Genomic DNA, 54,331 nt, shown 5'->3' on the forward strand with positions numbered 1-54,331 from the left:
AGTAACAGTTAATTCTGACAACTGCATGCATAATCCTATCTGGAATATTCCACTATTACACTTAAGTAATACACACATGGTGTACATACATACACCACATAAAGAAGCAAAAATCACCCAACTAAGTTCCATGTTACAGCAAATCATGGCAACTGCAGCTAGTTTGTTCTACTCTCAGGAAACAAACAAGACAGCATTCTGACCACTCCTTTTGTCATTCAAGTATGCCCAAAAATTCAATTTCCTTAGAAGATTAAGGGACAGGCACATAGGATCTTCCCATCTTTTACATGCCAAGGTCTCTCAGACATTTAACATAAGAGAGGAGAGTGTGGCCATGGTGTGGGTAGGCATATGGTATGCAACTATCAACTGGACAGTTTATCATGCAGGAAGGTTATATGGACCCAAGTCTATCTACAAGTAAAATGAAATCAGGTTAAGATTCCATACCTTAATCCCGCAGCCTCACTTCACAGATCAAAACAACGACACACGGGCTTTACTAGGTTGCTCAAGAGTTCAGTGCCCCAGAACAGAGCAAATATAAAGGGCAGAACCTGAACTCTTGTCTTATTGACATTTCTGTTAGGTGTTAAAAAATTCTCTGATACTACAGAATTATGGTAACTTTCAGGAAGCATAGAGGGTTTGCCCTTTGAGACTCCAGCAAGAGAGCAATGCTGATTCAACAGGAACAGCATTAAAATAAAATCTTTACAACCAATTTCATTGGTTTCACAGGCATATTGTTCTCCCCTGACAGGACCCCAAATGTTTATGTATTTAATGCTTTGCTCAGAGTTAAGAGAATTTGTCTACTTTGTGAGACACGGATCTTTTTTCACGCAGGAACAAAATGTCCCAATTAATGCATTCTTAATAGTTTAGCAGTGAGTTTGATGACAGAAGGTTCATGGCCTCTAAAGCAGGATTGAAAACCTGGAGAGGGGTTGCAACTTTAATTTTGCAGCAAATACAAAGGCTTGGGTAGCTCTCACTTTGTTATCATAAGCTATTTTAAAAGAATTTAGAATAGAAACTGTTCAAAGATGCTTCTCACTTTCCAGAAAACCAGTCAGATTTCATACTTTCCATCAAATCTGTCACATTGAGAGGTGAATTGTAGGTACCACATTGGATTACTTTATTCATATCATGCTACAGCTCATTGTGATATGACAACACATTATAAATGAAGTTAACAGCACTTGACATGCCAGATCACCTCTATCCTGTTGCAGTTCAGAGATTTCATTTTAGTTTTTACTCCTACACAGTACATAGGATCATGATTCAATCCTAGGCTTGCAGATTGGAAAGGTCCTCAGAAACTTTCTAGTCCAAAGGCAGACAAGGGGGAACTACAGGGTCACACAAGGTGTCTCAGGTCTTCATGCAGTCAGAACAGAGGACAGACACTGTGCAATCTGCAGCAATCTGTCCCAGTGATTGACTATTCACCAACTAGAAAAAGGGTTTCTAAACATCCAGCCTGACCCTTGCATTTCAACTTATGCTCTTGTCTTCCATCCTCCCCCCATACACCACCATGAAGATTCTGGGTCCATGTTCTTGGTGATCTCTTTGTAGGAACTGCACACTGCTATTAGGTGTTCCCCCTGTGACGGTTTGCTTCCCCTGTTTCCCCCCATGTTTTCCTGTTTATCCTGTTTACATGGATTGATTGATAACCATTGGTGCTGATTGTGATTTCTGCATCCGTCTCACAGTTCAGGAAGACAGATAACAACACAATAGCCAAGGGTTATCTACGCTAATGTGCCCACCAAACACTGGTCAGTGTCCCCTGGCATATACGGGTGGTGTGTAAATATGACTATGAGGCAATCATCTTACTCCATAAATAGTGAGCAGTCCAAGAGCCCTTAGAGCTCTCCTGAGACGACAGCGGGCTGCACGTCAGGATCTCCCCTTGAAAGGGACGCCTTTCAAGGTTACTCCTCGAGGTCAAGAGAATCCTTGCCGCAACAGATCCGCAACAGATCCTCGGTAAGTGAGTTGGGAATAAGTGCACGAACATTTGTGATCTTAGCTAAGAAATAGAAAGGATTGATTGTATATGTAATCCTTTAGACATAAACCACTGACCAAGTCTGGGACTAAGACTGAATCCAACCACACCTGGGCTCCTCTCTGAGAAGGAGTTTAGAAAGCAAGGGGATTCTTTCTGAACCTTGTGACTCAACGGGAGGGTCTCCCTGATAGATTCATCTGACCCTGTTCTCTATGCACTAACTAATCAAGATTACCTTACCATTGAATCTTAAACATTGTCACATTTATTACCAAACACCATTACACCCTTTTGTTTATATCAATAAACATATTATTGCCTCTCTCTTAAGAGTGAAGTGCATCCCTCTGATCTATCCCATCTGTGACAACTGGGAGCTGCATCTACCTTAGGAGGTAGTGTAGACTAATAGGAAGAGATCAACAAAACTAAATAGCTGAGGTCTATGCAGCACACACCAGGACTGTTTTATTTTGGACATCATGCAATGAACTTCACGCCCAGTTGTAGCAGGAGTGCATTATATGAGCTCCCAGGTTGTATCATCCAGTTTAATTTTATCTCAAAGAGGTTCATTGCGTAGGCCAAGATTACAGAGAGATTCAGCCAAGGCTCAGCAGGGGTAAGTGAGCAAGAGATGCGCTTCAAAAAACACACACTCCTGAGCCAAGCCCAGACATTAATACCCAACTTCCCAGGTGTTCCCTCATTATCTTTATTTCAGTAGCAAGTGATTAAGTAATTTCATTACACTTTTGTAAGTAATTTGGACCTAAGGGAGATAAAAGACTTCTGCTGTCAACATACAGAGTAATAATAATAAACATTGCAACTGCTTTTCAGGGTGCTTGTAGAACAGAATGGATTTTATAGATCTGAAGCATTTGAATTCTCTCCCATAATGTTATCAAGTATTATCAGTATATTAATTATGGGGAAAACCCAAAACCAGTTACTAGAATAAAGGAAAGAGTGATTTTGGTATTTGAATCCTTTACTTTAGCTACTTATTTCACTTTATTTTTTTTTATATTGACAGTCTACTTATGTACTTCCATGTACCTGGAAACTGCATATTTTTTAGTTATTGAAATTCCTACTACACATGAAGATATACATATATATAGTTTTATTATTCTTATACTGACAGCTTGCTTTGCCATTTAAGTTAACAGATGTACATGTAGGAGAAAATACTTGTTCCCAGTAAAACAGATAAAGAGCTTATCATTGTATTCAAATGATGCATAAGACCATGAACACTATTAAAGAGCAAAAGAAAAATAACTTTTTAGATTTGTAAAGTACATATGTGAAAAATAAAGAATTGGTTACACAGAGATTGAAAATCTCAGTAAAACAGTGAAAGGTGTCTGCTGGAAGTAGAAGGGAAAAATTAAAAGATCTGTAAAACAAGCTCGTCTGGACTGTGTGAAAGAAGCCAAAAAGAAACTGTGTGGCCAATTTGGGGGAAGGGGCAGGAGGGGGAAGACAGGCTGAAGTTAATTGAGATTTATGACTTGAATCTAAATTAACACTTTGCATCAGTTTTCCATAAGATTTATGGCATCTAATGCAGCGTTGGCAAAGGTGTGAGGGCAAAAAGTTTGATATTTCATTTTTTATATTCTCAATAATGAGAACAAAATGCAGAGGATTTTACATCTCCTGACTACATCACATAATCTCCAACCCAAGACACTAAAAGAACTGAGTATAACTGCATTCAGAAATACAAAGGGCTGGAGCAGCTCTCCAATGAAAACAGGCTAGTGAGATGGGCTTGTTCAGCCTGGAGAAGAGAAGGCTCCAGGGAGACCTTACAGTCCTTTCCAGTACCTAAAGGGGGCTTACAAGAAAGCTGGAGAAGGACTGCCTACAAGGGCATGTAGTGACTGGACAAGGGTTAATGGGTTTAACCTGAAAGAGGGTAGATTTAGATTCAATACAAGGAATAACACTCTTCACTGTGACAGTGATCAGGTACTGGAAGAAGTTGTCCAGAGAAGCTGTGGCTGCCGCTGGATCCCTGGCAGTGTTCAAGGCCAGGTTGGATGGGGCTTTGGGCACCCTGGGCTAGTGGAAAGTGTATGGCAGTATGGTTGGAACTAAATGAGCTTTGAGGTCCCTTCCAACCCATTCTATGATAATTTAAAGATCACATATTAAGGCTATTAATAAATCTATCAAATTAGGAGCTAGGCACAGTATTAGTGAATAGCAAGTGCAGTAATGATAGCTGAAGAAATGAGATGTGTCCAGGCAGCTGTATGCCTCACAACATGACCTCAGTAATAGGCAAGGCTCAGGGACAGTGTGCACAGAAACATTAATTATACATACATAGAAGTACAAGAGCATCCTGCTTCTGGGGTCAGGGACAACATATCAAAGGGCTGTCCCTTTTCCTTTGGTGACCTTGGGCAGCCCAGTGATCACCAGACCTGCTTGTCTCCGGTACTGCAGCACAGGGCATCGATGAGGAAGGCACTGCCCCTCCTGGCTGTGGTACTGCACTTGGCTCCCATCCCACATTCCCTGACCTACCAGCCAGTCCCCACTGCAAGTTCGGTTATTACAGTTAAAGTAAAACCACAAAGTATTTTAAAAGTACTTTTGTTTAGTGTGTGTTAACACACTAAAGATAAAAAGGGGGGAGGAGGAAGTGAAACCACAGATATATTACGAAAATTGTGAAAACGCATGTCTCAAGGACCCAAAGGTTGAGCTTTGCATTTTAGAGATTTCTCTAGGAACTTAAATAAGGACATGATATTTTAAAACACACAAAATAAAAGTACCAATAAGTCACACACAGTTGCAGCTGTGATTTAATCTCAGCATTCTGGTAACTTTCTATTTTTCTTATTGTACCTAGATATTTGATCCGTACCTAGATAGAATGTACAATTGTGCTTTCCTCACCAATGTTGCTTGATGACTTACTGTGGCAGGTGAAGTCTGTTGCCTTCTGAATAATAGCAGTGTTCTATCAAACAGCATACTGTGACTGGTAAGAACTGGATAAACTTTACAGGTGAATTTAGGCACCACGGAATCACAGAATCATAGGGGTTGGAAGGAACCTCAAGACACCATTGAGGCCAACCCCCTGCCAAAGCAGGTTCCTTAAGACAGGTCACACAGGGAGGTATCCAGATGGGTCTTGAATGACTCCAGAGAAGGAGACTCCACACCCCTCTGGGCAGCCTGTTCCAGGGCTCTGTCACCCTCACTGTGTAAAAGTTTTTCCACATGTTGGTGCACAACTTCCTGTGCTCCAACTTGAGGCCATTGCCCCTTGTCCTGTCTCCATAGACAACTGAAAAGAGGCTGGACATTTCCCCCTGAAACTTCATCACCGCAGGGAAAACTCAAATCTATTGCTGTATCAGGAGAGGAGCCAAAAAGTAACCAATTAATGCAACCTGAATCATGCTAATATTGCATGCTTTATGAGATACTGATCTAGAACTGAAGTGTATTTATAAGGCTGATATTTTGTTTAAGGAATACTGAAACTGTATCCCTTTTTGTTGGGAAAATGACTACTGATGATTGTGGTGGTTCAGCCCCAAACAGTGGCTGAGCACCACAGGCTGCTCCAGAAGGAGAAACAGGCAGAAAGCCGCCATGGGTTGAGATAAGAACAGGTTACTGACAAAATCACCGTGAAAGGAGAACAATAACAGCCAATTACACTCACACCCAGTGATAACACAGAGTACCTTACCAACAATCACAGAGAGCTGCACAATGCAAGGACTGACCCAACACCCCAGCTGCACTCAGACTGCTCTGAAGACAACAAGGGGCACCTATCCTCAACCAGCCCATTTTATGGGGGAGTGATGTCAGGTGGTGTGGGAACAGCCTGGGCTGACTCTGCTCACCTGTGCTGGCTGCTTGGAGAGGTTGACTCTGGCACAGCCAGAACCATAAGACCTAAAGTCTCTATAAAAAACCAACAAATTTACAATCTCTACTAGCTTTATTCTTTTCCTCCATTCTGCAGCTGCAATGAAATAGAGGTGGGGTTAGAGAAACAGAGAGAAGCCATTCTCTCACATAGTTTTGAAGAGGTTGAAGTAGGCTGGTGTGATCATTGACACTGGATTTGCAGACAAGGTGATAGGGCGGTATCATACCAAGAGGAAGAGAATGAATATGAAAGAAAGCACGAGCATTCAACAAGAATTAATTGCAAATAAAGACAGAGAACCATGTCTTCTGGTTTGTTCTATAAAGTTAAGACAAACGTCAAACAGTGCTGTATTACACAGCACAGTACTGTCAAACAGTCATCCAGACCCTGGTTTTGGGACACAGTAAAATGTGCCATTTGAAATACAATCTCAGTTTTACATAAAATAAATTAAAAAAAAACCCTACTTACACATTTTGAATATAATATATTCAAAATTCCAGGTACAACTTCTTTTCCCAGGGAAAATTTCACATCAAACCATTTTTCAAGCAATAACTTCCTTGTTAATGTCCACCTTTGACTTTCACTCTAACACACACTGTAGAAGTGTATTTTCATAGTGTTGTTTAATAGTCTCAGTTTTTCCATAAGAGAGGCATAGGCAAAAATATAGGAAAAACATTTGTCTAATTGTAGAAGTGTTATCCCTTTGAGACCTTTGGGTGGATTGTTGGGGGGGTTGTTTGTTTGGATTTTAGTATTTTTATATGAGAGAATATACATTGTAATAACGAGAGCAGGAGGGCACTGAAGAAGGCATGAAAATGAAAACTATAACCAACAGCTGAATGGTATTTGGGGTATGCACACATACCTACATTAGAATATAAAATTACTGTGGTAGAGCCAAGCACTGCTGAATTTTCTGGACAGTGAGTTCTCTCATGAACTTCCTCTCTGGTTTATGCTAAAGAACTCCTACACAGGAGGGTCAGCTCCTAAGGAAGAGAAGTGCATTTTATTTGAAAAGGCAATAGGAGTTAGAATCATTGACTTGTCTTGGTTGGAAGGGACTCCAGATTATCAAGTCCAACCATCACGCCAACCAGCCAACCACCACTAAACCATGTGCCTCAGCACCACATCTGTCTTTTAATACCTCCAGGGATGGCGACTCCACCGCTTCCCTGGGCAGCCTGTTCCAAGACTTGACTACCCTTTCAGTAAAGAAATTCTTCCTGATATCTAACCTAAATCTCCCCTGGTGCAATTTGAAACCATTTCATCTTGTCTTACAGCTTGTTACTTGAGAGAAGAGACCAACTCCCACCTCTTTACACCCCCCTTTCAGGTAGTTGTAGAGAGCAGTAAGGTCTCCCCTCAGACTCCTCCTCTTCTCCAGACTAAACAGTCAGAGTTCTCTCAGCCGCTCCTCGTAAGACCTGTGTTCCAGACCCCTCACCAACTTCCTTGCCCTTCTCTGGACACACTCCAGGGCCTCAATGTCTTTCTTGTAGTGAGGGGCCCACAACTGAACACAGTATTCGAGGTTCGTCCTCACCAGAGCTGAGTACAGGGGGATGATCACCTCCCTGGTCCTGCTGGCTACGCTGTTACTGATACAGGCCAGGATGCCATCGGCCTTCTTGGCCACCTGGGCACACTGCTGGCTCATGTTCAGGGGAGTGTCAACCAACACAATATATGCATCTACAATCATAGAATCATAGATTGGTCCAGGTTGGAAGGGACCCCAAGGATCATAGAGTTCCAACCCCCCTGCTACAGGCAGGGACACCAACCTGCAGGCCTGGATCTACACGATGTTATATACATTTTTAACTCTTTATCTACAGTGGATCTTATATACTCTTTTAACACATACTGCATAATAGACAAAGTCCCCCATTCTGAATAGACAAAGTCTTCTGTTTTGGTTGGCTGAAAGTCCATAATTTGCCATTGTCTTCTTCAGGTATGAGTGATTACTCAGTCTCGGTCTGCTTTGCATCTTAGATTCTGCTGATCCATCTTGGAGGCCACTGTCTCTTCTTCCTTCCCAAGGTCCTGATATTCTATGTTAAACATCTAAATTCTTAGAAGTCACTTATAAAATACCTTATTCTTCTCTTAAACCAAAATACTTTACTCAGTCATTTCTATTATATTTGTGCACTTACCCCAGTCACTTACAACTATCTACTGATTAACTCAGCTGAGGACTAATTCCTCCATAGAAAGGGCTATACGTGGGACACTGAGGCAGCCTAGTATGATTAGAGCTTATTGCTTAAAAACTCCTGTGATTACATAACTGTAAATACTGTGTCATTAATTCTATTCCTTCATAATAGTAATTAACTAACTCTAACATACTATTTGTACTAAGTTCTATTTTACTTTAACGCTGTTTACATCCCAATCAGCTTTTCCTGACTGGTGTGGTGTATTAGGAGGATGGTAACAGGCTATCAGGTGGGGAGGAGATAGAGAGTAGGCTTTGATGCTGCTGCCAGCAAGTGGACATGGAACTCTATCCAGACACGTCCACCTACAGCACAAACTACTCTCCTGATTAGACCATCTCCTGGCGAAGGTGCATTGAGCCAAGAGATTCTGTACCCTTTGCTTGGGCAGACAAAGATCTCTCCCCACATATGCATTTGGCACGGCTCACAGTTTGTAAGTGCACATTAGAATTTTCCCTGGCCTGTTTAACAGAGGTTTCCTGATGCTTCACAGGGATAAAGGACATTTGGAAGGAAACGGACGTAGGGAAGAAGAAAACTAGGAGCAGATGATAACACTGTTTGAGCATATGTTCTCAGAATGCAGCAACCTTTTAGTCTCTGCTAACACGTAAAATGAGTCAGAATGCCTGCATTAGAGTGGTCTGGGGTTTGGGTTTTGTTGGGATTTTTTTAAATAGAAGGAAGGAAAATGTTGTCACAACAAATACTTAGCAAACTGCAGCAATGTACTTAAAATTCTACGAATGCTCAGTTTTAACACACACAAAGGATGCCTGCAATCAGTTGGATACAGGCCTTATCAATTCCAAAACATTACAGATTTTTTTTCTTTTCTTTTCTTTCTTTTCTTCATTTTCAGCCACAAATTCCTCGGAATACGCTCGCGGCCGCCGCGGAACAAAGCCGTGCGGTTTCTCTCATGCCCAACATACTTCAAAGGGCGTTAATCAGAAGATGATTTGCATCGGCTCTGAGCCTTTGTTCTCAGCACTTTCAGCTCCATTAAAATGAAAAATGACGAGAGCACGTACAATTCCTGACACTGATAATGTTTTACAGTTATCACACATCAAAATAGATGCCGGGCACAATTGTGTGTAAGAACTACTGAATTATTTTCTAGATAAGGTGGAGTGACAGCTAGTTTAACAAACTCATTATTTACATATCTGTCCGACATTCTGGTCTTGATTTAGCAAGTTAAAATTCCATTACAGATAGGGGGTTTTTTTCCACCCCCCTGCAATGCATTACCCCAGTATTTTACCAGAACAATAGATTTCACACCTCAAAGGAATTAGTAGTAAAAGAAGCTGCGTATGTTGGAATGGAAATGGGTCTTTAAACAGAGGGGATCAGGTCTGCAACATCACTGTGCTGATAAAACCTGTCCCATCTTTCAATTACATTTTTTACTGAAGAACGGAGATACAGGGGAAAAAAAAAACTCCAGAAGACAAGAACAAGCAGTGTAATTAATGGCAGACAACTTAGGGCATGTGAAATAAAAATATAAAGGCTTGGTAAAGAAATAAAAGAGATAAAGGGAAGATAATATACAGAAGCTTGATGAAAAAGTGAGACAAGCAATAAGGGCCCAATAGAAGACAAGGGAGAATTAAAAATTCAGAGCAAGGAAGAGAGCAAGAAGAAAAGAGAAAGGCAGGTGAGAAAAGCAAGAGGAAGCAGAAAAAAGGCAATTGTAAAATTGGTGGAGAGGGGTTGGTGGTGTTAGGAAGGAAAGACTGGGGTTGAAAAAAGGAACAAGAAAAAAATGAGAAGAGGAAGAAGGGGAAGCAGGCTGTGAGTATGAAGAGAGGAACAAGAGTCAAGATGGGTACATGTGGTGGTTTAGGCCTGGCTGGAAGCCAGACGTCCACCAAAGTCGGTCTATCACGCCTTTTTAGTTGGACAGAGGAGAAAATATATATTGAGAGGCTTAGGAGTCAAGATAAGGACAGGGAGAGAAGGCAACATAGACATACAGAGACTGTGGAAGGGTGGCAGACACCGAATGGAGAAGTCAAGGAAAAGAAAGAGAGGAAGAAGAGAAAGGGAGACTACTAAAATACCCAGCGGTGACAGATGAGGATGGTCCTAACACCCATTTCAGATTTTGTTGTAGAACTCTGCATCTTCTCTGTTGTTTTGTTTCTTTTTTTTTTTCTTTTTTGTGGTCTCACAACCCCAGACGCAGACTGAACCAATGTGTTTATACCTCAACTGTCAGAAGTTGCTTCACAGGCCAGCTAACAGGAGGGCTGCCTCTAGGAAACGCACACTGAGCAACTCCTTTCCCTAACAGCATGACAAGATTCGGGTATTCCGAGTTTTGTAAGAACAGACCATTCTCTACATGCAAAAGGAGAGAAAATAGTCAAGGCAGATTCTACTCAGCTCACCAGATCAGTTAAACACTGTTAGTGTCTTCTGAGGTCCTTCAGGTAACGTGTTCAGCATCTGAAACTCACCTCCTGTGACTGTCACACAACCACAGTTCACTACCACAAAGCTGCACGTTCATAGCCTGTGTAAGCCAAAGTTGGAGGCTACAGAGGAAAATTACAGTCAAAATGAAGGAATACTACTCCTCCAAATCAATGATCACATCTTCATCTATTCAATGTGATAAGAGCATAAAAATACTCTGTTCCATATGGTGGAATTATGGGTTGTCAAAACAACTGTACAGGTCAAATCATAAATTTATTCATTTCTCAGTACAGCAAATTTGGTCTCTTTTAATGAATTTTTTATCCCTGAAATTGACTTAGTGTTGTATTGCTGACAGGATTTGTAATAATTTGTCTCTTTTGAGTCATATGCCTGGTGTGGTTATAATTCCTAATTGGTTTGACATTATAGTTTACACTTTAGGATGTGCAACTATGGTGTTTTCAGCATGATACAATCCATTTAACACATCGTAATAGTTCGTAAGTGGTCTTTTATTATTCATTGAAGTAGAAACTTAATGTGAGAATGAGTCACACGCTGACATGCAGCCCACCCAGGGTGCCCCTTTGGATAATCCTGTCTTTCCCAGATTGCTTTTCTTCCTGACAGACCCTCCCTCTTTGTACCCCTTTGCAGTCACTGTATTTGCTAGCCATAGTGAAGACTATGGTTTATTGTTGTTAAGTCATCAGTTGGAGTGCTTGGGTTCCTTTGACCTTTCTTGGTCTGTCTTCTAGCTGTGTGTTTATAAGAAAACTGCTGAAGCCGGTGTTCAACTTAATGCACTTAAGTATTAGGTGGTTTGTTTACATAGGCATGGAGAGAAAGAGCTTTGCTGAATAGGGATTGATCTTAGAATTAAGCTCCTTATGAAATGAAATTGTAAATTTGAATTACTTCACTGTAAAAAGATTTTTACAATATTCTACCTTGGTTTATACTGAGTATAGTGAAATCATATTGCTGTTTTAACCCCAGGGCTGAAGACTTTTAATTGAATGCAGTAAAAACACTGGACAGCCGCTCTAACTTTGATTTGGTTTTGATCAGTCTATACAAGGGAGGGTTAATAAACACTACAAATATACAATAAAATTATATTATCCAAAGAAAACTAGCAGCCAAAAGCAAGGACAATCCACAAACAGATTTGCCAGTGTAGCCCTGATTTGTATTCTTCAAGTTCCAAAATTCCTACAAAGGATTTAATTCAGGGAATACATCAGGGTATTTTCCACAAAGTTCCTGGTCCAGTAAGTATTGTTCTCAACTTTCATAAACTATGACGTGTCTAGAGACAAAGTTAATTACACTAATGAAGCGTGTTGTCTCATTTGTGGGATCTGGTAAAGAGCTTTGCTCTCTTAACACTCTTGTTCAGACAGCATGAGTCAACAGACAAAATGAAGACTAGGAAGGAAGTATTAGGGATGCTTGAATATTTGGATTGCATCAGAAAACATGAGTCTGTGTGAAAAGTCTGATTCACAGATTCTTATATGGTTGCCTATCAATCAGAGGAATATTTTCTTACTGAGTGACAGCACGCACATTTAGCTTGGTGTCTCAAGAGAAAAAAAATCTGAATTCAGATTTTTAATGAGACAAAATAGGTAAGTAAAATCATCATTTCAACATGAAATATCTTCATACAGATATTCTTTTCTGGCTTATAACCTTTCCCAACATATATGCCACTATAATACCAGACAAAATTTATCTCAGATGTGTATCCAGTATACTTAACATTTTTTTGCAATGACAAGGGGCAATCTTCACTTTTTCCAATAAATCCACAGAATGTTCTAAAAGACATTACTACTACTACTATGAGAACTTTGGGGACATATGTTTTTCTACTTTTCCATTTTTAAAAAAATAATCTACCCCAGCCCAAATTAAAACACAGTAAACTTCCAGGAACACCTCCCACACAATAACACGCCAGCACTGAAAGATGTTCCTGGCCTGAAACCTCCCCAAGTAGCCCAGTAGTAGCCCTATTAGCACTGGGGCTCACGGCTTTTTAGCCAAAGGAATGGCCTTAACAGTGCCTTACATCACTCTGAAGGTCTGCCAGTACCCAACTTCCAATATGGTAAATGCCCAGCAACAGCTCACAAACTTACTGGGATATTAGAAAAAATTTCTTTACTGAAGGGGTTGTTGGATATTGGAACAGGCTGCCCAGGGAGGTGGTTGAGGTGTCTAGAAGAGCTGATGTTGTACTTAGTGACATGGCCTAGAGTTGGACCTAGTCGGGCTGCATAGATGGTTGGACTCAATCTTGAAGGTCTTTTCCAACCATCACCATTCTAGGATTCCCTGAAAAGGTGCCAGCACTGAAAGATGCTCCTGGCTTGAAACCTCCACAGGTAACCCACGAGCAGCCCCACTAACACCGGGGCTCAGGGCTGTCCCAGGCCGGGGAACGCTCCTAAGCAGTGCCTGACATCACTGTTAGACACCATGAGCGCCCAACTTCACAAAACACAGGGCAGCCCTGGGGAGGGGGCTTCCTTCAGGCCAGGAACGCCTTTCAGTGCGGCCACCTTTTCTCTTGGGAGCTCCTGCTGGGCGTTTGCCGCTTCGGAAGTTGGGTTGTCATAGTGTGCCTGGCAGTGACGTCAGGCAACCAACTCTAGGAGCGTTGCCCGGCCTGGGAAAGCACCGCGCATGCTCCGCAAGCCAAGCCGCGGTGCCCAGCTCTGCCCGCCAGGCAGCGGCAGCGAGCAAGGGCTGCCGCGCTTTACCGCGCATGCGCGAAACTGCAGCCGCAGTACTGAGTCCCAACCGCCGGGCGGCAGCCCCGCGCGCGCCCCGCGCTCCAGCGGCAGCGCCGACCGGTCGCTGCTTCCCGCCGTTACCCGGCTTCGACCAGCTCCGGGCGGCTTCGCCCACCCCCCCCCGCCCCGCCGCGGGTGCGAAATACTGTCCCGGCTGCTTTCTTCTCCGGGGACACCTACATTCCTCCTCCTCCTTCTTTCCCGGAGTTTGAAGTTCGCCCTCGCGGCAACTGCTCAGGGTTTCTCAGCTCCACGGTCCGTTTGCAGCCCAAGTTCCCCTTTCTGTGGGGTGCAGTCTCTCTCAGGCACAGACTGCTCCAGCCTGGCCCCGCATGGAGTCACAAGTCCCCCAGCAAACCTGCTCCAGTGTGGGACTCTCTCTCCATGGGCTGCAGGTCCTGCCAGGAGCTTGTTCCAGTGCAGGTCACAGCACCCTCCGTGTCTCCTCACCCACTCCAGAGTGGGGCCTCTCCACAGGCGGCAGGTGGGGTCTCTGCTCCCCATCTTCTTCCATGGGCTGTGGGGGGGCACCCACTCCACCATGGGTTTCTCCATGGCCTGCTGAGGCATCTTTCTCTCCAGCACCTGGGCACCACCTCTGCCCTTTTCTTCCCTGGCCTTAGTGTCTGTGTGACTTGTATCTTCTCACTCCTTTCTCTGGCAGCAAAAAGCAGCTGCTTGCGGGGGTTTTTCTCCTAAATGTGATTCCCAGAGGCTCTGTGACCATCGCTGATTGTCTGGGCCTTGGTCAGCAACGACTCCGGCCTTGAGTTGGCTGGCGGTTACTCTGTCGGGCCTGCAGAGAGCTTCGAGCTGCTTCTTGCAGAAGCCACCCCTGCGGCCCCCATTTTCCACCAGAATCCCACCATGCAGGTCCTGTGACAGGGACAGCAGGGCCATCAGCCTGCAGCAGCTACAAGTACCACTGAAACACTTCTGCTGGCAGACACTGACCGGTCGGCTGCGTTTGCCAGTTCTGAGTCATTTTGATGAGATATTCCTTCACTCTCAGGTGGTGTGACTGGCCCTGATCTTCTTTTTCTGGAGCTGATACCCTTTGTCATCCAAAGCTTTCCCCTCTGTTCCTGAGAGAGGTGATGGCTGCAATAGGGAATGACTCCTGCAAGTAACAGCTTCACTAGCAAACTTGGACTTTGTGAATCCCCAAAGGTGACAGACGTGGCTGGTGCTCCAACCCTGAACACTGATGTGCTGAGTGAATTCTGGGGCATTTCGTGGTAGCAGCCAGCCTTACCCAGGCACAGGAAAAGACCTTTTGTCACTCCTCAGCCACCAGTCCAAGACTTTGAAAGATGACACTGCTCACAGAACAACCTGACATGGGGTTACTCTCTGTGCTAGGCACTTGCTTGTGTCACCAAGTTACATTCAAAAAGACTTGACTGGATGATCCAATTCAACACTTGAGTGAGAACAGAAGTAGCCTGAGGCACAGGAATCATCCTGGGTTTGCTGGATTTTTTAACGAAGTCAGGAGGGGAATAGACTATTTTCTAACACTCTCTCTTGACCAGTAAATTCCAACAGCAGTGTTAGACTTCCCCTGATGTCTGTGCCTTGGAGGTGTAAGCTGGCTGTCCAGGATGCTCCTCTACAGAACTCAACTTTTAAAACATGCTGTTATGCAACAAAATCCCATCAGCTCTTTTCAGATGTCATTTCCCTGCAGTCATTGCCAAGGGAATGGCTCCCTTGGAGCAGATTTGCATGGAGTGGCACCAGTGCTGGTGTGGGACTCCACAACCCAGGCAATACATGTTACCTCAACTCCGTGCTGCAGTGCACATAAATTGGTGCTGGCTGGGGCCTGGTATTGTGGACAGACTCACCCACAGGTCTTTGTAGTACTGCAGTCCTCAAGAGACCTGGAATAACAGAGGCAGAGATGGGGGGACATGGTCACAGCCAGGTGCTCTGCTGGCAGTTCTGCTCCAGGAACCCTTTCTCCATGACTCTTCCCACAAAGAAAGAAGACATCCCAAGCAGCAGTATCTTGGCAAAAGCCCTCTGAACCCTTCTTTCCTCACCCCCTGCCTCACCCCAGCCAAGAAAGCTGTAGCTGTCCCCTACAGGTTATCTGAGCATGGAAAGAGGTTCTTCACCAAACAGGGGGAGACAAAACCCAGCATGGAGCAGGATGCTGTGCAAGGGACCCATAGTTACCCAGGGAGGCCAGAGGCAAAAGCTCCAAAATTCCCTTGCACCAATGCAGGCACTATTCTTCAACTCTGGATGGCTTCTCAGACAGGCTTGGAGGGTGGGTCCCAGCAGCTGCTTCCCTGGGTACAACCCCACAGGAGGTGTTCAGATGCATCCCTGGGGCTCTTACCTGCTCAGGAGACACACCCCCTCAGGGTAAGCCAGGGGGTTCTTCCAGGTGAGCCCAGACCACCCGATGCATGAGCAGCTGCATCCACTTGCCTGCCATGCCTTTGCCTAGCACCGACTCTAAAGCCGAAAGGAAAAGCCTGGCAAAAGAAACAGAACACAAACCAAGTCAAAGCACAGCCAAACACAGCCCAGCAAAACACCACCACAAACCCCAGGAAATCTCAAATCACAGCAGGTGAGGGGAGGCAGAGCTAAATACCCTTGAAACGATGCTTCACAGCCTTCAAGACTGAAGCTGACAACACTGGCATTTTCTTCAAGCCCCAAACCCCCTGAAGCAGAAGAAAGCCCACATTCCACGCTAGATAACCCAATGCAAGGCAACACCCAATACCTCTTCCCACCAGCACTGCATGAAGAATGATGCTAGTGCCTGCAAGGGTCACACTACCCCAGCAGAGTCCCACTGAGGGACTGCAATGCTGTGTGAGTGCAAGGGTGTGCAGGAGGCTGATGACAGCCATCCACAGTGTAAGCTAAGAACTGCTTGCTTGGTAGCTGGAGCTTCTCAATGAAGGACCAGAAGTCACACCAACTACTATGATCAGTCTGCACATTTAGGAAGTAGGGCAGGTGAAGTGCTCCCTCAGCCCAGCAAACTCTTGTGTCTTAATGAGAGGAACTGAAGCCCCCCACTAGCCCTTTGGCTCCTTACCTACATGGCTTCTCCTCAAGAACCTGGCCCGAGGAACAGCTCTCTCCAACTGCTCACAGGACAAAGCCACCCTTCTTCATCGAGCATTTCACTGACCCACCTCAGGAGGCTGGGAAGGAGACAGGGAAGCAGTTCTCTGAGTTCCTCTGCACTCCACTTTGCAACCACAATCTGAGAGATGGCACAGGTGATCTACAGAGAAACATGACCACCTGTTCAGGCAAGGCCTTTTCCCACCAGCCTGGTTTCCCCAGCTGCCCAGAGTTTGAAGGCAGGGACAACACATTACTGGCCAAAACTGCCACTTCTGTGACAGCCTTGTGACTCAGGAGCACAAGGCTGTCCCAGCTCCCCACACTCCTTGAAGCCAGCCCAGCACGGTCTCCACATGGGAGTCTCCATGAGCATCCACAAAGGGCATTTGAGTCCCTCATGCCACAGTATGAGTTAGAAAGCAGATGCAAGGCTGCAAAAATGGGTCTGCCACTGAACATAGCATCAGCCTCCCATGCAGTCTGATGTCTGTGTCATTCACAGGCAGAGAAGTAACTCCCCAGGTGGTTGTTTCCTGCTCGGTTCAGCTTCTCCACTAAGCACCTCAGGACCTGAATCCCAGAGGTGCTTCTTCCCAGGCTCCTCCACAGCTCCACTGTGCCACTGCAATGAAACAGACGTTCAGCCCTGGGCCCACATCCTTGCAGTCTTGCAATGCCCTCAAACCTTGCCATCTTCTGCAATGCAGCTTACAACACAACCACACAGTTTTGTAACACACCTGACAGTTCAGGCAGGGAAAAGACCTTCTTCTCAACCAGACCCACCCCATGCAAGCAAGCTCCAGGGTCTCAGTTTGACTTCAGTGGGAGAAACAGGGAGAGCATGTACCTGTCCGTGGTCAGACATTTCTGGGGGAGACTCATGACTACTGGCTCCTCATGAAAGCAGGCAAAGGACAGTACTGTATGGAAAGAGAAGGGCCTATGAGTACACTGCTGCATGTAGGCATAAAGGATATCCAGAATTTTTGGCACCTGAATGGAAGAAGAGGAGAAAGAAGGGCTCAGTGTATCCTTTACCCCACTCCTGCAGGACCCAGAAAGTAATTCAGCACATGAGAAATGCCTGTTCCCTTGGCACAGAGTCCAGATCCAGACTGAAACTTCACCCCTTCCTCCCTGCCTGACCCCGGGTCACGTCTGGAGCTGACCATGCTCTTGGCAATTGTGCACACATGCACGCTCACACAGGCACTCCCACACTCAGCCTCTGAGTGTGCCTGGGTCCAACCACATGAGCAGCCATGCACACACCAAGGGCACGGACACATTTCACACCCAACACCTGAATAACTCTCACCATGTGCAAAGTCAAATGGGGAAAAAAAAAAAAAGGTCTACTCTACCTCCTGGAGTATTTCTTTTCTGCATTCCACCAGGAAGATGGATACCCATTTCCATGCTGCCTTCACACACATGGGTCTGACACACACAAGGCTGCCCAGAACAGCAGTCAGAAATACCACAGCCTGTGCTGGAAGGATGCATTCACAAATGGCCTGGAGAGAAGTCGGGAACAGGAGAGACCATGTCACAGCTCTGCTCCAGCAACTTGGAAAGGAAGGGGAACTCGACTGTTAGTTAGGCTGTCATTGGATTGTCGTCCCCCCCAGACAATCACCTGACCTTCCTGCTGCACGTACAGTGCTGTTTACATCTGATGCAGCCAACAGTTGTGGCTTAACCCCACCTGGTAACTAAGCCCCATGCAGCCGCTCACTCACTCTCCCCTTGGTAGGATGCGGGAGAGGATTGAAAGAGCACAAGTGAGAAGACTCATGGGTTGAAATAAGGACAGTTCAGAGGGTAAAGCCAAACCCACACACACAAGCAAAGCCAAGCCAGGAATTCACCTCCACCTCCCGTGGGCAGGCAGGTGTTCAGCCATCCCTGGGAAAGCAGGGCTCCATCACACGCAACGGTGACTTGGGAAGGCATGTGCCACCACTCCAAACACCCCTCTGCCTCCCTTCCTCTTCTTCCCTCCCCCTTATAAGCTGAGCATGGACCTGGACAGGCTGGAGAGCTGGGCAGGGAGAGACCGGGTGAGGTTCAACAAAAGCAAGTGTAGAGTCTGGCACCTGGGAAGGAACAACCGTTTGTATCAGCACAGGCTGGGGGATGACCTGCTGGAGAGGAGCTCAGTGGAGAAGGACCTGGGGGTCCTGGTTGATGACAGGTTGGCCATGAGCCAGCAGTGTGCCTCAGTGGCTAAGAGGGCCAATGGGATCCTGGGGGGCATCAGGAGGAGTGTGGCCAGCAGGTCACAGGAGGTGATCCTCCCCCTCTACTCTGCCCTGGTCAGGCCCCACCTGGAGTATTGTGTCCAGTTCTGGGCTCCCTGGTATAAAAAGGACAGGGATCTCCTGGAGAGAGTCCAGAGAAGGGCTACGAAGATGATTAAGGGCCTGGAGCATCTCCCCTGTGAGGAAAGGCTAAGTTGGGACTGTTCAGCCTTGAGAAGACTAAGGGGGGAACCTAATTAAAGTCTATAATTATCTGAAGCAGGGGATGCAGGGGGAATCAGCCAGTCCCTTCTCAGTGTCTGTGGAGACAGGACAAGGGGCAATGGCTGCAAGTTGGAGCACAGGAAGTTCCACACCAACATGGGGAAGAACTTTTTCACAGTGAGGGTGAGGGAGCCCTGGGACAGGCTGCCCAGTGAGGTGGTGGAGTCTCCTTCTCTGGAGATATTCCAGACCCGTCTGGACGCCTATCTGAGTGATATGTCCTAGGGAGCTGCTTTGGCAGGGGGGTTGGACCCGATGATCTCTCGAGGTCCCTTCCAACCCCTACAATTCTATGATTCTATGATTCTGTGATCTCACCCTTGTGTCCCCTCCGAGTGCTTGTGCAGCCCCAGCCTACTCGCCGTCATGGCAGGGCAGCAGCAAAGGCCCGGGCTCTGTGCAAGCCCCACTAACAGCAACACCCGGTACCAGCCCCGCAGGCCCACCCCCCCCTCCCGCCCCGCAAAGGACGCGTGGTCGGCGGGCGAGCATCAGCCCGCACCCGCCGCCGCGGCCCGTCCGCCTCACGGGCAGCCCCGGCGCTCATCCGCCGCCCAGAGCCTCGTCCCTCGCGCCGCCACGCGGCTCCCGGGCGTCGCGCCGGAGGGGCCCGAGCCCTACCGGGCGGCGGCCACGAGGCGGCAGCGACAGCCCGGCGAGCGGCACCGGCGTTTCCTTACCGGGAAGCGACACCCAGGGCGGCGGCGGCGGCACCATCGTGCCGGCGCCGCGATGCCGGGGACGAGCGGGTGGCAGCCTGAAGCACGGCGGCGCCAACCCGCAGTACCGCCGTTCGGTCGCCGGGCGGCAAGAGGCAGCGCCGGGGCCTGGCGCCCGTGCTGCAGCACAGCCCTGCGGCCGCCGAGAGGCGGCACCGAGCACAGCCCAGACACCAGCTGCGGTACCGAGCCGGGGTCGCCAGGCGGCGGCACGGCGCTGGGTGGAACGGGCCCCTCCGCGCATGCGCGTCCGGAGCCGCAACACCGCCTTTTGGTCACGAGGCGGCAGCAGCGGTCCTGTTGGGTACTCCAGCGCGCCCCCAGCCCGAGCCGCAGGACGGGCAGCCGGCCACGGAGGCACCGCTTTGCGGGGGACGGCGGGGGGCCGGCAGGAAGCCGCCGGGGGCCGGCAACACAACCAGACCCCGTGCTCAGGCAGTTGGAGCCGCCCGGCAGCCGGGAACTACAGCTCCCGGCATGCCGCGGGGAGCACACATGGCCGAAAGCAAGCCGCGTGCCCCAGGCCTTCAGCTTGTGGCGGGAGGCGGCCGGCCCGGCCCGCACGGCTCCAGCACGGCGGGGACTGCCCCCGCCAGGCCCCCAGCGCCGCGGCCCCGATCACCTTCTCCCCCCGTGCAGCCGCAGCCCGGCCAGGCTTCCGTCCCTCCCTTGGCTCACAGCGGCCGCCCGGGGCAGGGCGGGGAGAGCCACCGGCCGTTCCGCGGGCAGGCAGCCCCTTGCGGGAAGGCGCCGTCCCCATCGGCCTCGTTGCGGGCGCTCGGGATGCCGTGCCGAGGTGGAGGCCGCCGCCGAAGCCGAGCAGCGGGGTGCAGGGCAGCAGCAGGGAGGGGAAAAGCGGCGGCCGGCGTGACAGCGGGGCTGTAGCGGGGGAGCGGCCGGCTCTCAGGGACAGACGGGAACAAGCATCGGGGGTACAGCGAGAGGGGGGAATGGGAGCGGGATAGGGATTGCGAAAGGAACGGCAGGAAGAGGCAGAAGTGGGGAAAGGGAGTAGGGCAGGTAAAGAAAACTACGTGTGGCAGGATAAAGCACAAACACCTGGGGCGGGGAACGTGACGGGGATTAAATAGAACAGGAACAGGGAGTGGGGTGGAGAGGTGCGGGGAGAAATGATGGGACAGGAAGCCGGACAGAGCAACAAAGAGGGAAAGGCAGCAGGACAGAGCAACAGTGGGAAAGAGGGTCAGGGAGCAGGACACCGAGGCAGGATGAGAAAAAGAAGCAGTGAGCAGGACTGGGGTAGAGATACAAGGACAGAGAGCGAAGAGAGGATGACCATTGGCAGAGAGAAAAGGCAGGGTAGGGAGCAGCAGAGGCACGGACAGAGAGATGGGGAGCAGGACTGAGGGGCAGAGGACAGAAAGGTACCGGGAAAAGGACAGTGGGATGGAGAAACAAGTTCAGAGAGTAGGACAAAAGGACACAGAGAAACAGGAGAGGGAAACGGAATAATAAAGATGGGCACAGGGAGTGGGACACGTGGGCAGAGAAAAAGTAGGCTGGAGAACAGGGTAGAGGGACTGAGTAACATAGAATGCACATTAGGTCAAAGAGACAGAGAAGGTAAAAACAGTGATGGAGGAGGACCTGCTTCTGACAACCTGTCCCACTCCTGGTTGTCGCTTCCATGGCCTCAAAAATGGAACATGGTTCAGGACAGAGGGATGGGAAAGTGAAAGAAAAGGCACTGGCAACTAAAAAAACCCAATAATTAAAACAACCAAAACACAAAGAAAAAAGCAAAATAGTAATGGGAAGGGGGTAGGTAGGCTTGGGGTGCAGGACACTGGACAGAAAGTGAGAAGGAAGAAGGGTCAGAAAGCTGCATAAAACAAAGTATGTTAAAGTATCCACGTGTACCCACAACACAGAATCAGTCTTGAATCTTGTCCGTGGTGGAGAGAAATCATTGACTGCCATGGTAGTCAAACCAACAGTGAACTTGAGTTAAGCCACATTCCTGTGCCATAAACTACATACTATGTTATGTAGTTTATCTTCTATGCAAGTATTAATAAATTGCCTTCCCCTGCTGCATTTCTGGGGTATTGTACAGTATTTTCATTGGTCATGAATAAAGGCATTTGAAGAGTTTGTACTATTACTGACTTCAGGTATTTTCTGTTTGAAAGAAAGGCAAGAAAACCCCATACCGGAGGTGGTTACATTTTAATAGTCTCTGAATTTCCAGTATTTTAAAGGAAGAATAACGGGGTGCTTGCAGGAATGTGCAGCTGGTGCCAACAGAAGTGGTGTTAGTAAGCTCTGCGGTCACTAGCTCTGCACAGAGTCCCTGCAAAGAGCAACGTGGCAAGTGCTGTGCAGTGACCAACACGCTCTCACTTCTTCCATAGATCTGAAGGCGTATTGGATACAACACTCTGATTTCAAAGCACATACAAGGAAGAGAGAAAAAAGGAACTTTATTTCCAAAACCTATTTCTGGAATGCCTTGTTGATATTTTAGAATTGAGAAGAGAAAAATCAAAATCTCTGCTTCCATGGAAATGGAACCGTTATTAATGACTTGCTACTTTTCCTACCCTTTAGGTGCATTTAAGGCATTCTGATCCTGAAGAGCAGCAGTGTTGGGCACTAACATAAGGCAAGCTTGAGGATGGATGTAAAAAATTAAAAATTAAAAAAGAAGGCATTTGGGAGTGGAAGGTGTACCTTAAATCAAAAGAGGTGAGAGATCAGGCAGAGGGTTTCATTCCTGCTTTTGCTATCATCTCAGTGCCTAAATGCACATTCAAGCTCCCAGGTTGGGGACAAAGTTGTACCCCTCTGGAGAGAAGAACTGACAGACCTCTGCATGCTAGTCCTCACTGACATGTAACCAGCACTTCTTGTAACCAGCAAGAGACTAATGGGTGCCTTCCCGGCCAAAATTTCATGAAGCTTGTGAAAGCAACAAACGCATAGTGTCCTTGGCTCAGAGAGTGGCAGGTGTACAAACAGGGAAAGATGGTGTGAGAGCACAGAATAAAGTATGAAAAACACAGATGGGATGGGAAAAACTCTAGCAAAGCTGCTGGTTTGCCCTGCCACCACTCTGAAGCTTGGCCACCATGCTTGTGCACACTCCAGTGAACTCCAGTGAGTGACGTGGCTTGCCTCATCACCATGGGCAAAGCACCTTTACCTGTGTAATAAAATCCATGCTTGGATTGCCACATCTCCACTCTTTTGGGTAACAACAGGCAGGTCGCTGGAAGAAAATCACAAAAGATGTGTTAGAAGCACGTTTTCAGTAACTTTTAGAGGCTTATATGTACATCTAAAATGACTGAAGCAACAGCACACTGCTTTCTCTCAGAGGCCTTTCACTGTAAGATCCTGTCCCCCTACCCCAGTGAAATAAATACTACGTAAAGTGAAGGGGTGCAGAGAACACCTAACAAACCTTGCATAATCCTCCAGAAAACAGAAGCTTGCTATTCTCTTTAATGCAACTGCAGAAATTCCAAACAATTACTGCAGAGCACACTCCTTGGAGTCTGTTGAACTGTACAATATCCATACCAAGTCTGATTCACCCTCCTCACAAAGAACAGACCATCCTCCCTATATGATATCACCTCCTCCCCTCCTTTCACCAGGTTTCTCAGAGCACACAATGGGCCTTTGAATTCAGCACAAACTGGCCAGGAAAAATGGGAAGAGGGTCCAGACCTACACATAGCCTCTGTGGGTGAGGAACAGCGGTAAGGACGGCATGCTGGATATGGGGTCTGAGCAAAGTCATGTCTTGGCTTTCAGCAGCGTAGCCCACCTCAGGAACCATCCTACCAGCCACTCATCACCAGACACCCCGGCCCAGCAGCAGCATAACCTTTGCCAGCAAGAGGCCAAAGAAGGATATGGCAGCTGTAACAACTTTTAAGGTGGACAAAGAGCGAGTGGAGTGTACATCTGAGGGACTGTAAGGGTTTTTCGGTGGTTGTACAGTGATGGTTTGCTTTTTAGCTTGAAGTTATCATATGTGTATAATGTCACTAGTTGAAAAGTCAACAGGTTAAGCTTAAAAACTAAATCTTCAGAAGTTTTGGGAGCTACATTGTCGGCAGTGAAGAACACAGAGATTAAAGTTTAGTTATGGAGCAGTACTTTTTTCCTTTTTTCTCTGTCCCCACAGTGCTCCTTTTATTGTCTCCTTTTACAAAAACAACGCTGCCAGATATCTGGCTGACCAGGATTCACAGAATTCTTGCCAATCTGCTGTTTATGTTCTCAAACATTCTTTCCATTCCTGTGACTGTCTTAAGTCATATCCCACGTGCATACAGCCAGGCGGCCTTCCGCTGTAAACAGGAATTCTTTCAAACATCAGAAGGCATTATCCTTGGGGTTAGAACACTCCCTTCAGACCCTAATTATTAGGATGACTTACTCCACTCGTTCCCACACTACATCACCATGGGTTCTCTCCCTATCAGTAATTAAGAAGGAAAGGTACCATGTCTGTTGCTAGCTCTAATGGCTGTATCAATGCTACTCATTTTTCTTCGTCCACTCCTTGTGCTACACAGTAAGAAAATTACTTTTATACCTGTACAGTTGAAAAATGGCAAATAGCTATGGGGAGACAGTCTTCTCTCTTAGGGGAGCGCATAACATTTTAAGCAGCTTGAGTGTCCTCTGCAATGTGAGAATCTACAGACAGGAGGCTTTCGTAAGACAAGCAAAGTAGTATCTAAGGTTAATAAAAGATGCAGCAGGGACAGGCTGAATGTCATTTTAGAACACAATACGTGCTAAAAAACTTTTAGTTTTCCAAAACTATCTAAAATTGTCATTATAACTGCCTGCAAGTAGTTTTTAAAATTACTTCAATCATGCAAATACTTTCAAGCATGGTGCTTTTTCTTATTCTTTCTTTGTAATTTGTCAGAGAAAAGGAGGGGGAAAAAACCCCACCAATAGAAAAGAGGGAACAGCTCCATAGCAAAGTGGGCAGGCCAGCTATATACCTAGTGCCGGGTATGTTCCTTATTCTAACAGAGTGCCTTGTTTGGTATTTGAACATAAGCTGCCACGTTTTTCTTACTGTCACATTAGAAAGGGTAGAAGAGGGGAGAAAAGGTGGGGAGATAAGTGAGCAGGCAGGGGCACGGACAGAAAAAGTGGCCGTTTTGACTGCCAGTCATTCTCCCCATTCAGCTTCACGTGTTCCTACATGTGCAAATGCCTGAGATCATGTGTGCACATCCAGGTGTGCCTCTGAGCACACGTGCCCATGCCCACCTCACACGCGTCTGTGTGCGCAGGTGGGGATGTGCCACAGGGGCCTGGCCAGAGGGAGGAGCGGCCCAGCCCAGCACCACTGCCTGGGCTGGCTGCCTGCCTGAAGCAGCCCTGAGCAGTGACAGCCAGAGCTGCCTGGCTGCTGGGATCGCTGTGCTGCTGCTCCTGGTCACGTCTGCTGTGCAGGTAACCACAGTGTCGGCCACCACCTGCCCATACAGGGCTCCCCTCATACCACAGGCCCAGCATGGCTGACCAAGGAGGCCCCTTGGAGGCCCAGACTGGGTGCTTCTGGCTGGCAGTCGGCCTGAGCCCAGCATGGCTGCCACAGGGATGTCCCCTACAGCAGGGCCCAACCCTGCCCTGCCCAGCCCAGCATGGCTACCACAGGGATGTCCCCTACAGCAGGGCCCAACCCTGCCCTGCCCAGCCCAGCATGGCTGCCACAGGCACATCCTGTGGACAGGGTCCCCAGGGATGGGGAGAAATTCCATCCCGACCCTCCTTCCACTGTTTGTGGACATGGGTTTTAGGGACATGGCTTAGCAGTGGGCTTGGACATGTTAGGTTAACGGTTGGACTCGGTGATCTTTTCCAACCTAAATGATTCTATGGTTCCATTTCTGGTGCAAGAATGGCACCAGTGGTGTTTCATCCATTTCATCCAGCCTGTCCATTTACTGTGAAGCCTGCCAGGTCACATCAAGGATACAAGGGGTTTGATGTTGTAGCACACCATCTAAACACACAGACACACAGAACTGTGTAAGCAGTGGGCACTGTTGTGGTTTAACTCACAGGCAGCTAAATCAGCCACACAGCCATTGCCCCTCCTGGTGGTATGGGGGAGAAAACTGAAAGTAGAAAAGAAAAAAACCTGATGGGTTAACATAAAGACAATGTAATAGTAAGAGTAATAAATAGTAATATAAAACAAGTGATGAACAGCACATTTTCTCACCATCCAAAGTTGATGCACCACCAGACGGTGATTAACAAGAATAGTTATTAACACATAAATTGTGCTTTCTGCCACTTGTGTCCAGTAAAATTTATTTATTCTTTTATAAAACCTCTTGATAACAACTTCCAGACTTCAAAAATGCTAAGCTACACCTTAGGAAAATTGAAAACCATAGAAAAAATGCATGTACTGAATTGTGTGCTTGGCTTTATCATCTAAGTTTACTACTGAGTGGCATTTGCCATTTAATGGTGAAGCATTGGTTCCATTATAAATTTGTGAGATGCCACGTATAATTTTCTGTGTAATTCAAATAAAATACGAATGGAAGGGAAATTCATACGGAAATGGTTGAATTGGAGCAGCTGCAGAAAAGAGGTACTAGGATAATCGGGGAAATATAGAACCTGTTTTATGACCTGCAACTAGAAAAGCCTTGCCTCTTGAAAGTCTTGGCTAAGTTGAACAGGGATATTATTTTTGTCTACATATATATGTAAAAGGTGCAAATAATGAGGCAGAAAAAAGTTACGGAAGGAAAGGATGATGCTGGCACAAGAACAATGGTTTTAAATGGTCATATGCCACGTATTTAGGGTGGAAATTCCTGAAAGGTTTCTCATCACTAGAGCATTGAGGTTTAGGAGTAGTGAGTCAAGAGCAACAGTGGACAGGAAGCCCTAACTACTTTCAAAGTAGGTGCTGACCAGTTAACAAGGAAATTGCATGACATGCTAACTGTGATATCAAGGACAGTTTCCCTGACCAAAATCATATTCCTAATACAGTATGACATTAATGTCTTACACATCCTATCATGAGACTGCTTCTACCGTAACCTGAAATCACACCACAAACTGCAGCTGGCCAATGTGCAACCTTCAAAAAAGTGTTAGGTGCTTAGGAAGGAGAAAGGAGGAAGAGTAAAGAGACACAGCCCTGTGCTCTGTTATTCTGCCCAGAAGCTGACAGAATCCCCTTTGGTTTTCCTTTGTTTCTTGCACCGATTTTTATTTGGTAAAGTGGTTTGAAGAGGGAGAGATTGAAGTAGGGCACTAGCTGCTCTCCACAGCACTGTCCCTTGGCAAACTGTGGATTTCCTTTGTAAATCTAGTAATGAGTTTTGCTGTGAATCAACGTTAACCCCTGCTAGGTCTTCTGTGTTACTGTACAGCTGGTGGGGCAGCTGCATAGGAAGGGAGGCCGTAGTATCTGGGCAATCAATCTGCACTGCAGGCTGATATGTACTTCTTCCTGAGGATGCAGGCCTCAGGATCTGTGAGGATGCCTTCCTGCTCTCCCTGCCAGTTTCTGCCTCCCCACAGGGAAGATTTGAGAGCAGCAACTGTTCAAACCTCCTTCCCAAAACCCTCCTTGCAGCAGCTCTGTATGATTCCACCTCTTGCTGTCCACAGCCCAGCAGAATTGGCATTGGTGGAGAAAGAGAAGACTGGCTTCTTTGGTCTGGTGTTTGTGATTTCAGCATCCATTTTGGGTGTTCAGGTGCAAGCCCTGTTCATTCATGGCTGAGAAGATCACGTGCAGAATCAAAGAACCCAGACCACAGTGCTAGATTTCTGGGTCTAGCCCTGAGCAAGGAATAACCTCAGCTACCCAGGTGGAAGCAGAGAAAGGAAAGTGGTACCTTAAATCCTACCTTCTTTGTAAATGCTCAGTTCTGGGTTCAGGTGAGGCAGCTGCTTCCACTGAGGATGCTCACACCAGAATTCTCTCCCAGTGCCACTAACTAAATCCCAGCATTCAAAAACCAAGAAGAGATCACTCCTCTGCCAATGTGGTTATTGCCACCAGTCATTTCATACCCTGGATTAATGGCTGGAAATGACATCCAGAACATGCAAGATATGGATTCAATGCCACTCTTAAGGTGAAGAGTTTACATAAGATACCCTCCTTCTCAGAACAGTGCCCTGACCGTCAGGTTAAAGGATACAATGAGCTGTTACAGAAGAGAAGTAACAGTCCCCTTTTGCTCTGTTCTGTGTCATTGGTTTGAAAGGGATTTGAGATGCCTTTTGTCAGGGAGCAGGACAAGAAGAAAGAAAAGGGAGCCTGTCTGTCTGCAAGGTGTTACTATGGAGAACAATTCTAGCCTGCTCTGATACGTGCATCTATCTCACAATTTCATGTGCACTTACTAACACTCCCCCCATAGTGATTATTGCCTGTCTGCAGTTATGTTTTGAGTCTTAGGAATTATGCAGGGTTTTATCCATTTAAAATCTATTTTGACTTCATATCATTCTAGTTTCTTAATCAAGATGCCAGGAAAGATAGACTAGATGTCCTCTGAGGCTTCATTAATCATACACATAATCTTATCAAAAAGATATTACAATACCTAAAAAGGTTTAATTCTGAGAGTTCCAGCACATCACTCAAACAGAAGTTCCTCATGAGAACACGACTTTCCTTGGAGCATTCTTGACGGATTTTACGAGTTGGCTGGTTGTTCTGAGGGGCACTTGGGCATATGCATTATGCATCATCTTGTCCTTGTTTTGCATTATCTGTCAACACACTGGTTGATAAGCATTCACAATCACTTGCTGCATCGGTTTAGTGATTCAGAATTAGAAAACACCTTTTTCTAAGCTCCTATAGTGTTATAATCTCTCTTTCAATTAAAAAAAAACCTATAAAGATTATAACAAGTGATTTTAACACTATGATAAAATGACTATTCTTACTAAGATTTGATGATTTCAAAAAGCACAAGCCTAAAGCTCCATATTTGTTATTAGTTAGCACTGGTGTATGGAAAAACATGATATTTTCTGTTATATAGGATGTTGAATAATTTTGTTTTCAGTAGCTTGTTTGTTTTCACCACCTTTCTTTGCTTGTGTGTTTTTATTCTTCTGCTCATCCTCACCTTTTAAAAGAAATGCCTTCCTTTCTAGGTAAACAAAAAGATACACCACAGAGGCCACCTGCACTGCATAGCCACTTCAGTTTCTCCATGGCTCAGTGTTGGGGGTTTTTTCTTTAGTTACCCCACTTATTTATGCAGTGTGGTCTGCTTTCCACATGAGAATATTCCTGTTTCCCAGGGTCTTGAACGTTAATCAGAAAAGTGGCACATTTTAAAACCAGGTGGTTTGAAACTCCAGTGATAAATGTATGAAAATAGAGATGCAGGTTAAGACCCAAAGTCTGTCTCCTCCATGAACTTGTGGCCCTCAGCAAATGCTTTGGGAAGAGTGGGAGTCTGTGGTGCTGCTACAGATCGCTCTCCCTGCCTCCAACTATTCGCAGCATCCTGGGGTGATCTGGACTTCTACTGCTCTTTTCCTTAATTTGCATTTGGCTATATTAAAATGCAGAGTATGCAAATGAGCCCAGTTTGATAAGCAACTGTTTGATAAGCCCCTACAAAGGGTTCTTCTTTGCCATGTCAGTGTTTGTGTCTTCTGTAAATTTTATAATTTTACATATTATCTGGTTTCTACCCAATTAAGGAAACAATAGATTGCGGTACAATTGCAGTGGAAACATTTTACCCAATAACCATCACTTCTAGATACCTGCAGTTTCTCCCTGAATGAGCTCTTAATCCAGTCACTGAGGGGATTCCTCACTTTTTATAGTGATACAGGGTGACTAGAAGCAAGTGTCTTTCAACTGAATGCTGAACAGAGGCAAATCATCCTCTGCTGACACTGCTGTCTTGACCACCTAGGCCTGTATGTAATCCTACTAAAATCTACTGGGTTTATTTTGCATAATTAGGCAACTTTTTTTTTTAACTTGTTATTGACTGCATTATATGACTGTTTCTGTGAGCTTGCCTGGCATGTACATGATGACAAATAGGCTGTCGCTACTCGTATCATGTCCGTGATCTTTGTCTCAACACAAGCATCGATCTCCAAGTCCCTTCCAACCCCTGTCATTGATCCTGTGACTATGATTAACCTGGAACTTACACAGCTCCAAGAGAAATTAAAGGTTAACAGGAACAGTTCAAAAAGCTCCTGTGCACAAAGATCCCCTTTCTGAAGAGTAAAACTCACCATCCTAGCAGCTGTGGGTTAATACCCTCTCTAACCACTAATGGAAAAGGGAATAATTAGTTCTCAGTGCTTTTTCTTCTAAATGAAGATCAAACTATTTATTGAACACTTTTTCTGCACAGTTAAAGAAAACCTTATCCTTCTAGGCTGATAGTAGGCTTCTACTATTTTGAGATTGTCTTTTGTTTGATGTACTGAAGGAGTCTCTTTTATTCTGTAATAATTTACAGAATACATTTTTATTGTCCTTAAACCTGTTGACTACAACTGTGTTTCCTTGCCAGTAGCTTGTATTCATGATTACTGAATCTCAGGGTTTTCTTGGCTCCACTCCCAACCTCCCTGTAAACAGACTGCTGCCAGAGTAGCCCTCCACAGCTGTCAGACTGCAGGGCTTCGCTACCCAGAACAGCATCCTTAACTTAAACTCATCCTTCACATTTTTATGGGGTTTTTCCTTCCCACTTAGGGTGAAGTTGGATCCAAGTACTGCTGGTTCTTATCTTAGAAGGTGGAGGCTATCCTTTAACCTTATCCACCTTCACCAGTGGCTTTGGTGTTGCCTCACACTTTTCTTAACTTGGGTATTATTTAATGGAAGAAATTAAGCACATGGGGTCACACACAACTGCAGAATGCCATCAGCATGCACCAGTCACTATGGTGAAGTTTCCTTTCTGTCCCTGTACGTCTGGTCCTGAAGAACTGACGTCTTCTTGCATGGAGCAAAATGTACATCGCTGTTAGCAACTGGCTCTGACAGCTGATGAGTTCTGTTTTATTGAGCAATAAGTTAATGTCATGTCAGCTGCTGTAATGAACAGTTTTCGCTCAGGCACACTGAATTAGGGTGCAATCCCTTAGGCCAGGATCCCTGCCCCTTCCCTTGCTGCTTTAAATGAAGATGTGGCTTTACCATAGCAACCAGTTGGACTGCGCAGAGTTCTTCAGTTACCCAGCCCCATCACAGCTAAGTGTAAGTGGGGGAGGCTGTAAGAGAGGTGGGCAGTTTACACTGTGTCAGATATGGTACAGAGAACCGCCTGGAAATCACCTGAATACTGCAAAGCAGAGATTGAGACACCAGAGTCATAAAGAAACTACATTAATTCAGTTGATAAAGAGCACAGCTGATGAGGTATCCATTTTACTGAAGCAGTTTAAAATAAGCTTAGTGCTGTACAGTGTCAGGCATGACAGAATTCATCCAAATTTAGCAAAACTCTTTGTCAGAATTGAGGCTCTTTTTTCCTCTGAAACCAATGCAAAACAGAGATCCAACTCTTTGTGGGAGGCATTTTGTTTCCTTGTCTGAGAAAGCACTGGGGGCTTGTAGAGTTCGGTAGTGTGAAGCCCTGTCACAAAAAATAGAGACACAAATATTGTCCCAGGTTCAGTAAAGTAATTCAGTAAACTCTCCTGTAAATTGTAAAGCTGCAGAAGAGACACTGATTAAAGTGGTATCTGGCATTTTTTTTCATTTTCCACTGAAATCATATCAGGCTACTGATACAAAGCAAAACACCTCCACACACGTATAATTTTAGATAGAGAAGATCTTAGGCAGGGTCTTTGTTAATGAAGGAGGAAAGAAGAAATTTTTAACTGGAAAATGCTTGTTCTTGTGCTTGAGAGGTATGCATTGCAGGGAAATGGCAGGTGGGGAACAAACATCATATTCAAGGTCTGAGGACAAGCACATGTGAATATTTTGCCTCTAAGCTGTTCAGCCAAACTGATGTGTTCACTACAGGCTCAGGGATGAGTGGTTTCCTCTGTGCAACCTGCTGTAGGTGATCCTGCTCTAGTGGGGAGGGTTGAATGAGATAATCTCCAGAGGTCGTTTTCAACCTCTGCCAGACTCTGCATCTGTGAGTGGGGACTGTGTTCTCCTCAGGGTTTTTGGGTGTAATCACTTAGCCCATGCAGAGATAGGAGTTCAAAGCCTTGATCTCCATCAGCCACTGAGATCACTTCTCTGCTGGAGATTGATGCCATGCACCTGAGACATACTGAGGGGATTGCACGACACATCACACAGCTCATCCACAGGCTAGGCATGGCTATGCCATTCACCTTTATAACTGCCCCAGCTGCATCAGTAAGAGTGTCTCTGACAGGCATTTTCCTTAGCTGAACCATTTTGTTTTCTCACCATGTGCATTTTTGCTTGTCTTTGGATACACTTGTCTTGAGCATGGACAGTGATTGCTTTGGAGGAAGCAATTAGGACTCTAATTCATTACTGTCTGCTACATCTCAGGTTGCTTTTCAGTGAGTGGGAAAAGGAAGCACCTCACTCATTGCTATTATTTGTCCTTTTTTCCTGTTCAGATGCAGATGGAGGACTGAGCATCAAATACCCACATTCAAAAGCCATGAATTCTAGAAAAGTGCCCTCAGAAACACGGAGGACATTTCCTGCTCCTAAAGCACACTGCCACCAGCCATCAAGGATTCTCATCGTGGATGTCACATCCCCTTCCTGGACCAACACTTGCTCCTTGCTCTCTGAAGCTCTGGAAAACACACTCTGCTTGGCATGCAGTTTGGCAGGGCCCTGCCGCGTTCCCCTGCTGAGCCTCTACGTGGTGCAGCACCAGCAGGAGTGTCTGCTTCCCTTTACGGTATGTGTGAAGTCGTGTCCCCTGGGATCTAACAAACACGACCACAATACATGGCTGGAGTTCAGTAAAACAAAAAGCTGTGATATACTACAAATTTCTATGTAAAAAATGAATCCTTTTCAAAGAGCCTAGTTTCACAGGCTTCATGGAAGAGGTGGATTTTATGAAAGGATGATGTTTCAGAGGGGGAGTGCCATATTGTGAGCTGTGAAGTTGGCCAAGTGCATAAATCAGGTTTCCTACTGCTCCCTCCAAAGGCATCTGTTGTTAAGACTTAATGCACTGTCTGTACTGATTCTCTATCACCATTATCAAACACAACTCTGCAGCTGTAATAATTTGGAGGTCAAACGGTCTGTATGTTACACAAAACTTACCACTTTGGGAGGGGTTCCTCATTTAAGAGGAAAGGATCAGAATCCAAAATAGGTTTTGCTGAATTTGAGAAATAACCTGAAATTATAGAATCCTTTAGGTTGGAAAAGACCCATAAGATCGAGTCCAACCACAAACCCAACACTACCAAGTGTTGGTAAACCACATCCCTAAGGTGGGAAAAATATATCATGGTGAAAGTGGAAGACTGGCTAAAGGTGGTGTTTACTTTATAGACTAGGGTATAATGTGACAAGGGTAACTAAGGGGATACCAAAGAGACATATTCTGAGGATGTTTTGAAATTACCCTGATTGGCAGCTTTAAGAGCAAGACACTTGTCTGGCTTCCTAGGATGAATTTACATCCTGGCATGTCACTGTAGGGTGGACTAGGTAATCTGCTTCACAACTGCTTCCAGGCCCGTTTTCTGTGATTTTTGCATTATGTCCAAGCTAATTTGTAAGTGTTTGGGGCCAAACACCTGCTTCTTTGCTCACTAGGTATGTCCTGACACTGATCCAACACGTGCTGGCTCACAGCAACCTCAGGTCTTGTTCAGTAATCAGAGCTCACCAGAGCACAACTGCACTTGGACACAATCCCTCTACATGTCACATCATATGAATCTTCTGCTTGTGACAGGGTGTCTTTTTTATTTAAACAACAAATCCTCATTTTGATAAGCAGTTTTTAAAGGCAAAGGATCCTTTAGATCATTGTTCAGCTTCCTTCACATTACAGGCTTTTACATTTCACTAAAGTACCCATCAGTGAAGCTCTTCCTTCAGAAAGATACCTAATTTTGATCTGGAAATATTATAAGATGGAGAATCAAGTACTTTGATCATTTTTTCCAGTGGTTAATCATTGTCATTGTGAAACCTGCACCTGGTTTCTAATTTGCATTTACTGGCTTTAGCTTCCAGGGATTTGTTAACACATTTCCATCTCTATCTGATAAACATCTGTTCCATTTCAGCCACCATCAGAAATATCAAGGCTCCAGTGGTTTGTTTATACTCCTGAATTTGCCCCTTCATCTCAACAGAGCATGCTGCTTGTGTCACACTGACTCTCTGATCTAGCAAGACAATAAATCTATAGTTCTCAGTGAGGAACCAAGATAGAGTTACAGTAAAGGTTGCTTATGAAACAAATCACATGACATTAGAGATTGGAAAAGTACACAGGGAGGTGTCATGTTTGGTTACCTTTTTCTTAGTCTTTCCTGGGCACTTGTTTATGGTCTCTGCTGTACTAGTCTCCCCTATTGGCCTAACTCTGACCAAAGTCTAAAGAGCTTCCCTAGAAAGGGCAGGGAGACTCCAAAGAAAAGGAAACCAGGAAGAAAGTAAATTGTCTTTTTTGGGTTATTTGGTGGAGGACAAATGACAGTGATGAGGGGAAGTGCACATGGAACTTCAGTGTGGGACTGAGTAAGGTCTTTGAGCAAGCACCTCCAGCTGGTGGGCCCCATTCATAGTGGTTTTCCCTCGGGATGGGCAGCCATCCCCCAGAGCCTCCCTGGCATGAAGGGCTGAAAAAGAAACAAGGAAGACAACAACTACAGGAACTAGTAAGTTAAAGTGAAGTAGGTGAGAGTACAACACGTGGAAGGAGCCAGATGGGGCAGTGAGCATGGTGCCTACCCCAGCTCGTGGCCAGCTCAGTTTGGTAGCTTTTCTCTGGAAGCAATTGCAGATTAAAATGTTTGGGTTTTTTTTTCTGGATGTACAGTGTGAAGTTATGATTTCTTGCAGTTGTGTCACACATAGGGTCACATGTAAAGAGACATGACAAGCTGGGTGTCAGTGTCTGGAACAGGGGTGTAGTCAGCAGTTAAATGCCACCATTTTTGCTTAGAAGCCTAGCTGGTGTCCCAAGCACACTCCAGAGTTGAAACTACAGCTTGCATAGACTCACACAAGTTAACATTTCAAGTAGCTGTGCATATACAAGAGAAAACACAACCCTGCTGGTGCCCATTTCAGAGGGCAGGTACTTAACTGGACTTCAGGCTGCCCTGTGGCCCCTGTGAAGGCCTATTCTGCCCCAGTTTGGAGTAGTGCTTGACCTGAGCCAGCTCATTTACATCTACATCAGCTACAACTGCCTCCTGGGGTTGCAGGGCAGACATCTGAACGGCAGGAAATTTTGCTGTAGCACTCTGAAGAGGCTCCTGGCTGCATCTGCTTGTGCATTTATCAAAGATTGCTAACCTCACAGCAGGACTGACATAACGGGCCAGACACTTCTTGCACTGCAGAGTACAAAGTGTGGTGTTTTTCCTTAAGACTGCTGTCTTCACCATTGTGAGGCAAGGTTTGAGCTGGCCCAGCTTTCTTCCCCACCTTATTTGCAGGACCATCAGAGACAGCTGTGTGTGAACCCAGTTCCTAACTTAGTCACGCTGAAAGGCCATGCTGTAAGCCATGGCTGCTCAGGAGTGGTTCAGTGAGTTGGAGCTCCAAGCATCTGAAGTAAATGAGTCATAGGTTCATCTATTTCCTCTTCTGCAAGGAAGGTGACCTCTGGCACCAGTGTCTTATATTGCTTTAAGCAGATTTGGCAGCAATCACTAAACTTCTTCTATGGCCAAAATTTGCCAGTTTACCTGCTGGGTATTAACTCCTTTGAGTTCTTGTTGAAGCTCAGGGGAGCCAACATCTGTGTGAACAGTAGCTGAGATACTTGGCACACCTTGGATCCTGGGTGCACCTTTCTTTGTCATGTCTACACTGAGGAAAGGCCATGGCTGGGTAATACATACCAGTTAGCCTCAATTAGTAGTGCATGGAGAGAGTGATGAGAGGGGTCTGCTATGCTCCTGGCCAGCCTGGCTCATATTCAGACTGCATTCTGTGGATGTAGGTGACCAGTATAAAGCAATACCAAGTTCAAGGGACTGCTGAGCAACATGTGATATAAGGTTTGAGTGGCCCTGGACTGCAGATAATCTAACTCACCACATCAGGCAGCACAAACATGGCCCTATATCCTCCAATCAGTGAAAGTGACACCAAGCATCATGATGGCACACAATAGGTTAATAATCTGTGCATCTATAGTGTTCCTCTTGCCATAATAAGCCAGACCTGCTGTCCTCAGGGCAGCCATTGTACAGCAGTAGCTGTTGCCTGAAGGAGTTAAACATTTTTACAAATGACAGCTACCACTTCCTCTGGTAGCTCATCTTTGAAGCAGGAGGGTCCACAGACCTTCCATCAATGTTTGTTTTATCTAATATTAATTGCTGTGCTCAATGCCCCAAGAGAGCACTGCAAGAGCCTAAGAAATGCCCTCCTGAGTCAGACCAACAGTCCACCAGCTCAGTCTCAAAATGAAAGGCTCTTCTGGGGAAGTGTCCCAGTCCAATCACTTTCTGCAGTTCATTCTCCTCATACTCCCCTGGCTCCTGTCGTATTAAGAATGATTTGAAGATATTCCTCATAGTATCTGCTTCTGGACCTATTGTCTATGAGCTTGTGGAACCCCTTCTTGAACTCACTGCCAGTCTGACCCCAAACCCTCCTGAACACAGGTTCCAGAGACCCACAGCCAGACAAGCAAAGGAGTGTGGCTATGGCAGAGCTGACTATGGCCTAGAGATACTGCACTGCCTCTGTGCTCCTATTTACACCTCAAGTTCTGCCTCTGTTACGCAGGGCCTGACCAGAGGGGCATGTCACACTACTACATTTTGGCTAGCAGCAGGCAACAGGTAGATGGCTGAAAACTTGAGGGGGCACCATGTGCTGTTACTGGCATAACCACCAGCTGGTTTTCAGTCATCTCACTACTCACTGCTTTAGGACTAGGCTCCTGTGCCCAGTCTTACCTCAGTGCTGTGAATCCAAAATCCCCCTTCCACATTACAGAAAACTGTTTCCTATGATGGGCTTGACACTTCCAGTCTGTGACTTTAACTGATACTGTTTTGCAGCAAGTGAGAGAGAGCTTTGCACGAATCCAGTCCTGCATCTCGGAGCTCCGCTCGCTACCGGGAGAAGGCCGCTTCCCACAGGGGGGGAACGGGGTGGTACAAGCTGTGCAGGATGGGCTGCAACAGTTCAAACAATACAGCAGACACACCACAGCAGGAGGCTCAACAAACAGCTCTGTGGAGGTAAGAACGTGTAGGGAAGGTAGAGGGAGCCATCCACCAGACTTGCCACTTCTAAGAACATTAAGATGATAACCTGTGTGGAATGTAAAGTCTGTGGGGGAGAGAGAGTAATGAAGAAAAGCCTTCCAAAAACCCCCATGTGGGAATCTGAATGCTCATGGAAACAAGACAGGTTCAAGTCTGAGTTGCTTGTGGAGGCCAACTTGCTTTACAGTATAGAAAAATTATTTTAATTTCCAGGCACTTGAGACTGGATGTTTTTTCAGCTTTGATTCCTTTCACAGAACTGTGTCAAAGGCAAAGACACTCACAGTACTGATGGGCACAGCTTTCCTTTCAGCCTACAGTTTCACACCTACTGCTACTTTCTTAAGAAGCATCTTTAGGATTGTGTTGGTTTGACCCTAGCCAGATTCCCACCTAAGTTGCTCTATCACTCCAAAACACAACAAGGATATACTATAAGCTTCTTAAAAAAAAATCCCATTCAGCTTTCAAGTGAGATGGAGAAATTTAATCTACTGTAATTGATGCAGTAATAGGAAGTGGCACCATTCCCTCAGGTAGAGTCCTGCCTATACACCCACAGACCATAAGACTCCCCTACAGACTCACTGACCATAAGCACAAAGTATAAAATGGACACTATGCATTGTTCCACCTTCTTCCAGCACAACTGGTGTTCCTCTCAATCCATCTCACATTGGCTTGAATATAAGTCAGAGCTAAAAATAAATAAATATATCTGCTTTTGAATAGGTATTTTAGCAAGACTTCTTTCTCCATAGTGGGATTTGTGGCATTCAAACAGAGGCACCACTGCTTATCAAAAGAGGATTAGGGCTGAAGCAGCTCTTGTGCACTCTGATTTGTGTTTCAGATCACAATTTTGACTAGCCAGCCCAGCAAAGAAATAGTAAAGCAGCTGGAAAGGAAAATAAAAGATGTGGACCTTGTGAATCTACAAAGAATACAAGTCATTGAGGTTTTGAAGAGAGACTTTCTCGAGCCTGAGGATGTGGAACAGCACATGCTAACAGATGAGCACAGCAGCAATGGTGAGCATGAGACTGACAGGGTACTTGGGGAAGTTATGGCACTAGACAGCAGGATAACCACTAGTTCTTGCTCTGGTCCAATACATGCTACTTTGAGCCATTTCATGTCACTGGTGTAAGTGGGAACTACTGTACCTAGAGGAAGAGCAAAGGCTTTGTACCACAGCACTTCTGGGCTTTGTCACATTTGGGCAACACAGACTTCACACATAATCTCTTGGCATTACTTAAAGTTGACTGAATGTACAATACATAGTTTACACATACCTCAGATGCACATACTACTACTGACATCACCCTGGGCAACTAACCAGCTGATCAAAAGGTCCTTGTTGCAGGCAGAGACAACTAGAGTTGTTGAAACAGGTAGTCAGGCAAGAGAGAAGCAGGCAGGCCATTTACAGTTACCCTACAGAGACAACCTCCCCCTCACCAACTCAGGATCTCATCCTTTTACAAGGTGCTTGGTTTCTGCACAGTTCTTAGCCTTTAGTATTTTCCCTAGGCTACATATCACACAATGCTGGGAAGAGTTACTTTCCCAGACCAAATCAGGTACTTACCCCATTGATTAGGTTTTTTGGTCACTGATGCCATTCTTATTCTGCTGCTGCTTAAAGCAGCTTTGCTTGAGCTTCTGAAATTGTACTTCTTCAGTAACCAGCAATCCTCTATCAATGAGATCTTTGTAGATCTACAGCCTCTGTTGTCCAATCCATATCTCCCCTTAAACTCCCCAGCAGCAAGACACACCTGGTACCAAGCTCTGATTCACACAGCAGGTTCTCACCATGAGTTTATTGATAACAAGCTTCAAAACCTGGGTCCTGATGCCTTGCAAAGTTAGTGTAAGACCTGTTACTAGCAATGACAATATGTTTTTTGCTGAGTGACAGGCAACATTGGATGTTGTTGCCTTACCTGTTCTTTTCAGGATGCAGTAGCAAATTTCTGGTCAGTTGGCAGAGTAGGGGCTGGGAATGTTTAGGTGGATCCCAGATTCCCTTTTGCCCTGTCCCTCACACACCTGCCCACATGTTTCATTAATGAAAGAGTGAGCACACCCCAGACCCTGACTGTTGTCAGTCAGACCCCAATTCCCAGATTGACTCTGAATTCAAACTCCCCTTAATCTGACAGTTTTCAGCAGTAAGAATTGAAGCTGTAATAATGAGGAAATCAGAAACAGAAATTCCTGTTAGCTCCTGTTTTGAACCTTTTTGTTTCAAAGCAAAAGGTGCTGACCAGACTCTAAATAATCCAGCAAGGTGGTAATCCAAAGTCCAGAGCAGTAATGCTGCTATAACTGCAGCTTTCATGCCTGTATTTTGTTTTACCCACCTTTCAAACCTGCCCACTTATTTCAGCTTTTCCTCCAGGCTGGTGAAATGACTGCTAAATACCAGGACGTTACGCTGGGTTTCTCCCACCTGCAGCACAGCACATGTGGGAGGAGGACAGTATTCTGGGTGGCTGCAAATTCTGGCTTCTCAAGTGAGGAGGATTAGCATCAGCACTTTGCATCAAGCTGGTGCTGAACAGAGCCCTGTGGGGAAGCCTTCAAAAACTAGACACCACAGAGCAGGGGATGCTGCGTGCCTCTCGGTCACAAGACTGCTTCAGAGCATGCAAAACCCCACTGGTTTGTGTTTAAAAGTGAAGTTGTGTGGCCCCTTCACCCAATAAATGGAGTGAAAACATGAACAGGAACATAAAGAGCACTGACATTTCAGATTATAAAACGCTGATTTTCTGAGTCTTGTACTTCTGAGAAGAAGTAATCTATTCAGGTGATCTATTTACTCTCAAAGAGGAGCATCAGGGAATGGACAGTCCAAATAATTTGAAAAAGGAACACAACTAATTTAGGAAGAGGGTTTTTTTTTTACCTGTTGGAGGTCCTCTCCTCTGTTTCTGAAAAGCAAAAAAAAAATTACAGTAAAGAACATTAAAGTTGTGAGATCTGTCATGCAGGAAGTGCAAGAATTAGTGCTGTGTTCAATTGCAGCACAACCCCCCTACCAAATAAATACTGTGATGCAGCACTTAAGATGTTTGTCCCTCCATGGATATTTCTTTCATTACTTTATTTGGGAGCTGTTTGAACCTACTTGCATTTTTAATATCCAAAGCATTGCTGTGACATTGCATCCTGAATTTATATTTGAAGCACATTAAAAAATCATCTCTTTTTAAAATCCTCTGCCTTAGAAATTCATTTTGAGCCCTCCCCATCTCAGGTTATTGGAAGCAAATGACAGTTTCCAATTTAATTTTTCTGTTATTGTTTTATATAGCTCTACCATAGAGCCCAGAGATCTTAAAATGTGAATCTGATTAGCCTGAAAAAAAATTTAAGCTGTTTGTGATGGCTTTAGTAAATTGTTCTCAAAATCTCTTCTGACCTGCTCTAGGGCTTTAGGTTAGAGTGCTAGAATTTCAGGTCTTTTCCTGGTTGGCACTATCATCCTTGTTTTTGAGGTCTTAACAGTTAATGGCCTCCATGAATACCCATGAGAATGGAAATATTTTCTGCCTGGATTTCACAAAAAGTCTTTACATCACTGTAGGCTTCTGTCTCTTTCTGCTGTTCCAGCTGCCAGACCTCATGTTCTGCTTCGTAAGGATCAATTATTAGCTATGTCCTGCTAGCCAAACTTCCTCAAAGTTCTTTTATTTCACTGTCCCAGGTTTTCAAAAGTGATGGTTTAAATCTGGTCCCCAAATCAGGAAGCTCCAATGCACCTTTTGACCAGACCTTTTTTAATCCAACCATTCTGGGTATTGCTTTCAAAACAGCCTTCCTGTCAGGCAGGAGGGTTGGCAGAGGGCAGCTGCTGCTGGCATTGCTCCCTTTTCTCTTGCACGGATGTTTCTGGGGTCAAGGGGCTGAGTGCCTCCTTATCTAACTTCAGACATTCACTGCAGTAATCCTTACATGTTTTTCCCTAAGCCAAACATCCTGCTTCTCCAGAACCTTCTGTTAAAACATACTTAGAATCAAGGTTTTGTTTCTCTCTTGCCTCAATATCCACAACTCTGGATTTCAGGAGCAGGAACATGTTTTCCTAGCTTCACCCATCTTCCATAAATACATCCACCTTCTGTCTGTAATGACCAACTTGGTAGAATAGACCAAAATGGTCTGTCTGGTATTTCAACTTGGTATCCCAGTCAACTTGGATACATTAACCTTCTCTTTTTAAAGGACTGCATGTCATATTTCTCCTGGGAGAAAACTCTCTTGGCCATTGCACAACTGGCAAAAAGGATTTTTTTCTACTCCCTTTCAAGAACTGACAGACTTTGAGAAGATGACCTAAATTTATTCCTTTCATAACACAGGGTTACAGTTTGATTAGACTTCTAAATCAAGCCCACAGGTTTTGGAGAACCAAGAACTTTTTAGAAAGAAAGACATTTTAAGGTAAAGAGAGAAGGTGGAGAAATCTGTTACAGACCAGCAACAGCCACCCATTAGCACGAATGCCAAGTTTGGAAGCAATAGAAACATGGACTGACTTATCAGGGAAGAGCTGTAGCTCTTCCTTTTTACTAGAATTATTCCTTTGTCACCCAAGGACACAAGTTTTGTTACCAGCAGATGGGTTAAGTACTTGGGTATAACATTAGTGCAGTCAAGCAGCTCTTTGCATGCAGCAGCAGCAGCGTTGAGTAGTTCTCTCCAGACCTCAGAAATAAGATGCTAATTTCTTTCACTGTGTGCAGTTAAGCTGTGCAAGTTAACACAAAAGTCAGATTTTAAGCATATTTTGCAAAAATGTTTCCAGTGTGAGTTTAGGTAGTGGTGTTTAAACCAAGCTGGAGTGACCTGCAACATGGCACAGACTGAACTGATTAGGAACAGGCAGAAAAAGAGAAGACACATACTGAAAACCCCATGTGGAGTGTGGGATTCCCAACAGTGGCTGATGCTGAAACATGGAAGGATTGAATAGGAAACAAAGCTTTACCTTTTGTTAGGTTTCCACAGCATGACACACTCTTACACAACACTTTGAGAAGCATCATGAAAGCTTCCTTTTCAAATGGAAGAAGTCTGGTGACAGCTTGCTGCACACCCTGAGAACATTCACCAGACAATCAGCTGCACTGAAGAAACCCACAGCAGGTAACAAAATCGCTTCAGCAAATGCAGCAAGAGATGCTGGTTGAGAGCTGCTGTCACACTGCGATAGGGAAAAACAATCCCACGCTCTCTGATGCTTAGAACAAAGCTGTTGCTTTAAGGCTGATAACAAAACTGAGATCATTTTATATATCTATATACACCAGTATATAAAAGCTATACTGCAGGAGAACAGTTAAGAATTAAAGGAGCTGGGAACTATGTTTATGTTTAGATCTTCTGTGATCTTCTCTGTTTAAAAGCTGCCTTGAAAATTTGATTGGGCTTTTTGCTTTTTTAGATAAAAGGATGTTTGGAAGCTCTGAAACTTGGTTAACAATTATGACTTGGTATTCAGGGCACACTGGAATGAAAGAAGTTGCCAAAATTTCCAGGAACAACTAAAATTTTAATTTTTGTGTACTCTATAAGCCATTGTTTTTGAAAGAAACAGTCCCAAATCCCTCCATTACGTTCTTCCATCAAAACCTGTTCAAAATCAGGAAACTGGTCTGGGCTCACACTGCCCTGGGAAAAGAAAAAGCAAGCCCATTTTCACAGGCTATAGGGTCTATCAGTGCTATAGGGTCTATCATCTATCTTGATCTTTGAAGAAATCAGGTAGATCTGCAGAGCATTTGTGCGAGTGGAAAAGCTATTTTGAGATACAGGTGTTGGAATTAAATACTGGGCTTTTCACCCTCCTCCTGTCCCAACCCTCTAAGGAATTCTGGAAGGGAAATTTAAAAGCATTAGACAAATTCCAATTAATGAACATGAGGAAAAAGACAGGGTTTGGGGCATGTCTGAGCAGTTGTTCCCTGTCTCTGTGAAACTTCTTTGGCAAATCCCAGATACACAGACACAGCCATCTTAAAATGACCTTGTTATATATCTGGTCAAGGCCAAAAATTTCCATTTGTGCTAGAAAAAGCCTGTAGTGTTGAACATGCTGCTGGGTGCAGTATTGAACACAGACACATGTACTGGGGAAGGCACAGGCAACAAGCTGGAGGTTTAGCCATTAGGGAGGGAGCAGCTGAGAGACTTGGCTCGGGCTTTCGGTGCCAGATAAAAGGACTTGTGTTCCATGATTTAAAGGCACTCTTATGGACAATTCTGTGAGAAGCTTGTGTTTTCTTCTTAGACTCCAATATATGGTATTACTCTGCTTCCTTCTTTTGGATCCACGAGACCTCCAAGGCTCAGATCATCTCATTGTCTTGCTTACACCGCAGCTCCTGCAGTGAAATCCTACTGCCAGGGTTCCCCCTGGACAATTAATAAATGTTAAATGTCTTCTTTTACTGTCACATAGGACTAGAGTACAAATCACTTCTTCCAAAGCCAAGAAGATGGGAGATGAAAAATTGGCATCCTGAGAAAGCACCTGATTTTTCAGCTCACCTAGAAAATTTCTTCTCATTTATCATAGTGGGGGGGGAGGTGGTGTACATAAATGAATAAATAAATATTAAAAAAAAAATAAAGGCACATACAGTTACAATTTCCTGTAGTACTAAAAGAAGGAAGGCAGGAACATGGTATCCCCTCTCACAGGCTCATTTCCAGATTAATGCAGCAAGAAAAGACTGAGATATTTTGAAGCCCCACAGTTGGTAAGTCTTAGAATAGCTCGGAATGTGCTAAGAACAGCCTGTTGTGGATGATAAATGCTTGCTGTTTTCTTCACAAGAGCAACCTCTCTGGGAGAGTGCATTTCTAGACAAAGACCACATGACAAGCATAGAGGATTGCTTTTTCAACACTGCAAAGCATCTCCTCTGAGGGACAGAGACTAAATCTGCAATGTTTCTTTAATATTAGGGCTTGTCAGAGCGTAGGCTGGAGCAAAGATGTAATCTGAGTCCCATAGAGAGCCCAATGGATAACAGCATTTGTGGTGGGAACAGTGTGTGGGAGTAACTGGCAGGGTGCAGGGGGCTGGCCTCTGATTGACAACATGAGATTTCTTATTATTATGTCTTTCCTGCAATTGCAAACACCTAAAGCATATGAGCATGGCCAAACCGTCTGCTGACGAAGGTCAGTGCTTGCATGTGATACAGATCCTGGCCTTTACCAGTTCTGCAAATCGCCTTTTTCACTTCATACTATTTGTCAGTTTTATTTATTTAATCTGCTAGACTTTGTGCTGCCTTCCCATCTGGATGCACCTTTGAGTTAGTTTGGAGTTGGGGTTTGGGTTTTTTTTTCTTTCAAGGGTTTGTGACCTTCTTGCTTGTGACCACCCTGTCTCCACTGCCCAGCCTACATTTCTCCACTCCTACATGTTGTCACTAGAACATACACATTTGCTCTGCACTTCCAACACGGTAACTTAAGTAGTAGTTATGTCCTTGAAAACAGTTTTACTTTCTCCTCTTAATTCCTGCAAGGATGTTTTACTGTGGGATTGCTGTTAGCAAACAGCACTTCAGCAGTAGCATGTTGAAGGATGGCCTTTGTGTCAGTCAGGTCCAGGTCAAGTTTTGCTTCCGTTCTCCTCAGGTCTGCAACTAGCTGGTCCTTTAAACATTCACTGAGGGTGTTTAGCTATTTAGTCACAGGGCCATATTGCAAAGTAACAATCCTCTGCTGTATGAGGAGTACTTTTCCAGCACTTCTCCAGCATTCCTCACTAGTACAGTGTTTACATTTTGCGGCCTGTGATTTCTCATATCCACATACCCAGTGTCCCTTGCTTAGAGAAAGGGAGGAAATGGTTTAAAACTGAGAGGAGTCTCTGATGCCAGTGCTAAGATGACCACATCAGAGGATGGTTTGCAATGGTCACAGCTAGCCCTCTGAAGATGGTAGTAGCAAGTCCACCCACCCCATTGATGAGAATGGTGTTGGTGTGGCCTGTGGAGCAGCTTAACTTCTAGCAACGTCCTGTGAAGAGGGCTGGCATCACAGTGCTGTGCTGTGATTTGCATGGTAATGGCTTCTGAAGCGCTTCATAGGTGAAAGCACTTGTGTGCCTAAGGACATGTAGTGGAAAATGCAGAAGAATGTTCTTTTCTGTGGCTGAACAGTACTTCTTTTCCACCTTTTTTTTCCCCCTGCAGACCTTGCTATCCTGGGAATGGACATTGATGTGCAAACCATAGAGAATAATGTCATCAGCTTGGAGATGCTTTTTAAAACATGGCTACATGACTATGGCACTGAGAGAGAACACCTCCATCTCCTTCTTCCATCAGGAGGCTTCAACCGTGCCACTGCACCCAAGACTACCCTAAGTATTTCTTTTTCTCTCCCACTCTGGAGGGAATTCCTAAATCCCACAGCCTTAAAGATTACCCATGCCTGTCCTATGGACACGTTCCCTCACATTTAGAGATCCAAGAAAGGTGGCTGTGTGACTTTGAAAGCTGGAGTTCCTGTTGTCTCAGGCTGAGAGGGGCCATTTGCATAGAATGCTTCTAGGTTGCTGCCATGTCCTGTGGCTGCTCATTTGTTTCCATTTGGCAGCAAAAAAGTGCTTTGAAGTGCATGTGAATTCACAGCCTCTTGGTCAAGGTAACTGGGCCTTATGTCCTGACAGCTAAGGAACTTCTGGTTCAGCAGTATAGCCCTAAAAACTGTGTTCCTTGTGTTTGATACTAAAAGTCTGTGCCAAAGTGGCACTTAAATATTGGTTGTCTTACAAAGGGTCTCGGCTTGTATTTGTATCTGTTGATTTAGCACTAAAATAGCTAATATTCTAGACAGAGCTGCCAACAGTTATCACAATGTTATCAACATTTATAGGGAATATGTAAATTTTTTTCCCTTTACTAGTCTAAAATCCAAATCCCTAATCCATCCTTGGGCAAGCACTGAAAACGCCAACCACAGACATAAGTGATTCCTGTCAAGTTGTTGCTAACTGTGTTGTTACCATTGCAGTGCCAGGAGGATCCCCACATGCCCTTCTGGCAATCCCTTTTCCATGCCTCTCTAACAACATACCATCTGCCACTCCAGTATGGTACTGGTGCAAATTCTATTACCATTACAACAGAAGCACACTTGTTTTCTCCTGGCGATCCACAGGCCAGTTCCAGACTGAAAGCAAAGCTCACCTAGAGTTGCTGGTGGTGGCTTTTGCAGATAAGCTCCACAGCAAGCAGATTGGAAAGCTTGGTGTGGCTTTTTATTCATGTAGCACCTGCCATAACAGCCTTCTGTTCAGCACAGGCAATCACACTCTTCTGTTAAAAGGGGATTGTCCTTCATCACAACACATACTTGATGCCTTGCCTCATTATAGCTAGCAAGACAAACCAAATAGCACTGCAGCCAGGTGCAGTTTTTTTCACCTTCTCACACTCAAGAAATCTGTAGTGGCCAGAGAAATGGTATGCAGCTGTGCAACACATTATACTGGAGTTTGTGTCGTCAACATACTGGTTTTCTCCACATAGAAAGGCTGGCAGGAGATGTGTGGCCCTGAACCCAGCATGGTGTTGGGAAACAAGCTTCTGCTCCCTCTAGGGCTGGACACTTAGTGCCAAACCTGGAACCAGCCAACCATGGTTTCACTAACATGCCAACACGTGGTATTTGCTCATGTGCATAAAATGGGGATAGACTGATGCCTTGTGTCACAGGCTTCCCTGGGGTGCTTCCCTCAGTAGTTGCTGTTGCTAAAGAGCAGTAACCTGGTGTTTGTAAGTGTCTTGAGTATGTCATGTGCTGAACACTGCCATTTCCAGCAATCTAACCCAAGCTCCTTCTCACAGTGTGCCTGAAGTGTGATTTGCAGGAGAGATTGCTCGACCCGGCTCTGCTTTCTGGGACAGCTGATGGCACTGTGAGACCAGCAGATTTGAATTCACCCTGCCAGATGGCAGCGTGGCCATCTACAGTGCTGTATAAACTCCAGGTTATAAAGTAAGTGTTGTTACATGCTTTCCACTTAGTAACTGGAAGGCTGATACAATAGCAGCCTTCATTCTTTGAATGTAGTTTCAACTAGGACCTAAATACCATCACTATAAAGCACTATGAGACTCGCAGTGCCAGTGAGCAAAATTCTGATGTAAGATACCCTTAACCACCATAATCCTTAGTGTCAGGGAACAGCACATCCCACACGTGCAGGCAAGCACACAGACTCCAAATTGGTGTTGCCACGACACGAGCACTTTATGAGCACCACAGATGTTATTCACCCAAAAGTTGTTTCCCTCCAGTCTGAAGTTGTGTAGGTTGCAGCCTGTGCTCCAGACATAATTCTGCTGTTCTCTCACTACCCAGTGAGGCCACAGCAATTAACTGGGTGTCAGAGCCTGAGCTAGCTAGTTGACTAGTAGTAAAAAAGCAAGCAAAGTCTCACAGTGCTGTGTGGCTCCACACAAGAATTTACTCTCTTTCTGTCAGCAATCTATGGCTGGCAAGCACAGAGCATAACAAGAGGAGCAGTACTCTCCAATGTCTTTTCAGAGGTTTATTTATAGGAAAAAAAAAAAAACCCAGCTCTAATTTCTGAACTATACATGTTCTTAAAATGATTCTCATCCTGTCAGTAGCTGAAGAGGACTCAGCAATTGTGCGTAAATGGTCCTCAGCCAAAGCACTGATGCTACTTAGCAATGCTCTGCTGTGAAGCAGAAGTGTGCCGTGGACAGGCAGTGTCAAGTCAGTAGTAGTGCTTGTGGTGGAACGTCAGCTCTGTGCAGGAGTAGAGCACAGGTCAGTTTAAGTGAAGGATAACCACCATCCAGTAAAAATCACTTAGGCAGACATGTAATTGCCTTGGTGAGTTATTGCCCAGGAGGCCAGATTAACAGTCTGGTTTGTACACAAAATGCATGGAGATTGGATTTTGTCAGTGCTGATATGAGGGAATCTGGAAATCAACAAGAAAGCCTCTTTTTCCTGCAGCTGGGCTTTCCTGCAAGGTTTCCTAGTGACAGGCCATGGCAATACAGATGTTAACTGCTTGTAGCAGCATTGCAGCTGATGCTGCCACCATCACTCAAGCTGCTTATCTCCTGGTAGAGTCTTCTTGCTAGTCTCATGCTGGCTGTGCTTCACTAACACGAGCTGTGTTTTGCAGGGCTCTGAAATCTGAGGGGGTCTGTGAGTCTGTACTGTATGGGCTGCCCTTCATCATCAAGCCCACAAGCTGCTGGCAGCTAGACTGGGATGAACTGGAGATAAACCAGCACAGCTTCCATGCTCTGTGTCATGGTCTTCTGGTGAGTGTGTGAAAACTGCAGTCTCATGGGGAGGGATTGCCACAGAAAGCGATAGTTAGTGCACATCTAGTAACATCTGTTCAGCAGCTTCAAAAGCTGCAACTTCATCTCATGGGTCAAAGTTGGATTTGTAGATCTTTCCAGCCAATACATCCGCTGGAAAGACACTGGAAAGGTACACCAAACCTCAGAGAATACTCAGAAATCCAGTGTGTGGAGGTATGGAGTGTGAAAGTCAGGTTTGGAGTTAGACTCACATCTTTGTGAAAATAATTAACCAAGGCTCCCATTACTAACAAGTCATTAAAGGAAATTAGATGCTTTTCTTAATAACTGTCTAGCATTCAATTAAAAAAAAAAACCCAAACAAGTAACATACTGTCCTCAGCCACAGTGCAGGATAGAAGAGTGTTCGTACTCCGATGCACACGAGTGTCCCGGCTCCTGAACCCCGCGGCCCCTGCAGCAAAGGTGCTGAGGGAAGTGGCTGCTGCCCATCTCTCACAATGGTTTTGGCTTTTGCCTTTTAGAAAAGGAAGTGGATGCTTTTGGCCAAACGTGAGCCACAGAACACGAGTCCAAACTGGAACATCATGGTGCATTCCTACTACATCATTATCCCTTCTGACTCTGCTACTCTGCTTATCAAAGCAGTGGCCATCAGAGAGCTCTTGCTGCCGTCCTCCTTCCCAGCCCTCCTCACCGAACATCCCGAGCGCGTGCAGGGCTCTGTAGAGGTAGGTTGTGGACAGCCCCACACAAATGCACGTGGAAAGGGCCCCAGTTGTACAGGCAGGGATCAGAGTAATGATCAGCCTTTACACACAGCACATGCTGCTGCTGCTGAAGATGTAGGCACCTCCCTCATTGCTGGAGAACATGTGGCTCCACAGACTGCAAACAGAGGTGCTTCAGCCATCAGCCAAAGCAATACATAAAGTGTTATTTCCAATAGCTTCAGTGTTACTTCCAATACACTTCCAGAGGCTTCAGGCTCCTGCATTTCCTGCTGTGCATCCATATGTTCTTCTCCTGACTTGGCTGCCTCTGCTCCGAGTGATGGTAGGGGTGGCACAGCCCTCACTATAGGTCTTAGCAGTAGAGGAGGAAACAGCTGTGAAAATGTCTAGTGACAGCTGGAGTAAGATAGAGCACTCCAAAGCTTCTTCCCAGCAGCCAACTTATCCCACAGCTTTCTTCACAGACAGCAAACACCTATCTTTTGGAGCAGTGTTGCATGTCTGTTATGGGGAGGAGGAAGAGGCTTTCTGAAGCAGAGAGCTGAGAGTGACGGTGCCCGGACAGGGTGTTCCAGCCTGTAGGCTGATTTTGGACATGGGGAGGGCAGGACTGCATCCTGCAAGGAATCTCATAAGTCTATTTAGACCCGGCTGCAGATGCCTCTTGTTCTGTACACAGCTAAGAGTGGTCCTAGTGGACAGCAGCACAGCCAAAGATCCCTTTTCCCATGGCTGCAGGGTGGCATGGAGTGTCTGTAACACTCCTCCCTGCAAAAAACACCCTCAACACCCAAAACAACAACAAAAAGTAAACCCCAGCAAACCCCACAGGCTCTGTCACAGCTCACAGCCACTAGGTTCTTCTTTTTCTGTCTGAGCAGAGTGCCCTGAACAGCTTGGAAGTGGAAGTTGCTTACAACCCCTTGCACCTAAAAAGCAACCTCTACAAGTACCTGAAAAGCGTGTTGTACAAGCCTCTGCACAGGCAACAGGCCCAGCCCAGGGACCAGCGCCCAGAGCGACACCAACCCAAGCAGGTAAGTCTCTTGCCTTTGACCAGCTTAGTCTCTGTTCTGCCCTTCTGGCCTGCTCCCTGCAGAAGGGCTGAGGGCAGCTCCCTGATAACCATGTGGGACAGGGAAGGCAGCAGCAACATGCCCTTGTGGCTGGGAGCGCGGAGGGATGGGCAGCACGGAGGGATGGGGCAGCTGAGGAGGGGGATGCTGAACTGCCGGCACACACAGGCACATTGACCCAGCGCCTCCCTCCACAAGGCCCATTCGTGTTTTGTCCCTGTATTGCAGCATCAGAGCAGAGCCAAAGCTACGGTGGCGCCCCTTGTGATGGCTCCTTCTCCCGTGCAAGCCTTCAGACCAGCAGCGGTGAGGAGGGATTCCTGGGAGCGCTCCCTGCTCCCCAAAGAGTACGAGGAGTTCCTGCAGTGAACCCCGGGGCACTGCTTGAGCCTGTTCCTCTGCAGTCTTGGCTTGGCTTCTTGCTTGGCTGCCAAGCCTCACACGCCAGGCTGGAGGTGGTCAAGCAAGACACTAAGCCTGGCTCTGGTCAGACAGACACTTCAGTCGTTCGTTCCTCCTGGTTGTATGGTTTTGTTAGTCAGCAAGGCAGCCTGCAGGGAGCCTGCTACTCTGGGCCCCCTGCCTTGAGATTCAGCTATCCCCTGCAACACCCCTATTTCCCATTCTTGTCAGCATGCCTCCAGTTATGGTTTGTGAGACCGGGCTAGTACAGGCCACAAACCACAGATTACTGTCAGTGAGTGCAGAAAAGCTGCAGGGCAGGCAGTGAGGAAGTCAGAAAGATGAAGTAAGCAGTAACATCAAGCTGCCCTCATCCTGCAGGAGCAGGTTCAGCAGGGTGTTTCAGTAAACCAGGGGGTTTACATTTAATCTTAGAGCCCAGAATGCTGTCCTCTTGAGAGCAGCACTGCCTGTGACCGTGCTGATCTGGTTGCTTCCATAATTGGCCTCACTGTCCAACTCTGTAGCTCATGGAGAGGTTTGTACCTAGTGCCAAGCCAGCTGTAATGCTTGGGCTGGCTCCTACACAGTGACAGTTCACCACAGCTGGAGCTGCAGCACAGCACCGTTCCCCAGCCAACTGCTGCTTGGATGCTCTCCATATGGAGGAGCTGTTCTGCAAGCCAACATGACAAGCATGTTTTTAGCAGGATTCAGGAGAAGGGGTAGTTGGCCTGGAGCTTTCCAGAGAGCTTCTGCCCAATGCTCGCACAGATGTTACCCTGTTTATCAGTGCAGAGGACAGCTGCCCTGGACAGGGCAGAAGCTGCAGGCAACCTGACTGGGCCAAGGTAGGGTGATCTCACTGGGCTTCCAGGATGCTGAGCATCAGCAGAGTGCTCTCTTCTGACAAGTACAGGTGCTTACACAGTTTTGCTTACCCTGTTCTGACAAGCTGTTCCAAAATAAAGTTATCCACCATAACGTTCATGTACTGCCTGGAGTTTGTAATGTGTGTTACATGAAGCAGGCCCAGGACTGACCCACACTGCCTGAGAAACTGCAAACACCATGCTCCCAGGGGACTGCCACAGAGCCAGCAGAGCCACCTCTTTTCTCTGGTATCCACAGCAGCAACGGACCTGCTCTTCTTCCCATGCCCTGGCAGCACTGTGGGAAGCTGCATCTCATGCAGCTGCTTGGGGTAAGATGTCAAGGACAGGTACCTTGAGGACAGACACCCCAGCAAGCATGGGGACAGGGGTTTGTTAGGGGTGCAAGCAGGTGGCTGACCCCTGCTCGGCTCTAACAAGCCCACAGCACAAGGAACTGGAGAAGGAGCAGTAGCAAAGGGTGGGCATCTGCATACAACTGCCTGTGTCAAACCAGGCAGGATGAAAATGTCACATTCACACAGACCTGGGGGGAAGGGGGGTGGGAATGACAGGGGATTAGCTTGACTGAACTGATGATACAGGAAGAATTACTTTGGCAACCATACCATAAATAGCAAACAGGTCAACAACACACCTCGCTGATGGGAGAAGGGTAAATGAAGAGTGGCTTGTGATTTACTGCTGAAGGAAAGGAGCTGCTGAAGGGGAAGCTTAGGAAGAGGGAAAAGGGACCGTAAGGGGAAGTGTATCACAATACTGGGCCTGTTTGGGGGTCCCTGTTGAAAAGCCCTCCACTCAGTCACCACAGTGTGAAGCAGGGCAGTTGCTCTGACTGACTCCTGACAGCCAGAGGGAGCTTGGATGCTTCCCCTAATGCCAGCGTGAGAATGGATATCCAGGCAGAGCAGTTGCCTCATGTCTGCACCATGCTAGGTCCCAAAACAGAGGGGGCAGCAGTTAGAAAAGGACATTATCTTTCAGAACAGGAAATGGAAAGAGGTAGCACCAAGGGGAAGAGGTTGGTTGGGCTTTGAGCAGCTCCCAAGTCATTTTGTCACGTTGAAGAAAAGAGAGAGAGGAGAGAAGGCTCTGGGGGGATTTTATAGTGACCTTCCCATACCAAGAGGGGGCCTAGAGGAACGTTGGAGGGAGACATCTAACAGGGAGTGAAGTGATAGGATGAGGGGTAATGTTTTTTAAACTGGAGGGTAGATTTAGGTTAGATACCAGGGAGAAATTCTTTACTGTGAGGGTGGTAAACTGGAACAGGTTGACCTGAGTAGCTGTGGATGCCCCTGTAAGTGTTGGACGGGGCTTTGAGCAACCAGACCTAGTAGAAGGCATCCCTGTCCATGGCAGGGGGTTTAAACTAGACAAAGCTGTGACTAGCCAAAGGCTTGCTCTGCATTTACTTTATCTCTTATGCTTCCCCAGAGCATCTCTTACACCCTGAAACTGTTGCCAGAAAGAAGGCAAGGTGAGGCACAGAGCAGCAGACTCAGCAGGATGACGGGCCTGGTCCACAAACCTGAGCCAGGCTCTCTCCTTACCGGCAGAGACTGAAGGCCTTTCCCCCTTCACACACTTCTCTGTCACGAGGCACAGTGCACAAGCAGAGCAGGGCACACACAGGAGCACTCCTCCAGCCTCACATGCTCAGGTCTCAGTGCTGGCTCAGCTGCTGTCACTGCTGAAGCAAGGAAAATAAACATCCTTCCCTCCCAACCAAGAAGAGTGCAGGGACCACTGGGCTGGCCGGATGTTGGAGCATTCTTCCTTCCTCACTGTCAGTCTCTTCAGTGGAAGCTGGGTCAGCATCTTTGCACAACCACCACGTTCAGCTTCCCAGGACAGAGAGGACACAGCACGCTGAGGTACAGGGACGACAGTGATGATGCCTATGGCTGTATGGAAAGGAAAGCCCCAGGGCTCCACTCCTGGGAGGTTGCTCTTCATCGTTTATGTCTTGGAGTTTTACACTGGACTCATGAGCAAGGTTTATGGGCAGGTAGCCTGGGTCCCTGCTATGCAATGCCTACAGCTCTTCTCTGGAACAGGCAGGCATAACATGGACCAGAACACAAGCACGGGACCACCCAGAGCAGCCAGCCATACTCATGGCTCTCCTATCAGGCAGGAACTGCCTCAGGTTCCCAAAACTTCTTTGGCTTTTTCCTTTCTCCTGCAGGAAAACCCCAGTGGGGAGGAGGACTCAGCACAGACTAACCACACATCAGTCCTGACTATAGGTGTGGTGTCCTGTCACAGGACTGAGGTTCCCCCCCACCCCCCTCCAGCAACTCAGACATCAGATAAATGCCCAGAGCTCACAAACCTTGTCACCATCTCACCTGTCTGAGAACCAGAACCTGATCTGTCACTTACCCAATGGTTTGTGGCTCTCTGGGTGTAAGCTGGGACTGCAGAAGTCATGCTTGGTCCTGCACAGGTACATCATAGTGCTGTTTGTCAACTGACTGCTTCACTGGTGTCTACATCAACAGGCTGGCAAACCTGCAGAAGGCATCAGTAGCCCCATCCAGACTCAGGGGCAGCCAATGCCACAGTCTACACACTCACAGAAGGGACAAAGTATCTCAAAACTGTACCAGCCCCAAAAGGACAA

At 46.1% G+C, this 54,331-nt stretch overlaps 1 protein-coding gene across 1 annotated transcript; it reads left to right on the top strand.

The window, feature by feature from the left end:
- Positions 1–32,460: 32,460 nt before the first annotated feature.
- M1AP (meiosis 1 associated protein) lies at positions 32,461–50,776 on the top strand (the record flags this gene model as incomplete). The annotated part of the gene is made up of 9 exons (XM_084263271.1): positions 32,461–32,709; positions 37,031–37,213; positions 38,094–38,271; positions 45,472–45,645; positions 47,131–47,281; positions 48,450–48,591; positions 49,122–49,328; positions 50,213–50,368; positions 50,636–50,776. 9 exons carry the CDS (start codon positions 32,461–32,463, stop codon positions 50,774–50,776), a joined length of 1,581 nt encoding a protein of 526 aa, XP_084119397.1.
- Between the last annotated feature and the right edge of the window lie 3,555 nt (positions 50,777–54,331).

This window comes from Gallinula chloropus (assembly GCF_964237585.1).
Source record: "Gallinula chloropus genome assembly, chromosome: 4".
Taxonomy (NCBI): Eukaryota; Metazoa; Chordata; class Aves; order Gruiformes; family Rallidae; genus Gallinula; species Gallinula chloropus.